The 72,089-nt window shown below is 43.6% G+C and overlaps 1 protein-coding gene across 1 annotated transcript; it reads left to right on the top strand.

The window, feature by feature from the left end:
• Positions 1-29,529: 29,529 nt before the first annotated feature.
• Positions 29,530-47,949, top strand: E2F7 (E2F transcription factor 7). The gene is made up of 12 exons (XM_074572649.1): positions 29,530-29,610; positions 32,825-33,100; positions 35,054-35,222; positions 37,685-37,966; positions 38,614-38,772; positions 39,794-39,931; positions 40,745-40,939; positions 41,578-41,662; positions 41,970-42,489; positions 43,337-43,607; positions 44,836-45,260; positions 46,573-47,949. The coding sequence occupies exons 1-12, from the start codon at positions 29,530-29,532 to the stop codon at positions 46,747-46,749; spliced, it is 2,778 nt and encodes a 925-aa protein (XP_074428750.1). The 3' UTR covers positions 46,750-47,949.
• Positions 47,950-72,089: the final 24,140 nt, after the last annotated feature.

Here is a 72,089-nt window from a genome sequence, read left to right as displayed (position 1 = left end):
TGAAACTCGGTCTTATCTAGGGATAATGGCAATGCACCTGTAAGAAAGGGGCAACCGAAACACTTTATCGAATAACAATTAAAAACCTGCACCCTTTTATTTGACAGGGAGCCTAGACTTCATGTATACAGTGTTTTTTATTTCATGCTTCACCTACTTCTATTAGACTGCCTTTGGTATGTGAACACGGAGAAAATAGGTTGGCAATCTGTCTGGAGAGACAAATAAACTTGACAGGGTACCTAAAGAGAGTCCTGTATATTCTAAGCGTCTGCAAGTTCAGGCTCAGTAAGAAGATTTGTTTTAGATTAATTTCTCAAAGGGTGAATTTTGAATTATGGAACCAACCAAGGCTTTTTTCTTGTGATTTAGGACAAATCAGTCAGAGATCTCAGCCCATAACTTAGTTCTGCTAGCTGCTATCTGGTGCTCTGAGTGACCATTTATTTAGCATTTCATTTTAGATTCTTGTGTTGTGTTGATGTATGCTCAGTATGCCCCTCACCTCCATGCAGAGAGGTATTTCACTGACGGCTCCTTTGATCAGTGTTACATACGACTTGAACTGCAAAGGAAAAACTGCCATAGAGTCAATCTAATCTACAGCATGTACTACTTACCAACACTTTCAAAAGCATGACAGTGAGAAATACTGCTTTCACCTCTCTTGTTTTGTTGATTTAGGTGGTTTCTGTTTGTTATTCAATGTATGGAAAATTTGGTAACCATGACTAATTTGGTAACCATTTCATTTCAAGGAGAAAGGAATGGTCGTGTAACTCCTAAGTCGGATAGGTGCATTTAAAAACATTACAAGGATTTTAAAAAGTCAGAAGTTAAATTTCTAGTTGATGTTTCTTTTTTATATGCTTTTTTGAATATTTATGAATTCCAGTTTCGTAATACAATGTTTTTCTAGGGACTCAGTGCAAAACTTGAATGGCTCATACACCAATAAGGCTCATAAATCAACTTTTAGGACTCACAGCAGAAACAATTGTGGGTCCTTCAGCTCATATTTTGTCTTAACTGTCAATCTTTCTCTCTCTTCTTGGCAAGTGCTTTCCTTCACAACATTCAGAGGCAGCAACATGTCTTTTTTTGCAGACTTGAAACAGAGGCAGAGGTGTGGAATAGTAAATAGAACACAATATGGTTATTCCAGGCCCCCGGTAATCTGTTCATGTTCTGTACTGCCCTATTTATTCCCTTGTGAGGTTAGGCCACATTGTGTCTGCAGGTGGATCAGCAAGGACGCTTACATAGAATAACTTTCAGCAGAGGACTGGATCTCTGAAATGCTCTCTACCGTTTCCTGCAAGGACAACAGCTGGCCATCTATATTACAGAATATTCGTTTGATGCAAAATGCCAAAAGGGACAAAAAGCTTACGCCAGCAGATATTCTAAATACACCCTCTAAATGAAATTTTAGTGTACATAAATAGAATATTGTAAATAAATTAGGACAAGAGAGTGACTTAATTCCCATAGATCCAACCCAGAAACCTCACTAATGTGGTTGAGAGACTTGAGCATAGTTATGTCATGCTCAAACCCAGAAAAATTAAACAAGCTGTGGGTAAAGTATTGCCTGGGACAAGGGAATCTGTAAAGAAACTCTTAAAATTTCTCTAATCATAATGACTTAGCACCTTCCACTAACACCTCCTTACACCTTGTGTGTGTCAAAGATCCTGGGAGTCGCCTGTGTGCTCCCACTCCCACCCAGTCACAATACCAGAACCGTCATAAGACAGAAAGGAGCAAAAGCCATTTAAAAGCAATAGCTAACATTAAATCGATTCTGAATGATTCCACAAATGTACCGCTTGTTAAGCACTAAATTTAACTGTGTTTAACAAATGCTTCAGCAGGTGCCCTGGCCGTCCAACTCCTGTGTGTACAAAAGGCACGGTGTCATGTAGGTTTAGTACCACGGGTGCCTCTCAGTTTACACCCAAATAATGATGAGGGTTTCTGATAACCATCAGCCAGTTTTAGACTCCATCAGAAAAATACATCTGCATCTTCTTTACATGCATCTTGGACGCAATGTAAGGTGCTAGACTGAACTACCGCCCAGTTCAAGCATTCTAGCCACCAGACAGCACCAGGCATTTTTTTCACTTAATATCCAAAAAATGGCCCTGAAACTTGCACTGGAGGGTCCACCCATTGTGCAAGAGGTGGGTCCTTGTGCTTTGAAATCCCTGGACTGTCACTGCCATTTCTGCGGGCGGCCTCCTGTGGAACAGAGAACTTCAACCTATATGGAAGTCACCATATAGGTCAAAACCGGTATAGATGTTAATTGCGTTTTGTAACTATTGATTGAAGGTGGCTTATATCAGCAACCTAGAGGCTCATTTGTTCTTCAGCTGTTCTCTGAACCATTCTGTCCCTTCTCCCACAAATAATTTGCTGATGCAGAAGGCAACACCAAATGAAATACATTCACCACAGCTGCAATGAGGGAACTCCGCCATCCTCTGGCCTGGTTGTAGTATGAAGAATAATACAGCATAGATATACACAGCAACTTTTATGGTTTGATCAGAGCTGTAAGAAAGATGAAAGGCACTGTGCAAGAAGAAAAAGGGAAATGTTGCTGCTATATGAGACCTTCCTCGTATTTTTTCCATCACTCAAATCAACTGTAAGCACAGCGCAGTTGTGTATGGGTCCTTTTTTAAAGCAAACAACCCTCTAACCACACACGGCAGGCCAGAGTCAGGAATAACACACTGATGTTGCCTTGAAATGGAAATCAGAGCATTGTCATAAATGTAATTGAGCCAAGCTTTACTACCAGGACTTTCATCTCCAGTCTTGTTGATTGCTAATACAGGTAAGTAGTGTGAGATGACAAGGTTTGCTGGCAACTGGAAAGCATGATGTCAGAAGTCACAAATGATGGAGTTCAAGTCATCAGGTAAGAACAACTGGCTCCAACAGGGTTAAATTTCTTCTTTCCACCAAACGCTTAATAACTGGAAAGAGAAATAGAAAAATTACTACCTTAAAGGTTGTTTAAAAAATGTGGGTTTTTTCTCATTATGTTGGTCTAACCACGAAAACAGAATTTACGTTACAGCTGTTTACTACACACAGGTATCAGAATGAACCATTCTTCAAAAAAACAGAGAAGACAGAAAAAAACCCAGAGTTAACAGATGCCTGTTACAATGACTGTGATGAAGATAAACTCCTGGACTTCAGCAGCACTGAATTACTTGATACTATCCCAGTTCCACTACTGAAGTAAGACATTTTAAGGCTGGTTGTAAAGTCTTGAGTAGGAGAGGAACTTTGAACATACTCCGTACAGTACACAGAAAAAGGCTTTATGAGTTTAAAAACATGAGTTAAAACCTGTAAATAACCAGGGAAAGTAGAACAGCACTATGGTGTTTATCTGTCTCTACTTGGAGTAGAGACAATGTGTAAACTTAATTTAATAAATCCGAACCACAGGTAACCTCCTCTTGTATATAAAAGTTAACAGAAGATGGATTTCTCTTCCCAAAACAAGCAGCATGTTTTGTAAGTATTGGCACCCATGTTCTGCACAGTTTAAGCAGAATGATTATGGCACTTCTTCCATTTTGCTCATCATCAGCCTGTCCCCCTTCCTTTACAGCCAGCTGCCAAAAAAAGCAGCAAAAGAAGGAACAACAAATTAAATCACTATAGATGTTTGTTAATTTTCTGTATTGTATACACTACCTCTGCTATAAACAGGGGTGTTTGATCCCTTCAAGCAAACACATTTTTTGTTATATCAACTGCCCCTCCCCCATTTTTTTAACAAAAAAAAAAACCCAAACCCAATCTTCATTCTTTTTGACAAAATTTTACTCTTTCGATACAGACTTCATGGATAATTTCAGCCTATTTCAAGGATCAATTTGTCCCACCCGTAATCCCAGGTGTTGTTATGAAAACCAAGTTTTCCTATCATCTCAAACAATGGTAGACAGCTTGTCTTTGAAAAGTCTTGGGCTCCCTATTCTCTCCTCACATCTCTGAACTTAAAATTGAAAGAGATGAAGTAGATGAAACTGTTTTTTTAATTTCTGTAAGCAAGTGACCTACTGCATGGAAGAATAAACTTCAGAAAGTGTTCCAGGGGAAAAAAAAAATGTATTAAAAAAATACCGTGGGTAAACACTGTCTACTTAGTATCATGGAGCTATAGCTGTGTGGTTACTAACAAAATACTATTGTTAAAGCAAGGACCTGTTGCCTAAAACCCTGCCATGCATACTTCCACTCAAGCCATACTGTCGCCACCTCTCTGTCCTGGCCTCTTTCATCTATTAGGCTCAAGAAGCACACCTCCTCTCTTACTGCAGAAGCTGCTTTCTGTTCATTCAGAGGCTTTTAGGAACTTTGCCCCTTTCCACAGGGCTTGTCAAGCACCATCAGCCAGTAGTGGGTAAACTGCTCTGCTCACAGTTATCTCTGTGGCTAATCACACAGAATTATTCAGGATGTTGACCTTGGGAGAATGATTTCTGTTTAAATTAAAGCAGTGGCAAGCATCCCACGCCATTCCTCCCGAAGCCTATTTCAAATTTGCTTGCAGACATCCATTTAATCTTTTTTCGTTCATATGTACGTATACACAGACCCAGTTATCTGTCTGCTGAGATGATTCTGTCAAGTGCTGCTCAGCCTCCTGTCTATTTTCAAGAGAAAACAAACAAAAACTCACTTCCCCTCTCCCTCAAAAAAGATAGAACAAAAAACAATGGAATGAATAAATCGCTATACCCTAACAAAGGATTAGAGGTGTTGCATTTTTATTTTCAGAAGGTAAAATGCTGTGACTTACTGGAAATTTCCTATTCTGAAGTAATTACTAAGCTAGTAATTTTTTTCAATACTTGAGACAAGATAAAAAATAGCTCATGTAAAACATGGCAAATAGATCTTATTGCACAATGAAAAAGGAGGCTTCGAAGAGAACCATCTTTAGATTTAACCATTCAAAGCAGGATTAATAATATGCCATTGGCTGCTGAAACTAATGGTAATTAGCAAGCAATCTTTCAGTATTATTCATCAATAACAGCACAGGTTTATAAGGCCCCTGTGTACCTTTTGTCTGATACTGAAAAGCTTCAGTGTCCAAAAAACTCTATACAATAAAAGGTTTGATGAAATTCCAATAAAAAGCTATGCCAATGACTTCAGTAGGAACTGGATTGGATCACCTTTGTGCAGGAAACACTTGAGAAACTTTAGGACTACTGCATTAATTGCTACAACTATTGACCAGGGAAGTAATTGGTGCTGAGAGCAATTAACACCTTACAGAGATGACCTATACGTGAAGAAGTATTGAAAAGTGCAATAGAAATGTATTGTTAGATACAAGGTTTGCTGAAGGAAAAATGCAGTGGTGACTTAAGAAAACAAGCAAACAAAAAAAAAGCATTTCATGAGATACAATTCATTGTTAATATTCTTTTTATCAGTTTTGGAATAGCCTATTTTATGAAGTTCTTTAAATATCTCCATTTTCTAAGAGAGGATACCCATCAGTATCATCTGAAAATATATTCTAAGATAAAATGTCTTCTTTATATTTCTCCTCTGCTATTCATAGACTATCTCCAGTAAGAAAAAAATCACTCACAACATATTGCTTCTTCATGGTGGAGGAAGGAGCCGGCAATAAATATTGTCAGAATGAGATCATCTGTCCTTCTAAATCCAAATTTACAGCTCACTATCTGTCCGAATGTAGGTGTAACTAAAGATAGAACAGGTCCAAATGTAGCAACATACACGTCTGGAAGAAGAATATACTAAAACGCTTGTAGAGTAAATCTCATAGTTCTTCATGACTGCTATTTAATCAAGGTGCCAGTGTAACATCACCCTTCAGCAGGCGATGGGATCTCCAGTAGCATCTGAGAAGGATGTTCAGTCATCACAACAGTGCCATCTTTTATCCCTCCGTGGCGACTGCCATCAAGACAGCAACTCATCTAACACAGGCCAGGCAGCCAGCAATTATGGTGGCTTTACTGAAAAATACTGGTTTTGATGGAAAATTGGGTTCTGTATTGTGTGGCCTCTAGCTCAAGTCAAGGTAAATGCTGAAGAAAACACACAAGGACCTACTGATCTTCATTTGTTAACACTTTCCTGCCAGCCTGCATCCATGACTGCCTCTGAGACTCCTCTTCCTGCTCCCTGGCAGAAACTCATCAGCTCTGATGCAGACCCTTCACCTCTGAGCCTTTCCCCCAGCAGCTGCTTTTCTTTCCAGACAAACCTGGGCTGGCTGTTTTCTGCTCGCTCCCAAAGCTGGGGAACATTTCTCACTGGAAAGTGGAGGAGTTCCTGGTGCTGTACACCACTGAATACCATGGCTCAGGTAAGTGCTACAGCTTCTGACATAACTCATACCCTACAAAGCCTACCACGAAAAGAGTCCCAATGCCTCTCCACCATCGTGTTCCTCTGAAGATAATGGAAGCATCCTGGATTCAATTAACTTCTCTGCATAGAAGCATCTAACACCCTAGGCTGTCCCAACCCACTTTCAGCTTCCTCTGCATTAAGGTGCAAGACTTCCAGAGGTCCTATATCACATCTGGCAGCCCCATGCACATCTCTTGGGTACTATCTGCCTCTCAGAGGTCACTGGACACCTCTGTTCAGGCAACTGAATTGGGCTGCCTGGCTCTATGCCTTATCCTCTCCCCTTCTACTTCCCACTGTCAGAAAATCATCTCCTGTAGGATTTGTCTTGAGCAGGAGCGGGTTCATCCTCTGGAATCTGCTCTCCATCATTCTCTGAGCATCTCTTACCACTCAGCTGTGCAGCACACTGTGTGAGAGGTGGGGCAGGTGGGAAAAGTTCAATGTCAGTATCAGCAATAACCTGGTTTTATAAAAATGCAGCTCAGAAAGCCAACTGCAGCTCAGTAAGTATTTACTTCCTAACAGGGACAGATTGGGTTTTATTAAGTAAGGGATCCTTTTATGAGGATTGTACCCAGCAGAAGCACAAGTTACATGAAGGAAGCAGATTTATCCCAAAGAGCCTAAATCCTGTAACAGATGGGTTGGCCATGCTTGCACCCTTGGCGTGTGCTGGTGAACGTCATGCAGACTCTGAAAGAGGAGCCAATTCCATGATTGCAAGCAAGTTTAATACTGGATGGGTCGCTAATCCTTAAATGTGCTCCTGACTTTTCAGGCTGACTCACTGTAGATACAAAAATACACAAATCTGCCAGACTGAAACCCTCCCACGTCACTGAAGATTCAAGAAAGAAGATGGGAACAGAAAGGATGGGATGACATGAAGGCTCTGAAGGACATTACTGGGCTGTGTTACACCCAGGTGGTGTGCGTGAGGTGCCAGGTGCAATGTTACTGCTCAGAGAATGAAAAATTAAGACTGTTTTTCATTGTTTAGCAAGGGTACGGTCAGGCTATCACAGGCAATCGAGTTAACTGCAAACGACTGAGTTACTGTCGTCTGAGAAGCTGACTCATCATCTGAAGGATTTTAACTAACCATCTGCTTCTGACTCATTGCAACTGAGGAATAAAACCTATACATTTATCATAGAATCATAGAATGGTTCAGGTTGGAAGGGACATTAAAGATCATCTAGTTCCAACCCCCCTGCCATGGGCAGGGACACCCCCCACTAGACCAGGCTGCTCAAAGCCCCATCCAGCCTGGCCTTGAACACCTCCAGGGATGGGGCATCCACAGCTTCTCTGGGCAACCTGTGCCAGCGTCTCATCGCCCTCAGACTAAAGAATTTCTTCCTGGTATCTTATCAAGCTTAGGTTAATAGTTTTTCTTTTCTGTGACACCAAGTTAGGAGTGTGTACACAGGCCAGGTTAAGGCAATTCATCTTTTCATCTGCAGATCGATCATCTGTTCAGCTGTTAATATGTTCAGACATTCAGCATGGCCTCCCAGGAAAAGTTTATAAAATATTTTGGTCCCTAAGCATTTTGTTTTCATTTTGTGCTCTGAAAAATCCTCTTTAAATCAAAGATATCCCCTAAGCCTCAGACTTCTAGCTGGAGCTCCAAGGAAAGCTGTTCAATTTGCTGGGAGAGGTTTGAGCTTTTACACTGTTTCCCAATGAATATTTTGCTGGTAAGATTTTGACTGCTGTTTGTAAATCCTCACAAGCTTAATTAGTTTGAGTCAAGCCTAGATTTCTTTGCTTCGGTGAATGTTCTTGAATAAGAAGCAGAATCCTAGTGAACTGTGGAATTATATAGCACAGCTCCCTCTAGAAATAGATTAAAATTCCATAACTAAAGTAAGGTTACATGAAATGTTTTTCAAATGGCCAGATTCGGGTTTTTTGTTAAAGTTTTCTCGGTAGAAAACACCTTGGCTACATAGAAGCTTACGATAAATTTTGTTTTTCACATTTCACATTACTAAATATTCAAAGGTTAGATTCTATTTTTTGTTTCCAGAACAATTATTTTAACTGCATTCTTCCTAAAAATATGTTCAGCATTAAAATCAAAGCCAAGACACTGAGAAATATTTTGTTTCCAGGTAAAAGAACATTTTCCTCCCAAACCAAACATTCACTTAGGCACAAAGAAAAGAAATTATTGGCTGCTCAGACAAAATGTGCAGCCTTAGGCTATTTTGCCTTTTTGTTCCATTTTGTCTGCAGCAAAGCTTAAATTGACCAGTGATAAAAACACACTTTTTATTTTGTTTATGATCAAGCCAAAGTATTTGTCTACATAAATGGATAAAAAATACTTGCCTAATACAGTTGAAGAGGTATTTGATAATTCTGCATTGCTTGAATATGATTGATTTTCCTGTTTTATCTTTATCTTGCTCAATAAAATAGTAATGTGGACATATATCAGCATAATTCATGTCTGGCCATTCTCAAGGCTCTAAAGAGTTCTATAATATTTCCCCTGAAGTCAGTGTATACTTTACCAGAACAGCTGTTTGATGTTTTTATGTACAGTTTAAGGATTCCTTTGCCCAGTAAATCCCTTGATGCTTAAACCCCTTGATGCTAGCACCTATTTGACAGACTTGTGTCACTTTGGCAGGTGTCTCATTCTATTACAGGGTCCAAAACCAAAGAATGACCTCCAGACTTTACAGTGCAGGAAAAGTATGAAATGGAAAAATCAGATTAAGAGGCGCCTAAATAACAAATAATAAAATGGCATCTCATAAAATGAACAATCTACCTTTTGGATTTTTTTTTGAAGTATTGGTTGAGGATTTTTTTTTCCTTGTATCAAGGAAAAGCCTTTTGGAAGTACAATGGAAGTACAAAGGAAACACAATGATATGGAGCACAGGTTTTGTGGGCTCACAGCCAGAGAAGACCATGCGTGGTAGAACATTAAGGTCACCGCTACCTACAAACCAGCAGAGGACAGTCAGTCCTCTGTGACCCCCATTCTGCAAGGCATCTGGTGAACAGTTTGAATAGCAGGACATCTAACTAGGCTAGGATTCAGTCTCCGTTTGAACCACTGGCTTCCTTCATGGGTACACCAGCAAGAGAGTTAAATGGGAGCTTCTAAGCACATGGGAGCCCTTTCTTGCGGAGCTTAGAGCAGAAGCAGCCCATCTCATCCATGGATGGGTGGAGAGAAAGACCATGTCTTAGCTGCTGTCCCTTTTACGTCTCACACTATTTTATGTAAAACCTATGTAAAACATATTCCTCGAGTAACATAAGGAACAAGCATAAATTTTTCATAGTAATTCATTCTGAGCAATGCTTCCCTTAATCTGAACATGCTCAGCTTGTTCGGATTTGCAGGTAGGATCTGCAAAAGTCCTCTTTTCCTCAGTGGTGACAGGGGAGAAAACAATTTTGAAACTTCTGTGCTGAAGGCAAAGCTCAGGATGAGGAATAGGTTGAGAGCCACAACGTTGACATCAAAAATGGCCACCAGGTATATCACAAGGTCTGGTTTTTCTTTGCATTTTTCCATTGGTGGTTTTAAGATTTATGGTTTTAGTTCTTTTTTATGAAAGATGGAAGCTATCTTTAGAGATGATGATAAGAGATTTCCTTGAGCATAGGCTGCCACAAAAAGTTAGTCAGGACAAAGACCAAATATTATGGGACTTCATATAAAATCTGAAGGAAATGTCAAAACTGCATCACTTTTTGGAGGGCCGTCTTGCCTGAGGGAGCCCAATGGACCAGTTGTTTGTGCTTTTGTTCCCTGCCACATCTTTTGCCAACACCTTCCTCCTAAGGACAGTGTCTTTCTGGACTTAATACACCCTTGAATGGCTTCAGCTGTGTACAGTCTGTGCTGAGCTGTGGATGACTGCTCCAGCGTGTCAGGCAGGACCTTGACCCAGCCACAGCTCCTCCTCGGTGGCTTAGCCTCCGTGGACTGTTTGGGGCACCCAGCTGGAACAGTCCTTGGGAGTCCCTGTCCGTATTGCAGTCTCCTGGTAAAGTCCGTGCTTAATACTAGGAAGAAGACATTAATATTCAGTCCTTTATTTTTCAGAGCTGTCACTTGTAGTGTGGTGCCTGCAGGGGCTACTTCTCAGCATAAAATATCAGGAGGCTACACGGTACACTCGAAATTTCCTCTTAGCGGCTGAAGGGACCCTGCTGGGGTAAGGCAGAGACAGCAGGCTGCCAGGACCAGCAGGCTGCCAGCTACACAGCTCTTCAAGATCCTCCAGCAGAAAAGCTTCCTATCCATGCAAGTCCAGTATCTCAGCATAATCTCTTTTGCCAGACGTTAACTAATCAGCCCAGCCAGAGCTGTACCAAGATATTTTGGCATGTGAGCTCACCCACACCCTCCACAGGCTCTTTCCAGCTACTGCTACAGTCTCTCTGTCCCTTTCTCTAACCAACAGCAGCAACAGCCAGGAACTCCCAGGGAACGACCGTCCTTTGCCCACAAGCATTGGAAAAAATATGAATATTGAGTTTACACAGTTGAAGGCACTTTCAGGACTGTGGGTTATATTCATTGGAATGGCTATAACTAAATGGAGATGAAGAGGTTTATAAAAGTTCAGTGAAGAAATTAAGTTCAGCTGCCTGTGCTTTCCTAAAGGAGCAATCTGATAGACTTTACCCTACCTATAGCCAGAATTTAGACTATCAGCAACTCATACAAGGTTTACACATGGCAAAGATCAGAAACCCGCTAAATTATCTTGCTGGGAGCTGAGCTAGAACACAAATCTATTTAATCATCTTGAAGAATGGCCTGTACTTGTTCAGAGAAACCTGTTCTTCTGTCTTCTCAAAGGAGAGTCTGCCTTGGCAGACTGATCCCCACCCTTGCTCCAGACTAGGCTGGATCATTTCAAACGAGCACATTTCTCCCCCATTTACACCACTGTGCACAGAGCAGGTGAAGCCTGATGGTGGGACTTCCTGGGCAAAGTGAGCTGTGGGCTGCCCTGGCAACTGCAACAGCACTGCTGTTTCATCCGTTGTGTGATGTTTGCAGTGATTAAGATAGCAGCAGGTCAAGACTTTTTAGGGGATCTTCCATGGGGAGGGACCTCATTGCCCATCTCCAACTGCCAGTCTTCCATATGAAAAAACCGCACAAAGCCTTGTGAACAGGCCTGCTTTGCCTTTTTAAGTGCATAACAGGACTCACTGTTCTCCCTCCATTAATCTTACTTTTTTCTTCACTTGCTTCTTTTTTATGCAACCCCTTGTTCTCTCTTCTCCTTTACTGCTTAATTTTTTTCTGCCTTTAACCTTTTGCCTCGTTAATTGGTTATTCCTTCTTTGTCTCTCTTTCCTTCCCTCTTTGCCTCCTCTTTGACAGAAGGTGACATGCTGCTCATGCTGGGACCATCTACCAGATGACTGTGAAAACAAGCTCTGGCTTGTAGACTGCTGGAGGAAATGACAGATGCCCCTTCCAAAGTGACTGCCACCCAAGTGCCAAAAAATAGAGAGATAAAAATCAAGTCATTTTCAGGCAGAAAGGTATCATCTAATTTATTTGGTTTGGGTGGCAACATTTTGGTAGCACAGGGGCTACAGGGGTGGCTTCTGTGAGAAGCTGTTGAAAGCCTCCCCTGTGTCTGACAGAGCCAATGCCAGCCAGCTCCAAGAGGACCCACCGCTGGCCAAGGCTGAGCCACTCAGAGATAGTGGTAGTGCCTCTACGATAACACGTTTCAGAAAGGGGAAAAAACCCTGTGTGGCAGCAATCAGAAGAGAGGAGTGAGAATATGTGAGAGCAACAGCTCTGCAGACACCAAGGTCCGTGAAGAAGGAGGGGGAGAAGGTGCTCCAGGCACTGGAGCAGAGTTTCCCCTGCAGCCTGTGGTGAAAACAAGAGTGATGCAGGTTGTCCCCCTGCAGCCCACAGAGGTTAACAGTGGAGCAGGTTAACACCTGCAGCCCATGGAGGACCCCACACTGGAGCAGGTGGATGTCTGAATGAGGCTGTGACCCCATGGAAATCCTGTGCTGGAGCAGGCTCCTGGGAGGACCTGTGGCCCCGTGGAGAGAGGAGCCCATGCTGGAGCAGGTTTGGTGGCAGGACTTGTGATCCTGCAGGGGACCCATGCTGGAACAGTCTGTTCCTGAAGGACTGCAAGCCTGTGGAAGGACTCACACTGGACAAGTTCATGGACAACTGTCTGCCATGGGAAGAAACCCACGCTGGAGCAGAAGAAGAGTGTGAGGAGTCGTCTCCCTGCTGAGGAGGGAGCAGCAGAGACAACATGTGATGAACTGACCGTAACGCCCATTCCCTGTCCCCCTGCGCTGCTTGGGGGAAGAAGGTAGAGAAATCAGGAATGAAGTTGAGCCTGGGAAGAAGGGAGGAGTGGGGGGAAGGTGGTTTAAGATTTAGTTTTTATTTCTCATTACCCTACTCTGATTGGATTGATAATAAATTAAACTAATTTTCCCCAAGTTGAATCTGTTTTGCACATGACGGTAATTGCTCAGTGATCTCCCTGTCTTTATCTCCACCCATGAGCCTTTCGTTATATTTTCTCTCCCCTGTCCAGCTGAGGAAGGGGAGTGACAGAGTGGCTTTGGTGAGCACCTGGCATCCAGCTGGGGTCAACCCACCACATTTTACCGGGACCTGAACAGTTAACAGGAGCCTGTATGCAGTAGGAGTATGAGGCTTTCTGCTCAGGCTGTTCCTCTGGTCTGGCAGCTCTTCTGCAGCAGCCTTCCCAGATACATCTCCCCTTGACAAACTGAAGATTTTGCTTCAAGATATCCAATTTTGACCTGCACCAGGTTGCACAAATAGGGCATTGCATAAATATGTACTAATACCTTGCTATTTTCATAAATAGATTTCTGAAATGCTTTAACAAGGTCAGCACCCTCCCGGCTCTGCAGAGAGACTCACACAGTCTCTGCAAAGACTCTCTGCAAAAAGAGCACAGTGCAGTGACCAGCTCTGTGTCACACAACAAAGCAATGACAGAGCCCACACCTCATGTGTCCCCTGCCAGGGCTCCTCCCGCTCCCCAGTAATTATTATGATGATATTTGTTTTTTTAATTCTCTTCTACAGAGGCACCCTTCAAATACTGCGTGATATAACCAGACATCAATTAATAGTCTGAATGGTCATCATTTCCCAGAGTCATGTGACAGCTACATGGCACCCTCTTTCTGAAAGGACCAAAACAAACAATTTTGCTTCCAACTGTTATTCTTTTGTTGTTGTAATAACATCAGCACTTTAGAAATACAAAGGGTCAAAGTCAAGACCTGAAATCCATTTGCTGGATATGAATTTCCACGCACCCTCCATCAGTAAGGGCTGTTTCGACACACCTGACTGGAATGATGACTAGATTGGGTTGGTTTCCAATGGCTGCCTTGGGTGTCTGAAAAGTTTAAGACTGATTAGAACCTATGCAGAAATTTTTAAAGCCGCCAAAACTGCCAACACCTTAGAGATGCTTTTGGCTTCAAAGCTCACATGCATTTTTAGTCCAGTAAGTGCTGTAACATTATCTACTTTGCCTACAAATTATTTGTATCAATACTGGATGGGTTTTAGTGCTGCATTTAATTTAAAACTGAAAATTGTAAAACTACGAACAGTTAACAGCAAAGCAAGACCAGTTCTGAGAACCCTTCCCCTTTTAATAAAGTTATCTATAGTAGCTGGTTTGTGCCTCATAACTATAAAGGAGAATATGAGTAAGAGTGAATGAATCTTTCATACATTCCAGCCCTGGAAAGCACCATTCTGCTCATCTAGATTGACCTCCTTTGTTTAAAAACAAAACAGAAATAGCAACAAAAACCCCAAGCCACAAAATTTCATCAAGATGTTGCTGAATCAAACCCATAACTTTGACATACTAGTGGCAAGATAAAAAATAAATTCTGCCAAGTCTGCATTTTACACTAGCTAAGATGTGGGAAGACGTTTTTTTCTTCATAGGAAGTGTCTTTAAAAGGCTTGTACACAAGCTCTCCGCCACTTCTCCCTACATGCTGAGCCTTGTCTTTGGCCCATCGTGTAGAAAAGAGTGCTGTGTTACAGCACAGCCTTACCATCTTGTGCCACCTCAGGACTCCTCTCTAACACAGCAACATCTGAAGATCCTTTCGGGTAGCACTGTGCTTGTCTGAGCAGTACAAGAAGCTGCACGAAAAGGCCAAATCTCCTTCAGGTTTATAAAAGTTTTGCATATACCGATATCAGCTATTGGTTGGGCTTCCATATGGTGCCTGTGTCTCTGAAGTGGTTAGCCAAGTTACATCTACCAGATCCAACTGGTCCCTCAGCCCCATGCCCCACAGGAGGCTGCAGCTCAGCTGTGTCAATTGAAGGGAGAAGGCTGTCTAAGCCAGGTTTTGCTGAAACAAAGTCCTACCACTTTTCCCCTAGGAGGTAGTTTGAGCACTGCTGTTTTTTTCTTTTGCTGCAAAGCCAATTTAGAAGACTTTTCCTCTCCCTGTCCCTCCTTTCTGGACTCAAGAAATTATTTCCTTCACTCTTTTCCAATGTTATGCTGAGGCAACTGTTGTAGCATATCATGCTCTAAACTGTATCAGTAACATGATACAGATTAAAAATGGATCCAAATTAAAAACATGCCACAAATAGACATTTTTTAAAGCCTGGTATATCTTATGGTCTGGATACATTGCATCCATAGAAAAAGTTGTATCAGCACACATTAAAAGGATGCTGCTGAACTGCAGAGTGGAGATGGGAAGGAGAGGAGGGGCTATGGACAGATCAGCGGCCCCTTGGCAGGTAGAAATAACACCCATGGGATTCCAGCCCTGTCCTTGGGTTCCATGTGGTCTTATAAAAGAGGCAATCTTGTCTCATGAAGCTCCTGCTTCTCTTTTACTCCTACTTTCAGATATTTGGTCCCTCTCCACAGTGCCACGCACTCACCGAGTGCGCTGGGAGCTTGGCCAGACAACAGCTCTGGGTCAGAAGTAATCCTTTTGTACCCAGTGGCAGAAACTCCTAAACCAGCACACCTGCTAAAACAAAGTATGAAAGGACTATAACCTGGATTTGAGAGTGTGTGTGTTTTGTTAAGCCAAATCATTCCAGAGATTTAAAGAGCAGTCAGGCAAACAGCTCAGCTGGCAGTGACCTCCAGAAAGGCAAGGGGCAGAGAAACTGGAATGAAGAGCGAGGACAATTACTACACCTTGAGCACAGTCACAGCAAACATTTAATATCTAATTTAACTTCCTTTCCACCTCTGATTTCTTTTCCTGTCACTTCCTCATCAAGCTGACAAGAAATAGCTAGTATATTTAAAAAATGAAGTCCAGGCAGAATCAAGTTGGTCATATCCTTTTACTTAATTATGCTACTGACATCCAGTTGATCAAAATCAGATGTCTGAATCTGGGCCCAAGACTAGTTATACCAAACAACACATTTAACAGAGAAATCTGGTTGCTCATAAAAAGAAGTTTCCTGCAAAACGCAATTACACAATACACTCCTTTCGCAGAATGTCTCTTAAATACGCTGCAGAAACACATACTGTACTTCCATAAGAAAAGAGAATGTCATTATTTAAAAGAGGTTTGTCAAAATTATTGGTCTCAGTAATAACACGCAGGGTGAATTGACATGAATTACTTGAAAAGTTCTTAAATACTTGTCCTGTGCAATGTATCAAATCCCTTGTGTCTTCCAGAGTCTCACAGAATGAAAGCCAAAGAGTGTCTACTCTGAAATGACAGAGTATCTCATCTATTTACCGAAAGGTAAATATTTCCATTATTAAAAATACAAAAAGGTGTGTTATGGGCATGCTACAAGTAGAATAGAGAACATTGGAAGCCCCAGGAGAGCAAGGAATTCTTGAAGCAGGAAGTGTCTGGAAAAATCAGCAGAAGAACAAGACACCATGCTGCAGTAAGGGACAAAAACCCCAACATCATCTCTAAACTCAAATATGGTGACAGTATAAACCAGAGTAAAAGGACTTAGATGTGGTAGCTGATGCATGTCCTTCCCTCTGATTTAATAGGGCCTTTCACACTTCAGTTGGAGTTACCTTGTTCAGTGAACAGACTGAATATCAATGTACTTTCATTGAAATTACTTGGCAAACAGAAGGCTGCCCATCGCACTTTTTTTTTTAACCACACCCTGTACATCAATTGTTGTTTTCACCTCTGAACTATTAACATGCCTTTTCATTTCAGGTGCCAGTGTCACACCTTTAAAAATGGCCAGGAAGGACAAATGAGTAGTGACAGGTATACACTTAGACCTTTTATTCTGTCAAATTCGTTCCAGCAACAGCCGATTTCCAGAATCGATACTGACTGACAGCCAGTCATTCTAAATATCAGCATCCTCATGAATCAAATCTTACTCCATATCACACTACATCTACACAGGCAGCATAAGAAAAGCAAAACCCTGAGAGCTTCAATTAGGCACATCTATGATTGATGTGGCTAAGTTCACTATACACGCACATGTCGTTGCTGAATAATTTGTCCTTAGCATGCTTTCCAATTTCCAGGGGAATGCAGAAGCTTTAACCAATTCATCTACAAGTTTCAAGCAAAGCAAAGACATTTCATGCCTGTAAATACTTTGTGCTAATCTCTAGCAATGATAACAAGATTCTGACCTTGAATCAGTGTCACCAGTCACCAGCCAGCAGCAGCAGACCCATTTGTTCTGTGATTTGCACAAAAAGCCATGTTTTTGTACGAGTTGAATACTTGGGAATACCTGCTGCTCTTGGACTAAGTGCACCCAGGATGCCCCACTGGAAGTGGCAGTGGGATGCAGCTTCCCCTTCCAAATCACTCAGCATTTCCCTCCAGCGCCCTCAGAACCTAAACTTGCAAGATACCTTTCTGTGTGACTCCTCCAAAGCACATGGAAGTACCCAGATGCAACATAATTGGGAATGCTCAGCATCTGTGCCCGAAGCCCAGCTGGTTCTCAATTTCAGGTTCAATTTGGGCATTGCCAGGTGGTGTGCGGAATTCCTAAAGCCAAGTTCCTGCTGCAGAAAGGGCAGAATTAGGTATTCAGCACACAATGTGCTGAGCCTGGGACAAGCCTAACCCAGCTGACTGCAGGATGATCTGAAATCCTGCCTCTCTTCTGGGCCTGCAACCAGTGCTTCAAGCATCCTTCCATGGCCCTAACCTGCTTAGAAATGCAAGACTGAAAACACCTCCTGGATTTTGGATAGCAAGCTGTTCTAGCAGCTGTTAATCATATTTTCCTGAAAGCCACGAAGGTCAGGTCTCAGGGCCAAGTTTGTCTAATTGTTATTCCAGGATAACCCAATCTCCCAAGCAGGAGTACAAGCCTCTACCTGTGGACTTTGGACTCCACTCAGGTGAGTGTCACAAGCTTTAGACATTCAGGTCCTTTTCTGACCCTAGTAATTATTATTTTTTGTTGATGCAGCAACGAAAGGACCATCAAGCCTAATGTTGAACAAAGCCTATTGAAAGCAAGGCCAGAACATATCTGCTAATGTTTTTTCATAACTACTTTCTTACATATTTGTTGAGCGAGTACAGGTGGTTCCTAAACAACCCTCCTGAGCATCTTTAAGTTTCTCATTTGTACTGAACATTTAAAAAAGAAAAGAAAAAAAAATACTAACTGAAAAAAGCGCAAAAAGCGTCATTTACTTTTCTGGGAATTATTTTGTTTCTTTAGAGAGTGAGAAGGGTTAAGTAGAGACGCTAGATTATTAACAATTTTCACCAAGCAATCAAAGTAAGCCCTGAGTGTATATTTAGCCATCCTTGGTATTCAGCCAAAACAAAGTAGCAGTAGCATCCATTTAAGGTTTGGTGCCAGTTCTCTAGGTTAGATACTGCATTCTTGATAGTGTAGGCAGTACCAGTAAAATCAGTTCTCGTTATTCCGTCTAAAAAGACAGTCACTGCACTGGGCCTAATTACTAGCATTCCCAGTTACCCAGGACATGTCAGGAGGACACTAGATACGTTGAATAAGCAATTCATTCAATGCTTGCACTGAAAATGAGTGGCTTTTTAAAGGAGTGTGATTGACTACCTGGTTTTTGCAGCTCTCCAGCCATTCAAGTGGAAAACAGTGCTGTTATCTATTTTAAGGGCTGTGTCATTTCAGACAATTGCAAGCTATGTTAGCAAGCTGCAGTGCAGGCATTTTCAGAGGTTTCACACAATTACTAGAGGCCACAGAGCTTTGATAATTATTTTCACTTTTCACCTGCTCAACCAGAGTAGCTGAAAGAGATTAATTTCATGCTATAACTGAATTCCCAAAGGAACCAGAAGCTTCTGATTGCGCACACTGCAGCTCAAACAGAGCAGCTCATTCATACACTGTAGAGGGCTCTGGGGAATAAGAACAGCACCGCCACATAAATATGCAATTTACACCCGCAAATCAACTGGTAGCATTAACACACTTGGTGATAAATCCTATAGTGGGATACCACAGCAGGCCTTTCATTTGTTCATTTTCATTGTTTTAACAGCTTAATGTAAAGACAAACTTTGTACTCCGTCAGGAAGCATATTTCAAAGCAAAGTACTTTCCACACTGTGTAATTACATTGTGGAACTTGTCGCTCCAGAACACTGAGGTGGGCAAAAGCACAGGTGAGTTCAAAAGGCACTTTGTGCAGGCTAAGTTCAGAGGCGGCTGCTCAACATCATGGTCTAGATGCAATTGCCTTCTCAGGAAGTTCCCTAAATTGCTGGACCTGGGAAGAATGATCAGGGAGAGGATCATTTTCAGTATATTCTGATTTTATGCACTTCCCTTAAGTGTTTGCTGCTGCCTCTTGTGGGACACAGGGCTACTCAGACTTCTGATTTAATCTAACATGGCCATTCTTATGTTTCCCTGTACTCACCAGCACCAACTATAGTTACTGGGCAACACGGATGTTGTACAGTTTTGCTCAAGGTAACCTCCCTGCATCTGGTATCCTTCCTGCAACCTACTAAATGTCTGTACATGTGAGTTTTTAATAAAAGAGATATCGGATGTGTTTACACAAGTTAATTGCAGCCAATAGGCCTGACCAGACCCAATCTAAGCGACATCCTTCTCTGTCCTTCTTCCTATTTCTTGCTGTCATCCCCCCCAGAGGGCATGTGCTAGAGTTATATTTCAGACAAGGTAATGTTATCTCTGCTTCCAAGAGAAACATTGTTTATATTCTTCTAAAATAATATAAATGAGTTTGAGCACCTTTCTAGCACTGCTCAAAATACACTCCAAGGGCTCAAGCAGAAAGTCTTATTCCCCATTTGTTTCGTATGAACTATATCTGGCTTAAGCACCTGCTTGTTAAGGTAAAAAAAAATTTAAAATAATTCACTTGGAAATTTGCCTATATGATGAGAAAGGATATTTTCCCCTGACCTTCCCTATAGTGTACTGAAGCAAGAAATGCAAAAAAGGGAAACACAAAGAGCAACTGTCTAGAGGGCAGGCAGTCTTTCTGGGCTTGTAAACTAGATTCATATCCAATCACTTGCACTGTGACTGACAAGCTGTTGTAGTAAGTCAGGTCTCAAAATACACCAAATTCTTACCAGTTCCCCAGCTGATTTGTGAGGCTTGTAGGGCAAGTCTTGAGCATCAACAAATGGTACCCGTTTTTTATTTGAGAGAGACTCACAGCTCTGTTCTGTATTGGCATTTTAAACCCCATTAGGCGATGGTTCTAGTGTTATTTTTATGGCATTTGTTGACCCCTGCCAAATCACCCACATTCATGCATCGGGGAAAGAGGAAAATATTACTCTTGGCTTACAAACATCAGAGAAATGGAAATGCATTTAGAACAATCTTTAAGACACATTTTGTAATACAATATATCCTGCAAAACTTACAGGATAACAATGTTATCCTTTTCTCTAGCCCTGACAGGATCATTACACATAGGTATTTCAGTTTATTTCGCTTCCAAGAGCCTCCTTTCATATCAGGGAGGAAATTTTATTAGATCACAGCCTTCTTGTGCCAACCAGAAGTATCAGCTGGCTTCTATTTTCCTTGAAGTGCATTGTAAGTATAATACTAAATCCTTACAAATACCAAGAGATTCAGGGTCTGCTCCTGTAAGGTGCTAAATGTCTTCATTCCTTTGCAGGTCAAATAAGCCCCAACTGTCTATCAAATGCAATGCTGAAGCATTGCTTTCTCTTACTGTCATTATTTTTAAAAATGCAGTTCTACAGGACCTCAGATATATAGTCAGCTCTGCTCTGTTACTTATTGGCAATTTATCTGGATTACAGACTAACCTCGCCGCAGGTGGAGACACATCATATGGCTCTGTGCAGAGCCAGCTTAGCGCTAGCTCATTACCCCAGGGACAGCACTGCATGAGTGCACCTGTCTTGCTCCATGCTACAATCTGGAAGCAGTGTTTTTGGGTGGAAGCAGTCCAACTAGTAAACACTACTGCTCTGCCAGATTGCAATTAGTCCCGTGAAGAACCATGGAGCTGTCTTTGCTTCAAACTCCAAGAACTAAAATATTGAAAAGCAGTAGAGATACCACTACATAAAAGATGACAGATCTAGGGCAGCTCCAAGCAAACTGGCTAGTAGCTTTGGGGCAAAAAGGAAGAGTGGGGGCAAGGAAGAAAGAAAAATGACATAAGCAACAGTAGCTCTGACTACTATGCCACCCATGATGGAAGGAAGGATGCTGCAAACATGACCATAGGGACAAGCTCTTCTGCACTTCAAGAGGGTTTACCAGCTCGGGTGCAGGGTCAGATGGCATCAGCTTGAGTTCAGCGTCTGAGCAACACGCTTCTGAACCAAAAGCCGGAGTGTCTGTGCAATGTACAGTTTTGAGTTTCACCCCAAAGTTCAGTTGCTCTGAAGACTGCTGCACCAGGCTCTATCACACAGGATAGACACCCTCAGAAACCTGGGCTTAGGGCCTCTCAGCCATGTCCTTATTATGTCCTGTAGTCTGAGTGAAAAGGGCTTCCCACTAAGACCGTGGGCTCTAGGTTTTGGTGTGGCACCTACCTCTGCAAATGCTGAATTTGACTAGCACTGCTTCAGATCCCACTCTGAGGGCCAAGGACCTATAAGTTGGCGTTGACATCCCCTACATGCCTAAATCATTCCTTATCTCTGGCTCCCTCTACATAAACCAAACACATTGTGCTGCACTGGCCATGCAAATACGTTTGTATCAGTTTAGGGATAGCTATTGACAGTAGCTACAGCTGATGGTGATGGGGTAGGTAGCCCAGTTTCAGCCCTGTCTCTAGCCTAGTATCTTCCCAGGTGGCAGAAACTGCTCAGGCAAAAAAAAACAGGTCTCCTTCTTCCCCAGAAAAGCTGACTTCTGGGGTTTGGTCGTCGCTGTGCAGAGGCTTTTTTGGCAACAACTTTCTACTCTTAGAGGCTGAAGTCTGCCTAAGGTGCTCTTTAACTTCAGGTTTGGGTCTGATCAATTCCTTATCAATATCTAAGAGCTTCTTCAGCCCTGCTGGCAGTAGAGATTTTACCCATCTTTGCCTATGAGGAAGTGATATTCTTTATGTTTTGGTAGCCCTGCCTTTAGGAGCTGGCACCAGACAGGCCAGTTTTGTTTAAGCACAGTGCATACATAATATGAGGGACTGGTGGGAACTGCTCTCCTTTCTACACTGGGTTGATGGGCAGTGAGTCCAGTGACAGTTTTGCTGATGCACGGTTAACTTGCCAAAGCAGCAAGCTTTGAAGACGTACTGTAAATGGACAGCTGTGCCTGCTATCTTCTCAGCAGGTGCAAACTTCAAACAAAGATAAAAATTAAAACCTGGCCAAATTTGCAGATGAGAAGGCCTGTCATATAGCAGATACAGACTGCTTGATGAGAAGAGCTCTTTGCAAATGGAAAACTTCTGTACACACTCAAGGTATCCATTTAGGAAAAGGGAACACAGGTCCCTTTGAATAGCCAAGGGGCTACATAGTTGCAGCTTCAAAAGACCTAGAACCCATGGCAGACCACCATTTATTACTGAGCTCTCTTTGCAGTGCAGGTACAAGGAGGACTAGTGCGATCTCCGTATCAGAAGCAAGGAGCAGAGCAGTCTGGAAACTTCTGCAATACGTTTTTCCATCCTGATTGAAATGCTGGATTTATCAAAACCATAAGCTTCACAGCTACATATGTATACTTTGACTGATAATTTGCTTTGTGAAAAATTAAGAACGCCAAACCAGAAAATTCTAAATTTCCATATGAAGCTTCAAATTTACTTCTGCTAAAGGAGAATCTTTCTGCAGTGCAGTTTTCTCAGGGAGCGCAGATCAGTGGTGGGCAATGATTTTGTACCTGCATAAATCATTAGTGAGACCGGTACAGTGACAAAATATAAATCTTGGTATTTTAAAAACACATGCAAGAAAATTGGAGAAGCTGTTAAAAAAACAGAAGTCATTTGAGAGCATCAGAAAATGGCTTTTGAGAGAAATTAAGGCTCTTTTTCGGAGTCTGTTAAAATGAGCAAGAGGTGACTTGCTTATGGTTCAATACTGCCATGGGAAAAAGCAATACTTGAAAGGCCCTGCAGTTTAGGGTAGAAAAGCATAACAGGAACCAATGCCTTGAAACTGAAGCCAGACAAAATCCAATTAGAAATAAGGGAAAAAAAAATAGGATGGGATCACATTTAAACAAATAGTAGTGGAAATGATGGATTCACAGTCTTTTGCTGTCTGCAGATCAATACCACGTGCTTCTCTGGAACACGAGCTTTAGCTAGGCAGAAGTCCTGAGGATCAATACAAGGGTAATGAATGCAATTCAATGGCCTGCAACACATGGGAGGCCAGACCAAATGATCTAATGGTCCCTCTGGCTTTATAATCTAGGGACAATCATATACGATCAAAGTGTACAGGGCAGAGTAACAAAATGAGTCAGGAGTGTGTACAGTGGTCTTTGCCAGGACTACTGTGCTACAAAATTAAGAAACATGGGACTTTCTTTTTTCTTTCGTGCCTGTCCATCTGTTGATTTTGTTCCTCCATCGGAGGATATTTTGTGGATCACTGACTGGAAAGGGTCTTCCAGAATTCTCCCTTTAGCACATCACTAGGGTCATATCGGGACTTCTGTTATAACATTTATGATCATAATTTCCAGGTAAAAGCCTGCTTTTCATATTCTGATTTTCCATGTTTTGTCTCAAGAGAATTTTTTAAAGCTGGTTGTCCTGGTTTTGGACTGAAATCAGGAGGAAAGCCATTCATCTGTAAGAAGATACTTGGAATTCTATTTCACTGCCAATTCAAACAGCCAAACTTTCAGGTGGCAGGTCCATGGAGGACACTAACGCTGCTGAACCATTCTGTGCAATGAAATAGCAGCACGTGATCACAAGAGAGCAGTTTTGAATGTCTACAGAATGGAGTACATCCTTCCAGTTAAACTACTGACAGTTTTATGGAACAACAAATACTTTTCTGTGAATTTTAGGCAGAAATGGTTATGTAGCAGTATTTTCTTGCTATTCCACAGAAGAAACAAAGAACTTTTAGATCGAGGGCTGTCCAGGGTAAAGATACCACGTGCTGTGCAGGAAGACAGGGCTTCAACCAACTATCATGATGGCCTTCTGGTGTCCCCATGTAATACTTGAGTAATTGCTTTAATAATTTTAAAACTGTTTTGCACTAAACACATTCATTCTTTGTTTACCCCTTTTTACTGAAAAGTTATTTACCTGAAGCCCTAGTAGAGAAGGTTTACGGTATGGGACATTAAGAAAACTATATCCCACTCAGAGAAGAGTAATGAAATTATAACTTTACACAGAGCTGACCATTAATAGCAATTTAATTTCGGCATGCAATAACCACTGGGCGTGTAATGCTACCTTTGTGAAGGATTCAGCTTTTTGCAAAAGCGGCAGCTGGAAGTGATTTTCAGGTGCAAGGCTGATTAAAGAGGCATGTGATTTAGTGAGCTACCTGCTTCCTTATGTGACCTTTGGCAGGTTACTTGAGATCAGACCCATAAAAGGACCAAGGCACGGCCATGCCAGTTGCTCAGCTCCCAGAAGGGATTTCTCCAACCAGCCGGAGCAAAGCGCCAACCTACACTACCCACTAGGCAAACAGCTACCAAATTCCTGTGAATCTCCAGCCCTGAGCAGGGCTGCATCTGAATTAGGCAATGGGAAATACCGAGGATCTGAAGCTCTTCTGCCAACTTGTAGCCTGAGGTTAAATGCCACCAGCACCTTCCTTGATCTGGATCCAGGGAAATCATCTACTCGATTTACAGATAAGACAGAACCAAGGGACAAAGCAATGATACTGATAGAGCAGTTAAGCAGAGCGCTCCGAAAAAGGGGAAACTCATTCAATGCCTTCCTCTACAGGAATGATTTCAAATGTACATATCTCAACCTGAGCCACCCAGTTGTGGTCTACTTGTGGCCCTTCTCTGTGCCTCCTGTCAGAGCTGGGGATCTGTATCACAGTGCATACAAACTTCAAAAGCATACAACCCCGCAGCATGGTGAGAGAAGTGAGGGTTGGGGTCCCACTCCCAGCTCTGCTTCTTTATTTTAGCCATGGCTACTGATGCCAAATGTCCATAGGATCACTTGTAATGCAACCTCTTTTGGTTGTTTTGATTGCCAAATGGTCATGGCTTCCGCAGATGCAGAATATGCCTAGCCTAGGCAGCCTGAGGTCGCGGAAGGGTGGGAACTTCCAAGCTGCCCCAGGTAGGAGATGACACCTAAGCCAGTCCCAGCTTGGGAAAAGATCTGCAACAGTCACCAGGCATGCCACCGCCTTCACTGGTGAGAGCACTGGTGTCCACAGATCCCCTGATGACTCAGCAATTGGGTGACTCAGTCTGGCTTTTAATGGAAATAAAACCTCATAATCTGGTCTGTGTGGGGATCTGCCTCTTCCTCACTCATAGCTTTTGAGCTGAACTTTCAAATATCAGCCAAAACAGACAGAGAAATATAATTTTCCAGCATAACTGAGCTCATAGGAAAGGGCAGCTGGGAAGAAGAGAGAGGAACTACTAGGTCTTTGACCTGTCATATTTTTTGCATTACAAGAAGTCACACAGGTTTAACGGTACTGATGTCTTCAAAACTATTTCCTATTCTGTGATAGAGAGTACTGTTGGATACGTGGACATGATTTGTTTGTATCCATCTCCTCTGCCAAAGGTATTGGCTTTTGATCCCATAGAATTAGCACCTTCACCTCTACCTTGCATGAAATACTGTATTTTCAAGTCTGGAAACACATGGAAGGAAATTAATGGGAACACTTAATTCTTAATAATATTCACATTAAGTAGAAAAATATGTATATTAGTCCATGTGTCATTCGTACAAAATTGTAAATAATCAGACAGGTGTTTTTGGTCCTGCAACAAAGTAATATAACAAAAACATTCAAGAATAGGCACTTGTACTTAAACTTAGTAGTCTATCTGTTAACTCCTTCCTGCCAGTTGTAGTAGATCACCTGTGCATATACAGATAGATATAAAATCACCTGGGAGCATATTGTGATATACGTGTGTATGGCTGCAATAACTAATCTTGTCTGATAATCAGCAAGTTTCTTTCAGCTGGTACAGCCAGAAAAGGAAATGCACTGTCATAGTTTTGCTCTTAACTCACAACATGTTAACCAGTTGAGATTTGCATTTCATTACCAGAGGAGATTTGGATGTTTATTTCACTGAACAAAGAATAGGCCTATTAAAGGCGTTACAGTACTGTGTATTGATCTTAAAGAAAAGATTAGTGTTAACAAATACAGTGTATTTTACGTTATATATGTTCCTCACACTGTGCAACAGCTTAACACGTTAATTCTGAACATTCTCGTTTCCATATTACAGAAGAGTGATTACCGTATCCCCATCACTGCCAATACCTCCCATTAAATACAAACCATTTCCTCAGACTAAACCAGCACCCAGTGTCCCTTCACAGCCCCTGCAGCTCCCACAGCTGCCCACCTGGTGCTACATCTCACTTCTCTTCTCCCACCATAGTCTATACACACAACTCACACCCCTTATGGTACCCAGTGCCAAAGTGTGCTCCAGCACTCCCCTTAAGCACAAGAGTGTCCCCTTTCTCCTTCTGTCCCTCTGACTCTTTTTTTTTTTTTTTCTGCTTCCCATCCACATGCTGGACTCCACCACACCTCCCAGGGCTGAATTTCACCTAGCAAACAGGCTGGGCTTCTAGCTTGTCCGAGATCTGACTCACTTGTCTCATCTTCAACAGACAGCGGGTTTTCCAGAACAGAGCTATTACATAACTTCAGCCAGCTTCCTTCAAGCAGTCTCAGCAGTTCAGCTGCCAAGAATACCGTGCTTTGTAAAACATCATCAAAATTAAAGGAAGGTGTCAAGCTTTATTCAAATTAGCTCTCCCTTGATGACTTGTAGAGACCATTAGTGGTAAAGCAATTTATATTGAGAGGCATCCTTAACTTAAAGTAAGAAAAGTCATAAACCATGAGAGTTGATTAAGGCTCCAAGTCCATTCCAGCAGCAAAACGATGGTATTACAAGTCAGAAATATCTCAACTAGATGTGCCACATTGCCTACGCAGCCTGTAGTTGATGTTGACAAGTATCTGGACTTAAGCCTCCTGGGTCTCATGCCAACCCGCAGATATTCTGCTTAATTGCTTAATAAATGACCAGATTTCTAAAGCCAGAAGCAATTGTAATGATCAAATGACCTTCTACAGGCACATGCCATAGTATTTTAGCAAGTGACTCAAATATTAAGGTCCTGACCGCCATTAAGCTCTAAACCAGAAAGTCTCTGTACTAGAGCTGCAAATGCAGTTAGACCTATTAAACTTTCACAGCTTGTAATACCGTATCATAGATGTTATTAATTGGCAATGGAGCCACAGTTCCCTGTGATAGATCTAAGACAAATGTCTGAGAATGAATTTTCTAAGTAGTTTTTGTTTAAGTAGACAACTAAAGTGGCCAGATGGCAATTTCATGTCACTGGGGGTGCAGCACGCAAGCAGGTCCTCAGCCGCTAAACTCTCTTCTCAATGTCTTATACCTCGGCCTAGAGTACATGCCTGAGCTTGTCAGTCTGTGATGCCAGATTCTTGTTTTCCATGACTCTGCATCTCTCATGATTCTCATGAGTCTATTTTCAGGGTTCCTGTGAGTGAGAGCAGCAGTAATAGTTTACTCATTAGAAATGTCTCTTTCCAATTATAACTGCTATGGATCCAATACATACTGAGAGACATACTTTGTAATTATGGAATTAATTTTCTTCTAGACGATAGAAAGACCAAGGCTTAAAAGCATAGCGTAAAGGGCTTTTTTCTTTTTAATTAAAAAGAGGTTCTCTGGGAGTTTGTATTTCATTCTCTTCAACAAACTGCAGTGTACTGGAACCTGCTGAAAAGAAAAAATTAGAGTAGGTTAAAAGCAAGTGAATTAAAGTTAATGCAAGAGACTTAATATCTGTTATCTACATACCTATTAAAAAAAAAAAAGAATTTCTGTTCCTCAAAAAACAAATTATCAGAACTGTGTACTGTAGTTTTTGTTCTGTGACAACTCATTACTAACTCACAAGCACTTTGAGAAGGAAATCCTCCTACAACAAAACAAGACACGAATAATGCAGCAGCATGTCTGTCATTAGCATAACAAAAAAAAATCTTAAGTACAAACTCAATTAAAAAAGCAAAATTAATTATACCGCACGGAGATTTCTCCAGAATGGGTCTCAAGCTTAGAGCAATCACTTTAATGTCTGAAGTAGTTCTGCTATTATTTTGACAATTTTCCTCTTATTTTTTCATAACATTGTGTCTCCACAGCCAAGACAGAACCAACTGAAAACTCATCACTGTAGAGCTCCACAGGCTGCCTGCGTTTGGTGTGTTAACTTTGGACAAGGCTCTTCCTCCATCCTTCCCTTATCTCAGCACAGGGACAACCATGGAGCAGACTGACTCGGGGCTGGTGAAAAGTTTCTTGTGTCCAGACTGCTCCCCAAAGCTTCTGCTCGCTTTATCTTCCCGGCAGCCCACCCGTTTCAGGGGATGACCCTGAAAAATCGCACCCCGTTCGGGATACCCAGAGCTGCGCCGCAGGCTGCCTGCCCGGGCCATCCCCCGTCCCCCGCCCCAGTACCGAGCACCCGGGGAGGAGCAGCAGCAGCACCCGGCGCCCAGCCCTCGATTCCCTCAGCGGGGAGCCGCCATAGCCACCGTCGGCCCGGGCTGCCGCTCTCCACCCGAGACGACGCCGTCTTTCGTGGGCCGGCGGCCAAGGGACAGCGGCTGCATCCGCCTCACGCTGCTTCAGCCCTTCCTCCCCCCTCAGAGTCTGAAGGCCTGATCCAGACGGCGCCGGACAAGATGGTCCCGGTCCCCGTCCCCCTCAACGGCGGCTTTCCCATCAGGAATGAGCCCCTCGGCGACAGACCCGCCCCCACAGGGACCCGGCGGGAGCCTGGACCTCCCCGGCGGGGAGCCCAGGAGTTGGCGGGGGGAAGCCCAGCCCCACCTGCCGCCCGCCCGGCCGGCCCCGCTCGCCCCGAGGCGGCCCTTTCCCGCCTGCCAACGGCCCGCCTCGCGCTGGCGGCCCGGCGGCGGGAGCGGGGGGCGGGGAGGGAAGGGCCGGCGGCGCCCGCGCGCAGAAAAGGAGCGAAGCGGGACCGCGCGGGCGGGAGCCCTGCTTGCCGCGCGCCGCCTGCCCGCCCGCTGATTGGCCGGCTGCTCGGCCGGGGCTCCCCGGCGGGCCGCCCCTGATTGGCCGGCTGCTGAAGCGATGCCGCTGAGGGCGGCTGGCGGGAGCGGCAGAGCCGCGCGCCCCCCGCTCGCCCCAGCCGGGCCACCGCCGCCGGGCTGAGGGCGCCGAGCCTCCCGCCGCCCGGGCGGCCGCCCCCTCCCTCCCTCTTTCCCTGGGAGGGTGTCCCCGAGCTGCCGCACTGCCCTCGCGTCCCGCCGGGGCCGGGAAGCGGCTCCTCTTAAGGGCCGGGCTCAAAGCGCCTTCTGGCTTTGCAGATGGAGGTGAGCGTCCTGGCGCTGCGGGACCTGGCCGGCGGCCGGCCGGGGCGGCGGGGCCGCGCCGAGGGGGCCCAGAAGGTGAGCGGGGGCGCCGGGGCGGGCGGGGGTCCCTCACGCATTACTCCGCTGCTCCCGGTGCGGAGCATCGCGGCGGCCCGGGGCGGGGGTTGGGGGGGGCGGCCGGGAGTGCAGAGCCCGAGCCCGGGGCGACTGGAGTTGAGTTGGCTCGGGCTGGGTGCGTGCCCCGGATCGTGTCCCTCTCGTTCCCCATGGCAACATTTGGGGTGCTGCCCATGGGACCAGCGCACCTGGTCTGTCCTGCCACGGTGGTCTGTACAGCAGCACCTTACCTGGTGGCCCTTGGAGCATAGGGGTGTCTGGCCCTACCATTAGGGTAAAAAGACAATCCAGTAAACCACCCGTGAGTCAAGCCACCGTTGTCAGCAATTGAAGTGATTATACTCTGACATTATTCCCAGGGAAACAGTTTTTAGTTTTCACTCAATAAGTAAAACTCTCTAGGCAATCTCAAGCATCCCAGTGGCTACCACTGAGTAAGGTGGAGGAGACTTTAGTACAGACTCACTGTTCAAAACCTAACCAACACCAGGCCTGACATGACATGGGAATAGTGTGGTCCAGTTATTTAGCAGCAGTTTGACTGTGCTGATGTACATGTCTGCTGTGCTTGCCTTCTGGCCTGGAAAAGTATGCCTGTATCCATACAGTGGCGTTCCTAGGTCAAGAAGCTAAGTAGTGCCACTTGGCAAGGAGCATGCTCATCATTCCTTTCCTGCCCCGCCAGCCAGGAGACAGGATATCTAATCTCGGGCATACCTTGCTCAATAATGTCTCCTGAACTAGACCAAATTCACGACTTGCTGTCCATGCTCAGTCTGAGTCTTCCAAAGATCACATAGTTTTTGTCATACTTGGCTCCTATTGTCTCAGATATTAGTTTCAACTCCTGCTTATATACTAAGTTCATTAAGCCAGCCTTTCCTTTCCTCTTGTATTTGTAAGCCATCTCTGCTTGGATCAAGGTGAATCTCATAGTTGGTAGTTCTACCAACTACCCTTGCCATTTTGTACAATACAGCCAGGAGTTCATGGAATATTGCATCTACTGAAAAAAAAAAAAAAAGAGAGGAGGTAAAAGCATTTCTTACCTTAGCAGGCAATTATGACATACAAGAAATAAAGATCTGAAAGGTTGATACTAGGTGTATACCTCTGTTGTAGTGCCACTACTTTTTTTCATTGTGATATTTGCACAAACATGAAGATTTGAGGTAGTAGAACAGCAGGTTGCTTCAGCTGCCCTCACTGCAGTTCCATTAACACCAGCCATGGTGAACAGGAACTTGAAGGGAAGGCAGACTTTCACCATTGCAGATTAAGTGTTGATTCACTGCCAAATGTGAAATTGCAAGAATATATTGAGTGCCAACACTATGTGAACATATATTCCAAGAAGTAGCATGGCCTCTAAATTGACCCCTATTTATCACTGTGTGGTAAGTTACAACTGGCTAACTGTTAACTGTAAAAGGAGATATATTTATTACATCCTTTTGGGTAATTCATAGGTGAATGTATGCAGAAGTGTTCTTCATCAGTGCTCAGAGCACAATGCTTTTGATGTGCCAAATTTGTTTCCAGTTTGAACACTACAGAAGTTCTAGTAAAAGCCAGCTTCAGTTATTACTGGAACTTCTTCCTGCTTTCTAGCTAAACTGTACCTGGTAAGGTGATATTTGGAATCACCTATTTAAATATCTATATCAGCTAGTGATAGCTGAATTGTTCCAAATAAAACTTGTGAAAGTTCTTACCGAAAAACAATAGTAATTTAACATTTTCTTTCAGGCTATATTCCACTTCAGAATTGGACTTCTTGCAGCACAAAATAAAATACATAACAATATTCAGCCTCAAAGTTGTCATGTTAGATTTTTAAAACTCATTTTGAAAAAAAAAAAAATGAAGTAGTAATCTCAGTCTGAGCATGAAGACTTGCTCAGTTTGAGACCAACACCAAAAAAGCCACAGCTAGACCGAAGAGCAAATGACTACAAGCCTGATTTATAGTTTAAAAGCAGTTTGCTGTGGTTCCAAAGGCTTCAGTCCCAATTCCAGCAAATTATAAGCTCTGCTAGCTTTCTGATGATAATGTCTGCTTTGCTTTCTCTCTCTCACTTCGCTCAAGGTGCATGCAATCATTTCAAGGAACTAAATCTAGACACTACTGAGCAGTATTAGCTAGAGCTCCAAAAACAGTGTCCTGTTTGTAGGGTATTACAGAGAATCAAGGGATAGCTGGGCTATCCAAGAACAGAACGTTGATCTTCCTGGGCAAAAAGAAACAACTTTCTGCATGGGCATTTCTGGAAATCTGCTCTGTGCCACGTCTAGGATACCTGGACCTCAATTTTTGATATCCCACAAAGAAAGCTATATGACATCCCGTCTACTTAATTCCTTTAGTTTTCATGAAGTATTTGCACTAACAGACTAGGGTGAAATAGTATCTCTTGTTGCTCAAAAATGTATCTCAGCTCAAGGATACCATTGATGCTTTCTTCAGTCAGTCCCTTGACATTAGTTGATCTGTAGTGATAATTCTTGCAGTAAGAGGAAGGGGTAAAATTGGACCCAAAGATGAAATATGAAAAAAGTTTGATTGCAGCATTCAAAGAATGATAAAAATCAGCTGATGAATTAGACTTTTCCTTCTAGCAGCTCTTAGCTGTGTTCAGAGAATACAGTTATGGAAACTTTCTTCATTGCTTTGGGCAGCAGATAGTACAGATGCAAAGCTTGCTTCACCTGCACATGAAGCTACAACTGTTTTATTTTGACATTTTATGACAGTCTGAGCTGTATCCCCAGCATGGCTTTTCACTGGGGACCTTTCAAGCAGAACACAGTGTTTTCTTACTAAGTGTAATACGGCTAATGCATTATTTCAGTTTCAATCCAATTTGGTGATTTACATTCATGGGGAGCACTGTCTTGTAGTAACTGTCAGAGTTTATAAGCCTGGTAGGCCACAAGTTGGACTGGTTGACCTCAGGTTCTGTGATTCAGGGTAGTATCTCATACACATTGCCTCCAGTACGCTAGCATGTAGAATATTTTACCGCTTCCAATGAAGGCAGAAGAATTGTGCTTAATATAGCTATGAATGCCAAGACATGAGTCACTGCAATTACCTTCATAAAAGCAATGAAATTGCTTGTTGGACTGTTTTCTTTCCTGTTGTTTTTAAAGAACTTTTTGTTTTTAATAGGAAAACATATTTGATCGATCCAGGATGGCCCCAAAGACTCCCATTAAGAATGAACCAGTTGATTTATCAAAGCAAAAAGGCTGCACCCCGGAAAGAAATCCAATTACACCTGTTAAACTCACTGACAGACCTCAGCCTGATCCCTGGACCCCCACTGCTAACCTGAAGATTCTTGTTAGTGCTGCTAGCCCTGACATGAGGGACAGGGAAAAGAAGAAAGAGCTCTTCAGACCCATAGAAAACAGTGAGCAGAGTGACACACCTGATTCGTTACAGGTGAGACTCAGAACACAATTACCTTATGTTCAATTAGGACTCAGACCTTCCTTAAGTTGTTCCTCAGTTTTCTTCCAACTGGTCCTTTGCTCCCTATGGAAAACTGCAGAATTGTAAAACATTCCCAAGGACAGTTGCCTACGCAGCACTGGCTGAGCAGTAGGACTTTCAAAGACTAAAAAGTAACTGTCTTACTAGTAACTGACCTGAGACCCCTCAAGAGCCTGAATATTACTCAAAAGGACAGTGAAGGAAGTAGAGCTTAAATGTGTAATTTTTCCCAATTTAAGTAGTTCTGATGCTATTTTCTGAACCACATTAGAAAGAAAATTGCCAGGTCATTCTTAAACAGACAGGCAGCATTTGCAATAGCATTTGACAATAGGAGGGCATATTTTTCAATGTATGTTTGAAATCTTATACCTTGTCCACAACAGCCCGACAGAGTGGTCAGTTGAAACCTTTATCCCCCTTTCCATACCAGCCCCCAAACCAGTAGTCAGAGAGCACGGTCAAGTGTTAGGAAGACTTTCACTTGCCAAGACTCAGGCAAGGAGGGGGCCGATCCCTCTCCTCGCTTTAGGGAGTCTTACCATGGAGAGAATGACATCAGGTCGTAATAAGTATCATTACAGTTTTCTTTCTTCAGACTTTTTTTTGTTCCTCCTCTGGTGATTTCAGCGAAAGGAAGATAGTTCTGGGGCCCTCCTACTGAGAAACATCATTTGATAGGTAAACATCACTCTTTAAGTGTAGATTTTACAGCATCTACAGTGACAGTAGTCTGCAGAATTCTCCAGTTTAGGTAGTCATAAAGGAGCAAACAGTTCTCTAAAGATAATTCCTAACATAGCTTCCAGTAAGTAAAAAACAGTCAATGTTAAAGGTTAGTTTATTACCACTCCAAGCCTGCCAAGATATAGCGTTTTTGGGGTGGCTACTATAAACGGTTCAAATATTTTCTAGTTAATAAAACTTACACTTAATAATTTTCTCCACACAGAAATCTGAATTACAACAGGTGTAAGAGTATTACTATAAGAATACCTGATAAAACTCAGATTCAATCACAGCAACAGCCTGCCACAAGGTCACTTAGTCACAACCAACAAAGGACAGTTAAGATCTCATAAGCAAGAAAACATGAATTTCAACAGCTGCCACCACTCTCAGCTTTTCTTTGCCAGAGGGTGAGATTATCTTGTTTTTCCTTTTTTGACACAGAAGCAAAACCACAAAGTTACCACTGCAGAAAAATCCTTCATCATTCTCATTTTGTAATAAATAAACATACCTCTTCATATATTCTTGCCATCACAGTTTTTTGTGGTTTTTACTTTTTTTTCCCCCTGCAGGGACAGAAAGACCATATTCAGGCCATCCTATAGACTTCACTTAAGCTAACAGCTTGACTGAACTTAAGGTTCAGAGATTGGGTGGTGCCTTTTATAGTCTCCTAGCATCAGTTTCTCCCCCCCACCCCCCCAGCCTCCAGTTTTTTAAAGTTATAGAGGCACTGTAAAGGGCAGTAAAATCTCTTGAAAGGTTTTGCAGGAACTCTTTGATGGCTTGTACATCTTCTGGTTTATTAGATCCAGTGGTGTTTGAGGGAATATTCCTCCTCCTCTCAAAAAGGAACATTCCTTCCAAGTAGGATCTTACTATCTGCTAGTCTGGGGTGTTTGGTCTCCCTGTTTTATTTCCTTATGCATAACCATTATTTTATGATCTTGCAGATAAGAGTTTTTCTGTAGATAACTTGGGTGGTGAATTAAAAAGAGCTTGCAAGCAAAAAAGTATCACCCAAGTGCTCTGTGTTTGCAAGGAGTCCATGTTTTTTTTATTATTAGAAAGTCCAAGCTTAAATATTGCTAACATTTGAAATATGTCTCGCTTGGCTATGCCTTGCTTCTAAAACTCTGCACTAAAGGGTTAACATTTATTTTTTAACAGTATGATATGGTAGACGACAGCACGGTTGATGAATTTGAAAAGCAGAGGCCCAGCAGAAAACAGAAAAGCTTAGGACTCTTGTGCCAAAAGTTTCTAGCTCGCTATCCAAGTTATCCGTTGTCAACAGAAAAAACTACTATTTCTTTGGATGAAGTGGCTTCAATTCTTGGTATGTATGCCAGCAAAAATGGGGTAACTGTTCACCTGGAGTAACTCAACAGGAGGGCCTTCAAAATATCAACCTTCTTACAGAGTACATTCAAGGTCTGCCTTTCTTTGGGTCTGAATGCTCTTCTAATCTTACTAATCAAGAATTGGCAATGCCTAATATTCCCAAGTGTCTTTACTGCTTTATAATGCTACCATTTTGAAATCTGCTTTCTGACAGTACTTTTTACTAGACATATCTGTCCTCCAACTGTTTACCAACTCTGTTGCTTTCTTAAATTTTCAATTTGCTGAACACTGAAGGAGCTGTGAGTTAACAAACCCTCTGAAGGAGGACTTACGAACAACAAATTTTGTCAAAATGGAGTGTCTGGGGAAACAATTGCAAACTAGTAGGTGTAAGAAATCAGTTGGGCTTATTGCCTGACTTCAGAAATGTGCCTGACATTGTGTCTTCCAAGATCTCATGGTTCATCAAGGTTATCTTAGCTTTAAATATTGTCTTCTGAGGGGAGGTTACTAGGAGACCTGCAAGAGTAGAATGAGAAAATGTGTTGTGTTGAGGTGGCAAGAAGGTATTCAGTAGCCTGTTTGCTGGGTCTGCTGTTAAGTTTCGTCTTAGGTAAAAGATTAATGATGTATCTGAGAGAAGTAATACAATTTGGGAGAGCGGACTTGGCCACGTCACACCAATAACAAAAAGATCGAGGTCCTTGGAGAGTTAGCCTGTTAGCTAGGATGGGCTTTCAAAATTGGATTTAAACTAAATAAGTGTTGTATCTACATTTAGAACTCAGGTATTTAACAGAAAAGAGGTAGCAAAAATGAGGTGTGTCTGTTTCGGGGAAAAAAAGGAACAGAAGAGTGATGTCCGCTGTGACACTGCTAAGAAAGTCCTTGAAATACTTATTTATTTGCCTTGGCAATGGGAAGTGGAAATAGGAGAGAATTCAGATGAAGTAAATAGTTAAATAAATTACTTTTTAAATTAATTGTTCTTTTAGATTTTGCAGTTACTTCTTCCTGTATTTGCATGAGATGCTCGTGCTCCAGCCTTGTACAGCTGAACATGAGTAGTGCTTTATGCTGTGTTGGGAGTGGCACTACCTTTCCTAAATAACTAGAAACTTTGTTTTAAAACTTACTGTTGGGGATTTTACCTCCCAGAAGGGGGTGTGCTTGCTCTCCCTTCGGTTTTCACTTTCTTGCTTGACTGTATGCACTTGCTTCAGGGACCACAAAATCAGTCACTACTAATGTTGCTGCTCTCTGTGTAACAAATGATGGTTGTAATACAGCTTTTGCTACAAATGTGTATTGCTTTGTTCATTGAAGACCTATGGAAAGCCCATAAAGGGGGCTGTGCCGCTAGTGCCTGTCAGACACCAGGATATGTGTAGCACTCTTGTTTTTCCGGAGTACGTTTCACTCCAAGATCTGCACACACTTGGAAATACTCATGAATTGTTTATCTTAATATCCGTTTGAAGCTGGTAAGTATTATCTGTATTCTCCAGATGGGTAAACAGATGCATCAAGGCCTTGCCTTCCACAGGGAAGTCTTTCAAAACCTTTCCCCTTGGCTAGCACTTGTTCTCCTCAGCTCATGTTAACTGTTATGGGATTTCTGGTGCAAGGGATGCCACCAGCTGTATGCTGGTGCACTGTGTTACATATAACAGCATGCTTCAAACAGCGCTGGACACAAGTACTCAGGACAGTGAGCAGAACCACTGGCCTGTTCATATTCAGTTCCCTCAGTCAGACTGAACCCAAGTTGGACGTATTTCGTAGATTTCCCATTGATGCAAACCCAGCCAGCACCGAGGACTTCTTTCCGCTGCATTTGGGAACAGTAGGTCTCATTCTCCTCTGCTTTGCACTTTGTGAAGCCTTTGGTGCTCCTTTGCTTGGTACATGCTTAGCAAGTAATTGTGCCACTGGAAAAGCAAGTGGAGGATCACACTCCCAGTGGTTCCTGTAGGAGTGGGCTTTTATATCTCCCTTGTGTCAGTGCCAGGCGCAGACCCTTTCCTGCCCTCTGTTACACACAGGTATGTGTCTGAGCTCTGAAGGTCTCTGACAAGAAGGGCCAAAGTGCTCTGAATTCCTCTGCCCCTATTCCTCAGGGCAGTCTGGATAAGTCTGAGTGAGGGGGGCTGGGCAGACTGCAATCAGTTCTTCTAAACGCAGTGTAGATGCTTTGAGCTGAAGCAATGGTTAGGCCTGCAGTTAACAAAATAGACAATGAACATCATACCATGGGGTTGACCATACATAAGTCAGTTCTTAATTGTGCAAATTTGGATGGATCTAATGTAATGTGTCCAGGTGAACAGTGAAAAATGTATTGTGAACACTCAGTATTAGAAACAGCCTGTTCTCTGTTCTGCTTCTGTTGAAGAGCACATTAAAACTACATGAGCATCTATGTCTTTTTTATTTCTTCCCTTCTTAAAACAGGAGTTGAGCGGAGACGAATTTACGATATAGTGAATGTCCTGGAGTCATTGCACTTGGTTAGCCGCGTGGCCAAGAACCAGTACTGTTGGCATGGGCGGCACAACCTAAGTCAGACTCTGAAAACGCTTCAGGAAGCAGGAGAGGTGCAGTATGGAGAGCTAATGACCTTCCAGCACAAGGAGCAGGACTTGGACTACAAATTTGGAGAACGGAAAAAGGAAACTATTCCAGATACTCAAGATGGACCGTTACTGGACTTTTCAGAACCAGATTGCACCTCTGGTAAGATAACTAACGTGTGTGATGTGATACACAGACACAAGTCTCTTTCTCCAGTTTATGTGACTTTTTCCCTTGCTTTACTTTTAAATTAAATAATTTTTAAAAAATATTCTTTGCAAAACGGTGCTCAATTCACTGTGGGGGTGACAGAATTCTTCCTTCCATCCTGTCCCTACCATGGATTTCAGGACAGATTTTCCTTCTGTCCTCCAGACTGGCAGGAACTTTTTCCAGACACTCTAGTTCTGCATTCCCCACCTGTACCTGACAGTAAATGCTTTATCCCGACAGAAGGTGCCATCTTCCATTTGTCCAGTGTTTGCATACTGCCCATATAATAGATAGTGTTGAAGTTGCAAAGTCCGTTGCGGTCACAAAATTACAGTGGCGCAAAACTGTGCAACGTAACATAGAATCAGCTTTGGAATCTGACTTCCTAAAAGCTACTTCTGCAAGCTTTCATTTTTATTGCCTTTTGAAGAGAGACTTCCGTCTGCATTATTCAGTTATTTGCTGCTTTTCAAAAGATTTCTGCTTCCGGACAAGGAAATACTTTACTGCTTTTGTGTGTGAGAAACCTACTTGTTAGTTTTCTTGCTGTGATGGATGACATATGCTAAGAGGCTTGGGTATTATTTGTAACACAGCATCTGCAAACAGCAGAAAGGACAAGTCGTTGCGGATTATGAGCCAAAAGTTTGTCATGCTGTTCCTTGTCTCCAAGACCAAGATAGTCACTCTGGACGTCGCAGCAAAGATACTGATAGAAGAAACCCAGGATACAGTGGACCACAGCAAATTTAAAAGTAAGCTGGCTATTGACGGACCAATGAATCAGTCAGTGAGTAAAGGAAACAGGGCCATGTTTGGACTGACTCCAGTAGGTAACAACAAGAGCAGGTCGGGAATCTTTTGCTGAAATATGGTCTAGAGTTTTTTTAATTGCAAATGCCAGTTTATGAAAACAGAGCTTGGGGTGGGGAAGAGACAATTTGACAATTATCTCCAAGTTTTAGCTTCAGAATGAAGAAAAATCTTTTTTGTTGTTGTTTGAATTTTTTTCATACTTTAACTCTGTTTCCTGTACTGTTCTGAATGATGTTTCAGAACTTGTTGAAATGAAACATTGTTTAATTTTACGGAATTCATTTTCTTTTCTGCAGAAATGTATTACTTCTTTTCACCCCAGAAATTTTTCACAACTGGATGGCACAGTTTGCTTTTCAATTAGTGGGCACTAGTACTTAGATGCCTTGGGCAACATGGAAAAACTCAGCATTAGTAAACAGTTCTTCTAAAATAAAGACTTTTATTTTACATTTTAAAGCACTTTTGAAATAAAGAACTTGCACTTCAGTCTTAAAATTCTACCCCAAATACTGTGAAGGATGTGAGAAGTTTAGCTGGGCAACCTGTGGGTGTCATATTTAGCTCAAATATGTTATTTATTGGAGTCACAGAGAGTTTTCTAAGAATGTTACATTTTTAAGATAATAAATATGTGTCCTCTTTTGCCCAAGTGCTTGTTTTTATCCCACGTGGAGGTAGCTGCCTCTTCTGGGCAAGCTGCTGAGCTACCTCAAAATGAGATAGGTGAGCTTAAACCTGAGCAGCTAAGATAGGTGAACAGCTAAGATATGAAGAAGCAACAAGAAGCAGGTGGGAGCTGGCATGGCAGGCTTCACAGGAGGAGGCTTAAATCCATCCCAATTTGATTTTACCCACCTTGTCTATGAAAGCTGATATTCTGGAATGAAATTACCATGTAAATATGTACTGTACATTGTAAACATGACTGTCTTGACTATTTATGCCCTTTCTTGTTAGCAAAGGTACGAAGACTGTATGATATTGCCAATGTTCTCACCAGCCTAGGCTTGATCAAGAAAGTTCATGTCACGGAGGAACGAGGACGCAAACCAGCCTTCAAGTGGATTGGGCCTGTGGAATTCCCTGGAAAGACCGGTAAGTTGTGTAGTTCCCATCTCCTTTCTTTTTATTTTGATAGTCCCTTCCCAAGTGGCAATAGGTTGTTTTCCATGGGTAGAGTGGCTTGGGATTCATTGTCCACCCTCTGATTATTAACTGCTGGCCAGCTCAACATTGTTAGACTTTATGCTGAGAGTATGGAGCTGTCAAGGGATGTTGAAGGATACTGTGTCTTGCTGGTATTTTTACACCAACTTACATAACTGTATGAATTGTAAAGCAATGTCAGATAGTGCCTACATCTCCAAATCCTACAGCTCCAAACACACAGCTTTTCTGGGTTGCAAAATCTCTGTAATTCCATCATAACTAGACAGTGAATTACTGTCTTGTAAGGGGACTTACCAAGGTAGAGTAGGGCTGTTTCTTGCACGTGTCCCCTCATACAAAATGTTTATCTGCAAAGAAGGAGGCAGTGGGACAGAGCGTCTCTAAGCTGCTGATTCTTGTCTAGAAGCCAGAGCAAAGGAAAGTCCTTTGCTAATATATTTGGGTCAGGCCAGTGCCAGGACCAAGCAGAAGTGAAGGATAGTCTTCATGCCATCTTAGTACCCTTTCTTCTCTTGGCTATGCATACTAGACTGTAGCTGCTACTCCAGCTGCCATGGAATGGAAAGGTGGGAAGCCCTTATCTTGTCTATCGGAGCTTAGGTCTGCTTCGGCGTTGTGGAGTCTGGGATCATATAGAGGTTACCTCTTCTCTTGTGGCCAAGTTCGGTAACATGGCAGAGGCCTAAATGATGAGCTGTGTTCCCTGAAGGACTATTGTAAAAAATTGTGTTCCTACAGATGAGCCGAGAGGGAATAACCCAACATCTGATCCTCTGCCACGGACGCATAGAGGAGTCTGTGCCCCATATCAGATCTGTGCTACTGGAAAGCAAAGGTTTACACGTCATGCTTCATTTAACGGCGCACAGCCTTGTGAAGAAACCAGAAGGAAGGTCAGTTCTGAGCCCAACAGCCCACGTCAAGAGAGGCAAGGTAACTACTGAGGAAGCATGTTCTTTTGTATCCCACTGGATCTGCCCAAATGTGGGCCCACCAATTTAAGGCACTTGACTGGGGGAATCAGCCTGATTAAGTAAGTGAATTACTCTTAGGAGGTGCCTGTATTTCTACTGTCCATGTGATGAGACTTCTGGCTTGGACCCTCCCGTCAAGTGCCTAAAGTTAGATGAGATGAATCTGGGCCATACTGCCTTGAATCTGCAGTTTGTTTTTTGGTAAATGTTTCTGTTCTTCACTAACTGCAACTATACTACAGCTTCTTCTGTTAAAATTTGATATAGATAAGGAAAGATTCTTTAGCCACAAAAGCTTGCTTTATTTTATGGTTCCTAATATAGTGGAATTTACTGTAACAATCTAATGGATAGCTGTTAAAACAGATAAAGCAATTACAGGGCTTTTCACAGTTCCCTGTTATAGGAAATTATGATGTCAAGCACCTCTCCGGTGGGACTGAGAGTTCTGAGTGTCTTGCATGTTCTAACTCTAGGTGATTAGTGGGTGTTATAAAAATGTGCCAGGATAGAAAAATTATATCAATTATATGGCCAGCATCAAAATATACTTGGTAAACCTACCTGTTATTAACTGAATGCTCCTTTTTCTTTTAGCCTGTATTGTGAATTCAGATGAATATTGCTCCAAAATGATAAATCTAGCAGCTGTCTGCAGGCAGAAAATAGAGGAAGATACTAGGTAGGTTGGTCTTAACTTCCGTCCAGTTTTAGCTTTGTGCTTGTTATGTTTAGTTCAGGGCTAGATTTCATTGATGAGAGTAAGATAGAAAATTGCCAGATTCTCATTATTTTAATGCTGATAGGTCTCAGCATGGCTTGCTTTATTTTTTTTCAAGTGATCCCCCTTGTAAACTGTTCAAAAGTAGTGGTTATGGGGGGGGAATTTTTCCATGTTTATGTTCAGCAATGTACCTGTTTGCTTTTAAGGATAAAATAGAGTTTAATTTTGGACTAAATATTTTTCCCCTTTTCATTACTTTTTTTAGGAATAAAGCTTGTGCCACAGAAACGATATTAAATTCAGTAAGGAACCCAAGCACAACCTCAACTCTCTCCCTTCTTCCAGTTCCTGGGGACTCTGATTTTTGTGTTAACCCTTTGCCTCAGGCAGTTTTCCCTATGGTTCAGGCAGACGTGCCAAACCTCGCGCTGCTAAATGGGGTCAGCAGCCAAAGTCTACATCCTTCCATGCCAGCAGCCTCCAAAACAGAAGATGGAAAACCTACCCTGCTCCCCAGCCAACCCTTCCTGTGCTTTCCGTCTTCATCCCTTTTTATGTTTTGTGGTGGTCTTCAGGAAAATAACTTGAGGGAGACCCTGCCCACCACAGGAGAGGTGGGAAACAGGAATGCAGAAGCTCAGGCTGCAGTACCTCCAACTGCCTGCCAGAAACGCAGCTCCCACAAGTGCACATCGCCCTTTGCACCTGTAGATGATGAAGAGCCAGCTGCTAAAAAGCAAACCATGGAACAGAGTGATGTGCCCCTCTCACTTGTAGTACCCAAGGTAAAGATGTGAATTTCATTATCACTTAGGCTTCCTGTTAGCAAGGAAAGACTTTTTCCTAAGACAGTGTTTTCAGAAGTGAAAATTCACTGCACCACTCTTGTTACAGATGTAATGCTGCCTCCCACATGTTAATAAAATTGTAAGGGTGCTGTGTCAGGAAGTATAGGCATTAACTGGGAGATGTTTTCACACTACCAGGGGAAAATGGGCTGTGATTGCTTTGCATAGGGAAGTGATGGTCAGCTATTCTTTGGAATCAGTGTCATGATCATTGTCTTCAACAAAAGGCCTGCCAGAGGGGAAGAAATCAATGTGACTGTTACTCCTCATCTTCTTCTGTTAGCTTGGGCTTTCCCAGACAGCAGCAGCATTGCTTACCCTAGTGAGCTATGGCAAATGTGTTTTGTACTTTTCCCCTGCTCTCCAGCCTGAGTCCCTCTCTCTCAAGCTCAGTGTCGCCCACAGCAGGCTGGTGAGAGAGGAGATGATGGTGAAGGTGAAGTGCATCTATCTCATGGTTTTCTTAACTACTGAAAATGAGGGTCAGGCTCAAGGTGTTTGAATATAAGCCATTTGAAACAGGTGTTTTTCCTTGTCAATAAAGAGAAATGAATCCCTAAGTTCAGCTATTTCTTATCTGGTGTCTCCAAGTACTGAGAGCGAACAGCAGCACAGGGCTTAGGCATCACAAACAAAATTTTTAACTTAGTGACTTGCTAAGGAGTTTTGTGCTGCCCCTTTCGCAGGTGCACATTTTACTCTGTAGCTGAGGGAAGCGTATGAGAGACATTATACTGTGCTATTTCGTTTTGGACTTGTCATTTCCTCTTTTGTTTTTGCATAGAAGCCTTTTGAGTCACCCAAGGCAGAATCTATCCCAGGAAGTGGTTGTACACCTGCTGTACATCTAGAAGATTTTCATCTTGACCTTGCAAGTCCTGCTGCTCCAGAGGCTGCAGACAAGGAGTCTACTAAGCCTTTAGATTCTCAGGAGCAAGAAAAATGGTCTCAGAATAACAACCCTGATGAACCCTCTCCAGGAAAAGAGCACATCTCTAAAGAAAATGCCAATCAACCTTTCCTACCACAGTATCTTTATGTTCAGCCTACTTCTGGTAAGGACAGCCCTGAGATCCGGCGGCATCAAACTTCTGCATCTGTTCACTGAGCTGTTCAAATAGGGAGATCTACAGATAGGTGAATAAGTCTATATGTGGCACAAAAACTGTCAGCAGTTCTCTGTAGTAGTTTAATAGCTCAGAATTCTTTTGACTACAGATGAAATGTTGCTTCTCTAAAAATATGAGCATTTTTCTGAGGTACCCAAAAATTAATAGAGATAAGTAATGTGTGTTTTACACGCTTGAACTATGTGCAGCAAAAAAGACACCTATCCAGCATTCAAATCTCAGGGGAGCCGTAAGTCTAGGTTTGGCAGTAAGGCAGCCAGAATAGTACAATAGCATTTCCCTCAGTGGGTGAATTTAGTCATCTGTGAACTTTGTCCTGTCTTGTCACGTGGATCATTGGGATAACCCCACAAAAACTGAGACACTGTGAGTGTAACCTGGCCTGCTTGTAGGACACAGTAGGGATGGCGAGGAACTAGCTGAAAGTATCGCAAAACGGTGTCCACCATTTTTTGTGCCTGTGTTTGTGTGGAGTGGAAGAGTCTCTTGTGGGAATGGGATACATGTGGCAGATTTCCATGACCACTACTTTAGTGTTTGACTCACTTGTGGCACAGAGTGAGGTCTGTGGGATTTCACTTACAGGATGGAGATGCTCAGTTTGAAAATGTTAATCTTGATGTTTTGGAAGGCCAGATAAACTGGGAAATGGAGCAGCTTCTGTTTCAAAACAGTATTTCCACTGTTTTCAGGAAAATGAGAGTCTTCGGGGTATGTCTTCTTGGGTGTTTTCCATTTGCTGGGGTTTTTTTCCTCATTAAAAGCAGTGTATATGTTTTCACGTAGCAGAGGATATGATTCCTGTTAGTGAAAAAAAGAGTTTGTTTAACCAATATGTTGCTTGTAACTGAAGTTAGAAGCAGAAAATATCAAGGTGTGTGGTTGATACTTAACATGAACAAAGTAAACGGATGCACATAGAGTGAACAGGCAGTAGGTAGGGAGGTGGAGGCAGGTAGAGAAAGGAAGCTTGACACAAGAGTCGTGGGTTTGTAACAGTTTTCTTCCTTCTTTTTTCTTCCTTTTGTCACAGTTTTCTTCCCAGGCTTTTTCTTTGTTGTCATCCCTCTTTCCTGTTCTAGATGAAGTTATAATAGCTTAATTTCAATTTGTCAACTGTATTAATGCCTTGCTTTTTCTCTCTTTGGTTTAGGATTAAGCAGTTTTAATTTCCTGTTCTCTGCAAACCAAGCCCCTGGTGCCTTCAGCCTGGCTGCAAGCCAGTTACCTTCTATGAGCGTCCCCTGTGTCGTGGTGCCGTCAGCAGCCATGGCTTCATTCCCTGTCGTCTGTTCTCCTACAGTCACTGGTCCTCTTTCCCCAGTTCCCGATGGCTCCTTCTCAGCTGCCACCTCTATGAATTTCAGTGTGTCCGGCCTGGCATCAACAGCACCTGTTTTCATAGGCACCACAGCAGTGGTTACCCCCAAGGTCTCACCCACGCCTTCGGTGGATCCCCAGCAACCAGCTCACCCCACTCTGCACCTGAGTCCTGTTCTTGCAAGGTCTTGCGGTGCCCTTAAACTGGACTCCCCTGTGTGTATGGGGCATCCGGTGACTGTTCTGAAGCTGCAGCAGGTAAGAGCCAAAAGTGGTTGAGTGAGGATGAAACAGCGGTGCCTGGTCACTGGGACCGAAGGCAGCTTGCACTGCAGGCTGGTGCTGGTGTGTCAGAGTGGGAAGCTGGCACACTGGGAGCTGGTGTCTTCCACTTAGTTTGCATATCCATCTGCAGTAGCGGCAGGGCTTGGGACAGTGTTAAAAACTTAGCCCAGCATAGCATCTCTAGCCCTGAATGGTGAAATGGGGAGTTATAAAAATTTCACAGGAATTTTAAAATCATAAAAGTCTTAATCTTTAAAAATCTTATGGGAATAGAGAAAAAATGAGCTACAGGGTTTTTTCCCCAGAAATCCAAGTCAATATTTTTTCCCCATTTGACACCATCGTTGTGTATTATGCAATGGCTACAGAAACACATTAGGAAGAGAGGAGGATTGTTTGTCATAATTCAGGAGTTAACTGGCTGCAACGCTGCTCAGGCAGTAGTGTCCTGGGTTACCTCCTCACCGCTGTTCTGATCTCTGTTCTGAAAACAATTATTGTGAGTTTTGTTGATCTTTTTATAAAGGTATTTTTTCAAAATTCTACCACGTTGCAAGTTAGAAAAAAGAGAAATTTAGAAGCGAAGGACTCATTTATCTGAACTACAGTCAGTGACAAAACAGTCATGTCACAGTGTGTTACTTGGGTCTTTACAACTATTAGCAGTGACATTTTGGCACTGCTTTAGCTTACATTCTTAAATCTGTGATTTGTTTTCCTGTTGTCTAATGCAGTCACAAATAGATTGAACTTCTGGAAGCTTTATGAGTGTTACTTTATGTTTATCTTGTTCGAGCTTTAGAAAAAGCCTTAAATAGAGACTGGTTGGCAGACGATCTGATTGGAGATACTAACATTAGAGGTTGTGGTAGAGTGACACTTAAAACACAAGTGGCCAGGGTTTAGGAGACTAATTTTAGATCTGCTTCGATGCTAACAAATAACAAAATTGAGTAAAACATCAAGGAAGGGAAAGAGCCATTTAAGCTAAAGGACAAGATTGGCATAAGAATGAATGAGTATGAACTAGTCGTGAATACATTTAAGTTGGAAATGAGATAGAGGCTTTCAGCTTCCAGAAATGATGTACTGGCAGACATCTCCAGAACAAAAAGGGGTAAAGCCTGTAGCTTTTTACGTGGAGCTTCTGAAAGGATGTGTGATGTGGTTCCCTACAGTAGCAGGGTACAGGGCTTAATGTCTACAAGCTGTCTTCTGTTTGTGTGCTTGCATGTAAGCTTTGACAACACCCGATTGAATCACCTTGGTTTTGTTTCACAAATAGCCTTCGTCAACTCCTCTCACTCCCAAGAGCATTCGTCCTGCACGTCATGAAGCATTTTTCAAAACTCCCGGAAGTCTTGGAGGCCCTGTTGCATGGAAGAAAAATGAAGGCAACCAGACCAGAAATGCCAGCTCTGTGCAGAGGAGACTGGAAATCTCTAGTACCAGCCCTGACTAACTCCAGTCATTGCAAAGGGTGGGCAGATTGTCCTAGGACCCTGTATCCATTACAAGAGAACAAGCTCTTACCCGACAAGAGGATGTATGTTAAAATGTCATCCCTTTTGGCTTGCTTCCCTGCTATCTATTCACCCACCCGTTCTATTAACCACCACCCTCACAAATCATCCTTGATACGGAAAACCTTTTACTGAGTTGTTCCTTCGGTACTGATTTGAATTCAGATGCTGTGCTTCACATGGCCTTGCGGGCATCAAATTGTATTTGTGGTTTTAATTCGGAAAACTGTTGCTGTGAGGAGATGCAAACAGGTTTCCTTGGAGTCCCCAGGGGTTCTTTATTCATGGTTTTAAGTGTGATGTCTAGCACTTATCTGGGGTAAGCGTTTTTTTTGCATGTACTCGACTTCCCTGAGTAAATCTGTGGTGAAAATGATAAACTCGTGCAGTTGTGAGAACAACTGCTTCCTTGGTTCCAATCTGTCAAATCCTGCCTCTGCAGTGCACCCTCATGCTATTTATTTTGTACGTTGGAGTGGGATTTAGTGCAAAAAAGTTTTTTTGCAGCTTCAGAATACAGATTTTCTCAGGGTAGGATTACTTGAATGTCAGTTGATTGTTGTACAATTTGCCCAGCACTTGTGGTTAGAAAAAATTAATCATAACTTAACACAATATGACTGAATGTATACATGTGAAAAATATTAAGACCAAAATAACTGTGAATGTTAACGTTTTTATAATTGTGTTAATGAACTGTATTAGTCCTTGGGTTGTTTTTTTTCGTTTACTCTGAGCAAAATGTAAAAGTTAGATGTAAAGAATACAAAACCTGATTCCTTAAATAAGTTTAACGAAGTAATTTGAGAGTGGCAAGCCACTGAGAGGCCTGTGCTAAGATTTCATCTCCTGTTAAATATATAGTCTAGGCTTTATGAGCAAGGAACACTGGTGAGTCATTAACCGCATGATTAGATTCAGTCTAAGCTGAGTCTATTTAAGTGCCTATTTAGCGGTTTACTGAAGTCTACTTAAGGGGTATGTACTTAAGTGCCTAAATCTTCACTTACGGGAATTTCATAACTAGTTAATAGCGCATTTGAGCGTACTTGGAAGATAAGGGAGATCTTATCTTTTAGTGCACATCTATCTAAACCATTAAAAGAATCTGAAAAGAGCAGGAGCCGTGAATTTTGGAAGTGGGAAAAAAATTATCTGTATTCCTTAGGAGAAGATAAAGAGGAAGAAAAGTCTAACAGTTAACACTCAGACTCGTCAAATGATGCATGGTGCTATTAATAGTATAGGACATAATTTTAAGAGTTAATGCTCTTATGCTTGGGTATGTTTTCACTGGTGCAGCAATCTGCAATTAAATTTGTGTGGTTTCCTGTTTAAAAGGCAGAAAGTGTTGCTGTTGACATCAAGTTACTCTGGATTTTTAGCAAACATAGGGCCAGCATTGTCAGCTCTTCTCTCACTGGTACTGGTACTGGTTTTCCAAGGGTAGATACACCGTCGGATGTGCTACTTCATTGGTTAAGGGAGGCTAGGACTTTGGGGGTTGGGGATTTGATAAGGTTTTTTATTTTTATAATGAAATGTATTATGAAAATGGAGTTTAAGAAGGAATTTTAGTGAAGCTGGGAGTTTGAGTAATGTGGCCTTATCTTAGAATAGACCAATAACAGCCTTATAAGGAGGGCTGCTAAGCCCTCCTTGAAAGAAAATCTATAGTAGAATTATCACAGGAAATTTCAGGGGTGGTAAAGAGGAATCTTCAGACTGCTAAATTTTAAGGTGGTCTTCTTTGTTGGGTTTTTTTTTTATTACACTACAGTTGTGAAAGTTTACAATTTTTGCTTCTGAATTATTTCTTCTTATACGCCCACTTAAAATAATTTCACTTTGAAAAGCAATGTGTGATCGGCACGGTGCTGCCCCTGCACTTCTGCTAGCATGCATTTGTTGCCATTGGGGCTGGAAACAGGGTGCTGGGGTTCAGAAGGACATGGTGGACGTTGATTCTCCAGACCTTGTCTTTTCTCTTCCCCTCTTGTACGGTGCAGCCTTTTAGTGAAATGGCAGCTGGGAGCAGAGAGGAGGATCAGAGCTAATGTTGCCTCTTCGCTCCAGTTGAAGCATCATTGCAAAAATTGCCTCGCTTTGTCGGTAATGTTATTCTGTGCCATAACTAACCTAACTATACTTGAAAATGCAGGGACTGAAAATGGATCTTCGGTTTTCCAATTTCTGCTTCCAGTTTTGTGTTTCCGTAAATACAGCAGGTCTGGAAATGAGGATCGACTCCCTCACCATCAAAGCTGTTTGATGGGTCATGGTTGCGAAAACAGATTTGGCCCTGGGAGAAAAAAAGGGGGTTGATATGCTGTCTTGTTTTTGTCAATGCAAAATTCTCACTAAAATAGGAGTGGGACCACCAAAGCAGTCAGGCGGCCAAGGGATCAATGCTACTTGCCATACCTGAGCTGCTGAGCTAGACCAGCAAGGGGCAAGGGTTGTCAAGAGGGACTGAGTTTCCCTTTCCTATCTTTGCCTTCCTTGAAAGCTAAGAAGTGAAATAAACTAGGAGCAACTCGTCAGCAAAATAGCTTTGGAGAAGCAGAATTTGTATTTGCACTGAGGCAAAGTGCGTACCCAGGATGTTCTGCAGGGTTTGTGAAACCTTCCTGTCCCAAGACAGTTGCTGAGGAGGGTAGGCGTATAACTTATACTTGAATCTACCTGCCACGTTTACATTTCTGATCATCGTTTGTAAATTGGTGCTATTTCTGTATTTAAAAAGCTGTATTTTTAATGTAAAGCTGCTTCCAGTTTGTATCTTTGCACTGCTAGTTTAATATAGATATTAATTTTATTGCTGTTTGTAACTTTTCTTCAGTGATTAGGTGTCCTGCTTTTCCTGCTCTCTAGCCATCTTTTTAGCTGTCTGCGTATACCTTTACTCCAATCACACTGTTGGGTTGAATTTATTTTTTTTTTTTTAATACTATCTTTTAGCAAAATATTAAACTTTTACAGAATAAACATGGAATTAAAACTGAGACTGAGGCTGTGATTTCAGTATGGACGGTGCTCTTGGAAAGAAATGCCCATCCACCACACATCCAGGTGAGCGGTCCCTGTTGGATGTGAGCACCCAGGGAGTAGCAAGAGGACAAACAGCTCGCCCAAGCACGGGCATGATACCCACTCCAGCTTCTTGCAGGCACAAAGGCCGGTACGATGTGGTTCTTAAAGTCCTGCAGCTGGGTAGGGGAACACCTGCTGGCCCTGGCCCAAAACCATGCGAGGTGATCCCCAGCCCCACCACCGGGGGGGGCCCAGCTCCCAGGCACCCCGCAGACCCAGCATCTCTCGGCCCGGCTCTCCAGATGATGGCAGCAATGCCTGCCCGGCCACCAGCCGCAGGCACCCAAAAGCCAGGTAGCCCCTGACGCAGAGGCCGGTTTCCCACAGGCGGAAGCCGGCGTTTGCTTTGTCTGTGCTTAAAACCCACCAACCGCTCGTAAAAAACAGAAGGAACTGGAGAACGTGGCCCCAGCCCCGTTTCTTTTCCCTAATCACGCACAAACACGTAAGACACAGGTCAGCCCAAACCCGCGTTTGTTCGCATTAAAATCAGTGGCAGGTTCTCCAGCGAGTCCAGTATTGCCCTCTTCCGCCCCACAATTTGGAGAGACGTGAGTTAACGTCCTGTGTCACCAACAACAGCTGCAAAACACCTGTGAGTTGCAACTGACCGAGTTCCTCAAAAACTCATTTCTAAAAGCAAAACTCAGCAGCTCGCTTAATGTTGTTATGGGTTGTTTTTTTTGACCTGTGACTCTACCAATAATAACTTTCCCTTTCAAGTGACAGAGGAAGGACAATAATAAGATGTAATATAGTATGGGAAGCACTAACAAGCCCTAACCCCACTCCAGCCCCACTGGCAGGACCGTGGCCGTTGTTTCCTTAGGGAGGAGCAGGGCTGTATCTTCTAGGAGTTCTCATCCTCACTGGTGCGCTTAAAATTTCCCCTTTTGAGGTAAAAAATAACTAGAGGGGAACGTCGTGGATGAATGTCTTAATGCTCCACAGCCTGGGCTGGGCAGCCCAGAGCCAGCTGGGAGACAAAAATAACCTCCCGATGCTGGAAGGTGTCGAACGCTGCCGGCAATCCTGGTCGGAGGCAGAAGCAAAAGAAGCCTCCAACCCGCGGCAGAGCGGAGCCTAGGGACAGGCAGGTCTCCACCGGCCGCCTTGGTCAACAAGGAGGGTTTCCTGAGAGATCTTTGAATCACAGCAGCGCTTTCTCCTTCCAGCCCACAGAGCTCCTGAGCGAGGCTCCCTGGCCTGCGTAATAGTTTAAAATTTAATAGCTCAGGATGTAAAGGGGTGAAAAGAAAGGCTTCATACACAAATGAGGCAAAGCTAAGGCATGCCGACTGTGATACTCTGAGAAGATCCATGTGAACAGTAAGCATTAACATCCAGATTCCTTCCAAATTCATTTATTGCAGCAGCAATGCCATGAGAATTCAGGATATTTAGTCAAGCGCTTTCTCCAAGGCCTCCTGGAGCGACGAAATGAATCCTAATGGTGTCAGTCAGCGCCGGCTTAAGCTCCGAGACCCCAAAGCCTTCTCCTGCTCCCCTCGGAGGCCATGGTGACTTTGCTGGTGAGCGGGGAAATGGCTGCATTGCTTGTTTGCAAACTGCCGTGACCTCCACGTCTCATAGCACGGGACCTCCCAGGGGACTAAAGGGTCCGCCTCAGCCAGAGCTCCTCCATTTTCCAAATAAATAAAGTTCTCGTTTTCACCCTGAACGTGAGACGCCAGATTTTACGCCTTTCCCCCCTGTCTCTGTCTGGATATTTGTCACCCTGGATGTGACAGCAGTTTAATTTCATCGATGACATTCCAAATTTGGGTGGGAGGGGTGCATGAAACTTGTTTTTTTTCCGACAGTTGCTTTCTTGTTTCAGAACTGACAGCTGCGAACCGGCAGTTTATAGACTTACCCCCTGGTTGTGGCGCGGTACTGAGGGCGCTGCCGGGGCATCAAACAAATCCGCAATACATTTAAAATACTGCAACTTGGTATGTGCCTGTAATGACGGCTGAAATAGGCCAGTTTGGAACAGGGTTAATCTTTTGGGAAGAAAAGGGAAACAATTTAAAGCCTAGAAAATAAGATGGAGGTATAAAGATTTCACTCCACCGCAATCAATTGTCCAGAAGGAAACACCTCCCTTACTTTGCTAGCCAATTCTTCAGTGCTAAGAAAAACTTTCTGCCGCCTCACAGTCTCTGCGTCTCACTGATAGCCAAAGAACACGTGATTTAATAACTCTACACCCTTTAAAGCCTTGATTAACTGGTAACAATTAGTCCTGTGCCTTAAATGCATTGGGAGTTTAATGAACGTAAGGTAGAAGAATTATAGAACCATAGAATGGTTTGGCTTGGAAGGGACCTTAAAGATCATCTAGTTCCAACCCCCCTGCCATGGGCAGGGACACCTCCCACCAGACCAGGCTGCTCAAAGCCCCATCCAGCCTGGCCTTGAACACCTCCAGGGATGGGGCATCCACAGCTTCCCTGGGCAACCTGTTCCAGTGTCTCACCACCCACACAGTAAAGAATTTCTTCCTGCTGTCTAATCTGAATCTCCCCTTTTTCAGTTTAAAACTGTTATCACTCATCCTATCGCTACACCCCCTGATAAAGAGTCCCTCCCCATCTCTCCTGCAGGCCCCCTTCAGGTACTGGAAGGCTGCTGTAAGGTCTTCCCAGAGCCTTCTCTTCTCCACGTTGAACAACCCAAGCTCTCTCAGCCTGTCCTCATAGGAGAGGTGCTTCAGCCCTCTGATCATCTTTGTGGCCCTCCTCTGCACCCTCTCCAACAGGTCCATGTCCTACTTGTAAGATGATGTCAGGGAGGAGGTGGCTGGAGCCCTGCTTTAAGGCTTGCCTGGAGTCATGACAAAACCAGCCACTGGCACCTCACCAACTTTAGGGTTCCCGTCATTACTGCACTGAAACTAGGACGTTGGGAAGACGTTGGTGAAAAATGTCTCTGCAGACACTCTAGGCCTAAGTGGGAAACACTCAAACACTTGTGTTTCTGTCTTCCTTCATGCTAACACAATGCCAGTGGCTCCAGTGGACTCCTGATTTACACTGGCTTGAAGGGGAGGAGGATCTGCCTCCCAGTTCTGGGCTTCCTCCTGCTCATCATCTGCTGCACCACACTGAGCAAAGCTGGCTTTGACTTCTCTAAAACCAGAGCAATGAGAGACAACCAGGAATATCACCTGCCCTCACAAGAGCTGAGGATCAACCCTGTGGAGGTGGCGTGCAGGGGAAAAGGGAGATGGACGCAGGGCAGGGGACAGCCCCGTCAAGCCGGTGTTAAGAAACAGACGGACAAGTACATTCATTGATTTGAAAATAATTTAGGGCTTTTCTGCTCAGCCTTGCTTGGGACTTCACATTGTTAGAGGCTGCCCCGGAAGACACGTCAGAGCCTGCTAGCCTGGGACAGCATCAAAACCTGCCCTTCTGCTCCTACACTATGATCCTGATGGTTTTGGAGTGACCTCCTCTTGCTTTCTGACCATCACCTGCCATTGATTTTCAATGTAAGATTTCTCTTCCTAAGTGTGAGGCTGAAATCACATAGATTGGAGCCCATTGTGTCTATAAGACGTTTACAAAAATACTTCAAAATGTGTTAGACAACGGATTATTTTAAGAGGCTGAGAAAGCAAAAGCTTTTTCAGTCTTCCCAGCACATACAATTGAAGAGGAAAGAACAATTCAGATGCTGTTGGGGAATATATTTTACTATAATCAGATAACTAGGCAATGCCCTGCCCGAGCAGCTGGGGCTGAGCTCCAGGAGTCTCTGCAGAGGATAAAAGGATGCACTCAGGCGCCAGCCCCCCTCCTCTCCCAGTTAAGAAGTCTCTCCAGATGTTTCTTCAAGCTAGTGCAAGCTGCAGACTCTTCCATGATCCTAGTGAGTTGTTATTTCCAGGAGAAACCAGAGGACAGAAAGAAAGTAGCAGCCTACCAGCTTTTTCCTAGCAAAGTCCCTGCCATCTGTCATGCCAGGTAAACACGCCTGTAAGCCTCCCTTTGGCCTTCTCAAGACACAGAGAGTTTAATTAAGGACAGCAAAATGAATCTCAGAGGGTCATAAATCTTTTAGGCCGGTTGAAGCCCAGGAAATCTTGGTCTGGATTATGATTTTGCATAGAAAAATATGATTTTTGTAATTCTATGCAAAACCAAATCTTATTAATTTCCTCTGTTTCATGTTCAAGGAGGAATTCTGCCTGGCCAAAATTAAAAGAAAAGCCAGAGACAGAATGACAAGAAGCAGAAATCCCCCCTTGAGATGGGGGTGTGTTCAAGTCCAAGCACCGAGGTGTGTTCAAGTCCAAGCCTACGTCAAAGAAATCATTTCAGCGTTTTCAGCACAACAGTGAGGAGGGGAAAAATGCCTGAATGGGTTCCGACGGGGTACGCTGACTGCCGCGGGGCTGTGAGGTCTCACGCACAACACAGACCTGGATACTTCCAGGTGTTGAGGCACCGCTGGGAATTCTTGCACGGCTCTTGGGGCCACACAGCTCCCAAGGTCACCTGGGGTAGGGGGTAGACGTCCTTGGATCCGTATGTCCAGGAGCAGGCTATCATTTTATAAGGTGCAGGGAGCAAACTAGCCCAATTCATGCGTCTCCCACCTGGCATGGTGCAGCCTGTCTTCTGCTTTGGCTTTGCAAACTCCGATTGCCCGTGGTCAGCACCGTTAGCTTTTCTCTGCACCATCTCCTACCTCTAAACTGCTCCTCAGCGAGGGCAGGGAAAACAGGACATCAGCTTTTCCTCGAGGATGTCCACATTCCAATTTCTTCTGCCATTGCTCCTGCTACCTGCAGCTCAGGGTGCCCACTTCTCCAACGTGCCTGATGGCAGGCCATGGTCCCTCCTTGCTCAGAGCTGCTAGGAGGTCTCTCCGGCTCAAAGCACTCACCGGCAGCCTTGTCTCCTCTCTGACACCGGTCCAGCACAGGGCTCGGAGGCTCAGGGCCATTGCAGGGTGAGACTGCAGCAGGGCATCAACTTATGTCTGATCCTCCTGGTATGGCCTGTCCTACCCATCACAGCCACCAACCTGACCAGTCTGGTCCAGAGCAGCTCCTTATATTCCATAAGAGATTCGCTCCCACTTCAGGCCTCCATCTTGCTGAGCTCAGTCCCCCGCCGGTCATTTGGTGGTCAATGGAGTTAAATCCAGCTGGCGGCCGGTCACAAGTGGTGTTCCTCAGGGCTCGGTGTTGGGACCATTTCTGTTTAACATCTTTATTGACGACCTTGATAAGGACATAGAGTGTATCATCAGCAAGTTTGCAGATGACACCAAGTTAAGCGGGAGTGTTGATCTACATGAGGATAGGGAGGCTCTACAGAGAGACTTGGATAGATCGGCCAATGCTAATGGAATGTGCTTCAACAGGGTCAAGTGCCGGGTTCTGCACTTGGGCCACAAAAACCGCATGCATCGCTACAGGCTTGGGGAAGCGTGGCTGGAGAGCTGCCTGGCAGAAAAGGACCTGGGGGTTCTAATTGACAAGCGGCTGAACATGAGCCAGCAGTGTGCCCAGGTGGCCAAGAAAGCCAATGCCATCCTGGCTTGTATTAGAAACAGTGTGACCAGCAGGAGGAGGGAGGTGATTGTCCCCCTGTACTCAGCACTGGTGAGGCCGCACCTTGAGTATTGTGTCCAGTTCTGGGCACCTCAATACGAGAGAGATATTGAGGTGCTGGAGCGAGTGCAGAGGAGGGCAATGAAGCTGGTGAAGGGCCTCCAGAATAAACCTTATGAGGAGTGATTGAAGGAGCTGGGACTGTTTAGTTTGAGGAAGAGGAGGATGAGGGGAGACCTCATCACTCTCTGCAACTACTTGAAAGGACATTGTAGAGAGGTTGGTGCCGGTCTCTTCTCACAGGTAATTAGCAATAGAACAAGAGGGAATGGGTTCAAGCTGCAGCAGGGTAGGTTTAGGCTGGACATTAGGTAAAAATTCTTCACAGAAAGAGCGGTCAGACACTGGAATAGGCTGCCCAGGGAGGTGGTGGAGTCACCATCCCTGAATGTGTTTAAGAGTCATTTAGATGTGGTGTTAAGGGATGTGGTGTAGGGGAGAACTTTGTAGAGTGGCATTGATGGTTGGACTCGATGATCCCAAGGGTCTTTTCCAACCTAAATGATTCTATGATTCTATGATTTGTAGCCGCATATTTGTGGAGCAAGCAGAAGATGCTCTGAGGGAAGCACATAAATGTGGATGCTGGCTGCCTCTTGCACTGGTGTGTATTTTGCACCCAACTAGTGCTACTCCCTGCCACCCACTTGCCAATGCGGCATTCTCCATGCCGCCCAAAATGTTTCTGGATTGGGTGAAATGGAGAGGACTTTGTTATTTCCAGTCCAGCTACAAATGACTGGGTACTGGGTAGCACACAAGCGTTACTGCTTTGTGGAACCTGGGAGGGGGTGAAGCTCTGTGTTTTGATAGCGACGAGCAAACTAGACAGCAATGCCACACGAACTCACAGCACACTTGTGATGTGTCTAAGGCATATCTCATGGGTGGTGAGATACTGGAACAGGTTACCCAGGGGAGGTGCGGATGCCCCATCCCTGGAGGTGTTCAAGGCCAGGCTGGATGGGGCTTTGAGCAGCCTGGTCTAGTGGGGGGTGTCCCTGCCCATGGCAGGGGGGTTGGAACTAGATGATCTTTAAGGTCCCTTCCAACCCAAACCATCCGATGATTCTATGATTTCTCCATACCACCTGGTCCTGGCATTACCACAGCAGTCTGATTGGGATTGAGTGAGGACTGAAGCAGTCTGGTATCAAAACCCAAACCACTGCAAAGCCTGAGCCCAACCCCACTGAAGACTATAAACCACAGCAAAGTTGCACGAAAGTCTCTGCTTCACATTGCAATTGTTCTGCTTTATGAGTAATATCCATCATGAAAGCTGCTTCCCTGTGAAGTTTTGTGATCTTATGGGTCCCCCTCCTTCCCATGGCTCTGCTGAGCTCGGTTCCCTCCATGCTCAGCTTCCTTTAACATAACCTAATGCCCACCACAACTGATCTCACACCTGGAGTTTGGCAGGAATGGTGTAAAAGATGTCAAATGTCCAAGGGATCAACTGACAAGCAGGAAAGTAAGTGCTGTGACTCAATAAATCTTGATTTGTTGAAATTAACCCTAGGGCTAAAGCCCAGAGGCTTGGGCTATGTCAGCTTATGGCTTTCAGGGTTGCTCATCACTCCAGTAAAACTGCTTTCAGACCTGGATCATGGAAGGATACACGGTGAAGATTATCTGATTATTGGTAGATGTAGGTGAGTCCTAAAAACTTGTGTGAGGGTGCTGCGAGGGCTAGCTGCTCCCCAGGGAAGGAGAGCTGGAAGCCAAGTGTGGTAGCAAGGCTGACAGAGCCAGTGGCCTCAACAACAAGGAGCCAGGATGCTGAGTGGCACGTGAGGGTCCAGATCGGCCCCAGAGAAAGTGACCAGGGGCAACACAGCCCAGTAATCACCCAGCTCAGTGACCAGGCTGGTCTGAGGCCAAGCCAGGAAGCCAAGCCAGCAGGTCCAGGTCCAGGTCCAGGCCAAAATGACAGAGGTATGAGCCCAGGCTCAGGCACAGCTACTCCCCAGCTGCCACGTAGCCCAGGTGGAACCAGTGATAAAGCCTCAGCTGAAAAACAGCTCCCAAGGGAGAGGAGGGACAGGCCCCCACCTTCAGCTGTCTTCACTGCAGCCCTGGTCAGCAAAGGAGCTGATCTTGGACTTAGCCAGCTAAATTCCTCAGTTTAGCCAACGAGACACCCCAAGGAGGGATGGTCTCCAAGGCAATGACTTTAACATGCTATTCAAGTTCAGGTGATTGATGAAAAGGTTAAAATTGACTTAATACCAGAAGATGTCTGCAGAGCCACGTCCACACAGACACAAAAGCTCAATCACATTTTCCAAAGGAAATTGGCTTCTGTTGTGCCAGAGTAGATTCCAAGATAGGGAGAAAGGTTAAAATGACTCTATTTAATCCAATAGTGTGATAACGAGACAAAGTGATTAATTACACTTCCATAATGAGAAAGAGATTGTGTACGGACTGGAATCAGCTTTAACATATCACCTTGTATACTGACTCCATGTTCACATATACCTACCGGCATTTCTGTACTCTAATTGCTAGCGTTTCTGTGTTAAACCAAAGGGTAAAGCCTGTAATTAGGAGGGAGAGAGACCGTTCTTGTCCCGGGCCCCTCCTTGGCTGAAGGGAGCCTGGCTGAGAAGATTAGTCATAACCAGATGGGAGTAAAAAGAACTTTCCCCTTCAGCTGTGCTTCAAACAGAGGACATTTGGATCAATGACTAGCAGCATGACGAGCTGGATTAAACCTCTTTCCTACCAGAGGATCTGTGCTCACTCTCTATGTCATACCCACACAGCTGAACCAGTTGAACGCAGCCATTCTGGGGGTGACAGCAGCAGCCACCAGCGCTCACTGAACTGTCACCCGCCCTCGGGGTACAAGGGGAATTTTGCCCAGCCGTATCTGGCTGAAGCTCTCTTCTGGCAAACAGATTCAGAGTATATCTAACATTTGCTAGAACTGATGGATTTTTGTTCTTAGTAGTTTATAAGAAAGCTGTATTATAAGAAGTTTGCATATCCCCTATGAAAGAAGTGCAAATACCTGTCTAACCAGAGTTGAAGATACTCAAGCTCTATTCTGATGGGAATTCACGTTTTTATGTCCTTCCTATCCTTTCAGGCTGTTTCCTGTCTGCTCACCAGCAATACAGCTTGTTTACAGCAGCTTGGAAACATACGTGAGAGGAGGAAAAAAAAAAAAAAAGACATTGAAAACACTTTGGAGCAAAAGATGCTAAACTAACACCGATGCTGTGGAGGAGGAGAATAATAAAAGAAATTCAGAAACCACTGCGGTAACAACAGCCAGCCAGCAAGTCAACTGCAGCTGAACCAGAATAGAAGCTAGGTCATTTCCATTTCGAGCTGGGAAAACGTGAAGCAACTGTAAGATGATCACAGCTTTGGAAACAATTCTGCAAAGACTGCAATGTCAGAAAATCCAAGCGATCGCTTACTGAGTACTGCGCTGGGAAGCTTTTCCATGACAGTCCCCTGAAACCGTTCACCTGGTCTTTCATGGGACCGCAGCGGCTGGCACAGCTCTGCCGCTCGTACAGCACTGCGCAGCAGCTGGAGGCAGTGCTGCCTCTGCCTGTTTATGTTAACTGAGGCTGAAACCCTTCGTGTCAAACATCCTACATTTCCAAAAGATAGCCCCTTGTAGGAACATCTGGTCTCCTCCCATGATTTCCTCTCGTATCACCGCATTATGACACATCCTGATGGGTCCCATCCTTCTCCAGACTGCAAACCGGATGAACACCCTAATTAAGTTCCTTAAAATGGGAAAGATGTTACAACTTGAGGCAAAGCCATAAATGTGCTGTCTGGAAGGCGGTGTGACTGTTCAGGCATAGCCCTCTGGGGCACAACCACTCTCACCCATCCACCTTGTTTCAGGGGTTAATTTGCTCTAGGACTACCCACCCTGCACCAGCTTGCCGGGGAGTGGAGAAGCTTGTCTCCCATGTCCTGTTCACATCCTTTGAGACAGGACTAAAAAGAGCACATAGCTATATTGCTTCTGTAGGGATAGTCCCTGCTTTCTTGTCCCAAGTTGGCATTTCAAAATCAGCAATGCTAAAAAAGAGGAAATACGGAGAAGCTCCTGTAAGTGGAGAGAGGGAATTACCCTCATTGCAGCAGTTCTTGACAAAAGCATTAGAGAATTCATCTGATTGATAATTAGAGAATTTTTCAATCTTGCCCTTCTGGTAACAGAGGACTGCTCCACACAGTGCTTTCTCCAGAAGAACATTTGTATGACAGGTAGGTGCTTTTGATTCTACTGAAATTGCAGAATAAAACATCTAGTTTAGATGAAGTCATGAGTTCTGTCAGAAGAAATCCACAGATCAATTTGAATCCATAAACCACATTTGTAATTTCTGTTTGAGGAGTCAAACCTTTTTGTGCTTCCTCTCAAGATAGTAAAAGTTATACCATGAGTAAAATATCCATATATATCTATATATAAAACACCAGAGGTAATTTTGAAACTCTCCGTTTAATAGATTCATCATTCAGCCTTACCACAATCACCTTCTATTTTTATGAGTCTGTAACTCAGCAATGCAATTTTGGTTTGATGTTCAGAGATTGATTTTTTTCAATGAATATCTTGTTGCATAGTGACACAATGCCAGGAGATTTTAAGGATGGGTCACCCATTTGGGACATCCACCATGCCAAAAAATCCCACTTGGGACCTGGATTAAGTATCACTTGAAAGACTTCAGAATTCATATTATGACATACTACAAGGAGAGAATTTGTTACCCATTCAGCAAAAGTATAAAAGCTTGCTTTTATCTTTGCTTCCTAAGGCTTTCAGTTTTGTGAGGCTATCACTTACACCACTCTGAGGGCATTTAAGCATCTGAGAGGGCCTGTGTCACATGCCATTTTTAGACTATGAAGACAGTGGACATCAAGGTAAGGAAGAATCTTTCTCGGGCTGCTTATTGGTTCTGTCAGTTACCTCTGATTAAATTATTTTCTCTTAAGGATTGGTGATCGGGGCAAGCTAATCCTTGGTGAGACTGTGCTGAAGTTAATAAAGTTGCATCAAGAACTTATGTGGCGCAGTTTGGTTAAGGAAGTGAAGTGAACAGAGTTTATCCTTGTACTTCTGGAGGAAAGGCAGGGCAAAAGAAGAGAAAAGCACTGAGTTCTCTAAGTAAATTCAGGATAATGGGTATATCTGCAGATGCAGAGAAAATTAATGCCTAAGAAAAATATCTCGGTAGCATGCTAGTTAGGCTAAAGTGTCTCACTGCAAAACATTTTTGAGTGTCTGCAGTAAGGTCATGTCTTGTAACATATCTTGTCACTGCATTTATCTCAATGAAATTCTGTCCTATCAACATTTTGACACCAGAGCCAAGTACGGCTAGGGGTATCTACATGTTCATAACTTCTGAATTTAAACCATTCAAACGCACATCTGAAATGGGAGCCATACACACTGAAAATACTTCAGTTGATATGAAACTAAGCAACATTTCTCCTTAGCAACAGATTGCTGTGAGCCATTCCCAAAACCCTATCCGCTGTGGCCAGGAAAATCACATTAATATCCATACCAAGTATGTTGTATTTGAAGAGCTGAGAAAAGTACTAAGTGGGTTTTCTAGCTAACACAGACAGATGAAGTCCACTACCCTATAAAGCTACTATTTGATTATGTAGGGCTTGATTATTTTTTTTCCAGGAAGAGAAGCATGGGGAGGTAAAAGTGGTATGGTGTCCACAAGCTCTTAGCAGCACATTGTTCCTCATTGTCTATTCAACACCAGGCTGTCATAGGTCTTAGTGGACTTCCAGTTGGTTCTTCTTCTAAACGCCTTCTTCTAACAGAACATAAAAAAGGATTATTTTGGCCCTAAGATACCTATGATTTCCAGACAGTTCTAGGCAGAGGTGCATCTTGATAATGGGTATCTCAGAGGACAGAGAAGTGGGAGAGTCCTTCACTAGAGAAGTACTGACATGCTTGAGTTCTGCAAAGCTTTGTCCACATGAATAACTTGCTGATTTCTAAGCAATTACCAACCGTGAGGCTGAGCAAGAAGCTTTCTTAGCTCCACTTTAAGTATCCACAAGTCCTCAGCAGCAAAACTACAGCAAAACTACTCAGTTTTGCATCACAAAAGGACTCACCGGGTGACTTCAAACTGATGGTGGCCTTAGATATCCAAGTCTGCAATGCTGCACTCTAGAACCAAATATGCTCATGACCCAAATAATACTTTAACCAAAATGAGGTTTTTTCCATGTTTATGTGAGGTGCAGCCCCATGTAGGAAGGGTGTAGAAAGACCCAGAGCAAGTCAATGCATTGATGTGGGATTCTGCCAAGCACTGGCACTGTACCACGCTGGAATGAATGCAGTAGCTGCTCCTGGAAACGCAGCATTGCCGACATTAGCTTAGCTGCAAGAATGAAACAGGCCTCTGGGTCCAGCCAACTTGCCAGTGCCAGCCCTCATTTTCTCCCTTGGTAGCCAGGTACATGTACTTCTTCAGGCTATGGGCTATGACGCAGCGTATAACCTGTGTACCGGGCATTTATTCTGCTGGATGGGCATTTCAAACAAGTGTTAAGGTGCATAACTACTGCCTCTTTACGAAAAGCTAATAGCTACTAACCTGACAGTCTTTGCTCTCAGACGATGTCAAAGATACTCGCTGGGCCAAGGATCAAACGATGCTACCACCTCCAGGGACAGTTTCTTCCATGTTAGACCCCCTACTCTTTTCCCCAGCATTAGGGAGTGAATGTATGGCACTCATATTCCAAAAAAAAAAAAAAAAAGCAGTGAGTAATCCCGTCTTTTCTTACTGAAACTAAATCTATGTGTGATAAAAACAGAGGGTTTTTTCCAGTTTTTAAACAAACAGTTTAAATAACAAGGATGACACTGCCTTGGCATCTCCTTCATTTTTCCTTACATTTATTGTGGCTCTATCCAGATAGGAGTTTTTCCAAAATTCTCCGAAAGTGGAAATATCTCAACAGCAGGGGGACTCAGACAATCATTTCTATTTCTGCTCCTGGTTTCCATCTTGGAGAGAAAGATGCCATTCCTCACATTCTTCTGCAAAATTTTAAATTCTTTCTATATGCTTTTAAAAAGCTTTCAGCTTTTGAAAATATTCAGAGAGCTTTTTCCTTGATAGCTCTTGACGTTTTTTCCACAGAGCTATCAGCCTTCACACGACAGAACAAGTAGTTTCAGTGTGGGTAACACCGTGCTTCAAAACTGCGGTTCCTGGAGCATCGTTCCACGACTCTGCCTAACTGACATCTGCTGAACCTGTAAGTCACTGCTGGAAGCAAAGTTGTCCATTCGGTTATTCGCACACAAATAACTGTTGGTGTGAGTGAGGAAGATAAGATCTTACAGAGAGAACATTAAAAAAAAAAAAATCCACTCCTTCCCAGTCTGTGAAAACCAGCCATTATGATAAAAGGAATGAAGAAAATACACTGAAGAGTGAATGAATACAAGCAATGGTTGTTAAAGGCCATAAAACCACATTTCTATTAGAGATGGTGTTGGTTTAGGAAGCTTTTCTATTTCCTGCTTTTGGTCACTTATCACTAGCCCATAAATCCGCCACCCAATACTGTGTTTGTGTAAATCTGTATTAGATAACTCTGTGTTGGTTGGACAAACTGTCATTTTCCGGGCAATACCGTACACCCTCTGCAAACGGAAAGATGCAACTCTGCCTCCTCTAATTAGCTGCATTTCTTGCTTGCGTAAAAAGCATTCTGGGACCCTGTACTGGAAGGGAGCCCTATTACCCAAAACACACACCTGAAAACATAATTCCTGCCCTGAAAATTTAATTCAAGTTAAAGTATGCCCAGAGGATCACCAGTAACATCCTACAGTTAAGGAGACTGCGTTGGCGTAGACACGCTCCATTGCAATCATGAGACCAAATGTAAGTAAATTATCACAGAAAGTGCTTACAGGGCCTTGAGTGATTTAGGAGAGGAAGAAGCAGTAAGTCAGAATAATATACAGAGCACACACATAACTCTACCACCTTTGAAATCTGATGGGCACTTAGGCTTACAGACCCTTTGCTTTTAGAGAGCAGGTTTGGATAGCAGGTGCAACTCTTGCTTCAAAACAACGCTAATTCAACCGGTCTTGATTTGATGAATATAAAAGAGGAAAGATCCCTAGAGTTCCTAGGAGTTCCAAGTCCACAAAGAGAACACGCACCGAGGTGGACTTCCGAAAGACTAAAATGATTGTAAAGGTACCCGTAGGGTGATGCAAAACCAATTTAGTTTACTCTGGTTTTAAATCATAATAGTATTGCCACAATACTATTGTGTTGTTCAGATGGCTTAGATGCACATTTCTGAAGCATGAGACATTCTCTATTATTTGACAAACAACTCTATTTGATTTAACTTTACTGGATTTAAAACAATTATTTGTGTGACACTGACAATATGCTTTGAAAGCTATTTTGTATTAAAGCTTAAGTTACTCTCTCATTTTCTGTGGTGGTTAAGGTCATTTATTTTACTTAAGCATATATGAATGTTTCCCTTCTTAATTAGGTGCAGAGGCTAACCATGAAATTCTGCTAGGCTGAGCCCCACAGGGAGCGTATGCTGCCCATGTCTCCCCACTGCACACACCACACCAGAGGGGGCGAGCGCTTCTGGGCTGGTTACTGATGTACATCTGAGCAGAGACACCATTCCCTTCTGGTCTACTGGACCTCATGAAAAAGGAATAGTTGACAAAATATTTTAAGAACATCCCTACCGCAAAATTAAAAGGAGACTAAGAAGAGGAGAACCCAGCACCCGCTCTGTATAGGGCAGGGTCCCACAGCACCCAGGCTTTTCCTCCGAGCAGCCCACGCATCCTGATGGGCCATGGTGGTGTTGTGGACAAAAATATTTGACCCAGTTATGATTTAGCAGAGATTCAAAATTTTTCAGTGGTGTTAGATAAATCAAGAGGTTGCATTTTAGCAACACTTAATCATTAACTCGTTTAGAGGTTTACAAAGTGAGCGAACAAAATAATTGAACAGTGACTTAATTACAGATTCAAAGATGGCAAGATTCACACTAACTTGCTATAAGGTATCACAAACAATACATATACATATGGGCAAAAGCTATAAGCACACACACACACACACACATACACACAGGCCTCTGATTGCTACAATAAGGAATTCTTAACAGTGAGTGACTTTAAAGAGCCAGCAGGTACTGCTTTAAAGTCCTACATGTGCACAGACGGATGGAAGAACATCCATATCCATAAAGCTAACGTACATATCACAAACATAGAGGTGGATGGAAGAGAGGCTAGTCTATAGTCAGAATCTCCCTTTCTCAAATTTAGGGTAAATGCGACGCATTGGCATTCCTCAAGGGGTGGTAGTAGAGGCTCGAGAAGGATTGCCTCACTTGGCCTCAAGGTGTCAGCCTGAGGGGCATCTCAACCCAGGGGAGATACTGGCCACAGCCAGCTGTGATCCAGGAGAGCTCAAAGGGTCTTTACTAGAATCACTACTTATAGGATCCGAGATAATTGACTTTCATCAGGTAGTTTTCCACTCCGACCCAGCTCAGACAATGGAATATTCCGGTACTTTCCATCAGTTACACAAGCCCAGAGCTTGCTAGATCTTGGGGTCCTGGTATCCCCTCCTACTCTGTGGCCATGATCCATATGCTGTCAAGAGTGATTGATTATAGTTGTTATCTTCAAACGGTAGGAGCCATGAGGACCAGGCACACTATTGTGTTCTGGTCTGTTGCTCTCCACCTTTTCTTTCTTTCACATTAAACCATTATGCTGCATTCTGGTCCATTGTACTATTATGTGGCCCAGGCTGGGAGGAAATCACGCCAAGTACTGAGTGGTCCAAAGGTATGTGTGTGTGGGGGGGTGGTGTCACACCACCAGAGGTGGTTTCTTGGAAACCCTCACTCCCCAACTGCCTGTCAATCTGAAGTGGCCATTCACGTGGTGATGTCTATCCCACCCTAGCCACAGGCCCTGACAAATGATATCTTGATGCACGGCACTCTGAGAAGAGTTGTGGCTCTGGAGGTGCTGAGCCAGCCCTCTCCCCTTGAGAGCTTCCCCAGGCTCTGCTGAGCCGACAGCTCCATCGGCTTAGGTGAGGCATGCCCCATGCCCTTCCTCGGTCACCTGCACCTGAGTGGGAAGGAAGGTGGGTCAACATCCCTCCCACAGGTCATTTCTTAAACTACTTAACACATATTTGCGTTCACATGACATCTAATGCAATTCAGAGACCTAGAACATGATTTAGTGCTGAATTCATAAGTCCTAGGAAAAAGCAGCAGCCCAGAAACTCATCTGAGTGCATGTCTCATTGCGTCTGACACCCCCCTCACAGACAAATGGCCTTTGCCATATTGTGATGTCTAAAAGAAAAAGAATGGAAATATAACTTCTCACTTTATCTTTGAAAAAAGTCAGTCTAATCTAATCTGGCAGGAAAAAATGACTTCCTTTCAATCATATAATGAACACTGCTATAGGGCAGACTTACACGGGTGATTTATCTGTATATTCCTGTATCTTAACTTGCCTCAGTTTCTTTTAAAGCTTAACCTGAGTGATCTGGTTAATCCTTAGTTTGAGCCTAATCACAACATTCTCATAACGTTTGTTAGCCTCACAAGCACATTTCAATTTCTTCAACTCAGGTTTAGCAGTTATTTTCCTTCTCTGGAAAATACGTGTGAGCTCAGTTGTTCCTGAAGATGAAACATTTCTCTTTCCGCGAATTTTTAGCCTGTGTTACGTTAGCAATTGAACTTTCCCTCAGCGGCAAAACCATAATAAATGTTCAGTTTCCATTGAACAAAAGGAAAATCAGAGCAGAGTCTGCTTAGCTTCCTTTGCCTGTGAACTAATGAACACAGACCATAAATGACTGTCTGCAAGATCTAGTTATCTGTCTCTGCGAAAGGAACATACGCTGCAGGAGAAAATGAGACTGCAAGGAAGAGGGAAGCTGAAGGATTGGTAATTACAGGAAAGGAAACTCATTTAGGAGCCTAACATGATCATTACGTAACTGAGCTTTGTTCAAGACCGTTCAGATGATAAAGCGGTATAAACTGAGAATCAGCTAATGACTTGCTTGAAATGCTTTAGAAGCTAAAGGGGTTTTTTAGCATGAGCCTTGGCCAAACCTAGATCAAAGTGACTGTTATTATTAAGTGCTTATCATTAAATGCGTTGTGTACACATGAGGAGTGCTTTTCTTCCCCCAGAAAGGAAAAAGACTCTTGTCTTGCCGAGAAGGTTTGTCCTTAGTGGGTGTATCTGAAATCTTTTAAGCCTTTTTATTTTTGGCAGGCACCTCCTTCAGTGTAACAGCACCGGCGGGGCGGCAGCAGCCTGGTTCACTCCTCCAGTGACATGAGTGAGTCTCAGCTAGTCCTGCGCTTGAGGAAGACTTCTCCAACTAAGGCAAGTAAAGACAAGCAGGAAGGAATAGCAGCCTCATAACTGCTCTGGCAAAACCAAGCACTTTTTAACAGTCAACTAGCAGCACGCAGAGGCCCTAGGCCAGAATGGCCAGCTCAGACCTCAGCCATAATCCACATTACCCCCACCTACCTCAGGAATTCAACTTGCTTCTCTGTCCCAGTGGGTGGATGGGTGTCAGGCCGTCTATCTTCTGCTAGATGGCAGCAAAGCCAAAAAACCTGTCACTTCACAGTTGGTCTTGTCATCGATGAACAGATGCTCATGGTTTTCCTGGTCTTTCCTCCTGGTAATCTTTCCCAGTGAAGGAAAGTATCCTCATCCAGTTTTTCATGGCCAATATCATGCCATGCCAGACACACGGCTGCTGTTCCCCATATCTCCATGTATCTGTCCCTTCTTCATGGTGGAAATGAATTCATTCAACCTCTGTACAAAAGAACAGAAGAACATAGGAAAATGGAGGCATGGGCGATAACTGTACAGTTATTTATCATTAGCACAGGGACAGTATATCAACATATATGTTGATATAGCAAAAATAAAGAGACTTACTTGAATTCAGATACGCCCTCTAAGGACAAACCTTCTCAGCAAGACAAGAGCCTTTTTCCTTTCTGGGGAAAGGAAAGCACTCCTCGTGTACACGACGCATAAGTCATGGGCCCTGGCGAGATGCACCTGCGAGTGCTGAGAGAGCTGGCAGATGTTATTGCTTGGCCACTCTCCATCATCTTTGAAAGGTCACGGAAAACAGGAGAGGTGCCTGAGGACTGGAGGAAGGACAATATCATGCCAGTCTTCAAAAACGGCAAGAAAGAGGACCCAAGGAACTACAGACCGGTTAGTCTCACCTCTGTCCCTGGGAAGGTAATGGAGTGACTCATTCTGGATGTCGTATCCAACCACGTTCAGGACTAGGAAGCTATTGGAAGTGGTCAACATGGATTTACCAAGGGTAAATCACGCTTGACCAATCACATAGTCTTCTATGATGGCTGGTTGGCTGGATGAGGGCAGAGCAGCAGATGTCATCTACCTTGACTTTAGCAAGGCTTTTGACACTCTCTCTCCTTAGGAAACTGAGGAAGTGTGGACTAGACAAGGGGACAGTGAGGTGGATTGAGAGCTGGCTGTGTGACAGGACTCAGAGGGTTGTGATTAATGGAGCAGGGTCAAGTTGGAGGCCTGTAACCAGTGGTGTCCCCCAGGGGTCAATACTTGGACCAGTATTGTTTAACATATTCATCAACGACCTGGACGAGGGGACAGAGTGTATCCTCAGCAAGTTCGCTGATGATACCAAACTGGGTGGGGTGGCTGACACCCCAGAGGGCCGTGCTGCCATCCAGCGTAACCTAGACAGGCTGGAGAGCTGGGCAGAGAAGAACCTGATGAGGTTCATAAAGGACAAGTGTAGGGTCTTGCACCTGGGGAGGAAGAATGTCAGGCACCAGTATAGGTTAGGGGTGGACCTGCTGGAAAGCAGCTCTGAAGAAAAGGATCTGGGGGTCTTGGTAGACAGTAAATTACCCATGAGCAAGCAATGTGCCCTTGTCACCAAGAAGGCCAATGGAATTCTGGGCTGCACAGGGAAGAGTGTGGCCAGCAGGTCGAGGGAGGTCATTCTCCCCCTCTACTCTGCACTGGTGAGGCCACAACTGGAATACTGTGTCCAGTTCTGGGCTCCCTGCTTTGAGAGAGACAGGGAACTACTGGAGAGAGTCCAGCGTAGGGCAACAAAGATGGTTGAGGGATTGGAGCACCTCCCTTATGAGGAAAGGCCGAGAGAGCTGGCACTCTTTAGCCTGGAGAAGAGAAGGCTGAGGGGAGACCTTATTAATGTTTACAAGTATCTAAAGGGTGGGTTTAAGGAGGATGGAGCCAGACTCTTTTCAGTGGTTCCCCGTAACAGGACGAGAAGTAATGGGCACAAGCTGGAACACAGGAAGTTCCAATCAAATAAGAGAAAAAACTTCTTTACGGTGAGGGTGACAGAGCACTGGAACAGGCTGCCCAGGAAGGTTGTGGAGTCCCCTTCTCTGGAGATTTTCAAGACTTGCCTGGATGCAGTCCTGAGTGATGTGCTCTAGGCAATGCTGCTTTGGCAGGGGAGTTGGACTAGATGATCTCTAGAGGTCCCTTCCAACTCTGAAATTCTGTGATTCTGTGATATAAATCAGAGCAAAATTGAACTACTCTAAGAGTTGACAGCTCCTGCTACCATGGCACTGAAGTTCCTTTTGCCAAAAAGACCAAAAAGGAAAAAAAATGTTACCAACCAACTTAGGACAAAGTCTGATTTCATTTTCATTGGTGGAAATCTGAGGTTCAGCAATATATGTGATTTCTAGTCTGGCTTTTATGAGCATTCACACTTTTTCAATAGCTATCATCAAGACTTCTGTTGCTTCCCTGTGCTAGAGAGATCTCCAGTAGCATATTAAACTACAGCACAAGAAGCAGAGGTACATCAGTTGGGTATATTCATCTGGAAGCTCAGAAAAGACACTTACAACAATACCTGCCAATGTCTTCCAGAGATTCGGCACACAATAAACTTATGAATTTCAATCTTATTTCATTGTAATGACACACCCAGGTCCAGATAGGATTCTGCTGTATGCCTGGGAAATGAAGTGCTCTAGATTAAATGAACAAAGGAATGATTCAAAAAAATCACTCTGTAGTTGCTTGGAGCAACAAATCATACTGGTGCATGCAAAAAATTTTCATCTCTAGTGTACAAGTTTTGTAAAAAATGAACGTAATTTATTCCTTAATTGCTATAAAAGATTAGGCACTCATAGACAGTGGACAGCCAGTGACCATGCAGAATTATAAAGACATTTAGTAGCAGATAACAGCTATGTGTAAAGACTGATATGAGCAATGCATTTATTTATTGGACTGTTACTGCAGCCCCCCAACTGGTGAGTAGGATGCAAAGGGTAAAATGCCCTCTTAACCTCATAAACTCCAGAGCTGTTAAAGTAATAATGATATTTATGTCTTTAAAGCACTTTGTAAACATTAACTAATGAATCTTCACTACATATCTGTGAGGAAGACATTTTATAGATGGGGATAAGCACAAAGAGATGCAGTGATTTATCCAAGGTCACAGGCACAACCAACATTAACAGAGATTAGTACACAGTGTTCATTAGAGCACATTCACACTGGCAATAGTGTCTTAAATATTTAATTAAAAAATACATTGCACACCTTTCTCATCCAAAGCAGAACAGTACTGCAGCTGCGACAAATGTCTTGTCCAGAAAAAAAATGACCTTGTGCAGGATCATCTCCTCTGTCTCTTGTCAAATATGCCGCTCTGTCTTCTTGGTTTATTTCCATAGTATCTAATATAAAGAGAAATTATAGTACAGTGCAATTACCTACACACTCTTCCACAACTTATCTTTAATGAGTACTTTATATATGAAATACCAGGATTGCTTGAGAAAAATTGCTTTCACAGATCTGGCTAGTTTCTCCGGTGCCATAGCTAACTGTCCTAAAGCAGTTCTAGATGAAGGAGTTGGCAAAAATATTAAAATTATATGCCTGCTCTTCAAATTCACAGTTGGAACCATCTCCACATTTACTGGGTGATAAATTCTCTGGGCCAAATTCACAGGAGGGCTTGATACCAAGGACAAGTGCACGGCACCATCCAAAGAGATGAGTGCTCTTACCTTGCTTGCTGCAATTGGCTCATCACCACTTTCCCCTGATCCTCAGGACAGCATCTCCTTAATCACTTGTTTTATTCTGAACAACTTAATTCATAGGTATTGGTTAATTCAGCTCACTTGGACTGAACTGAGGAAGGGAATTTCATTGATGCTCCCTGTATCAATACAGGCCAGGGAATGAAGGGATTGAGAGCAGCCCTGCCGAGAAGGACTTGGGGGTACTGGTGGACGAAAAGCTGGGCATGAGCCAGCAATGTGTGCTCACAGTCCAGAAAGCAAACCATATCCTGGGCTGCATCAAAAGAAGAGTGGTCAGCAGGTGAAGAGAGGTGATTCTGCCCCTCTACTTTGCTCTGGTGAGACCCCACCTGGAGTACTGCTTGCAGCTCTGAAGCCCTCGGCACAGAAAAGACATGGACCTGTTGGAACAGATCTACAGGAGGGCCACAAAAATGATCCTCCTATGAGGACAGGCTGAGAGAGTTGGGGTTGTTCAGCCTGGAGAAGAGAAGGCTCCGAGGAGACCTTATTGCAGCCTTTCAGCACTTAAAGGGGGCTGATAAGAAAGATGGGGACAAACCTTTTAGTAGGGTCTGTTGCGATAGGACAAGGGGTAATGGTTTTAAACTAAAAGAGGGAAGATTTAGACTAGATAGAAGAAATTTTTTCAATGAGGGTGGTGGAACACTGGAACAGATTGCGCAGAGAGGTGGTAGATGCCCCAGCCCTGGAAACACTCAAGATCAGGTTGGATGGGGCTCTGAGCAACCTGATCTAGTTGAAGATGTCCCTGCTCATTGCAGGGGGGTTGGACTAGATGACTCTTGAAGGTCCCTTCCAACCTAAACTATTCTATGATTCTGTGAGTAGCCCTACTAGTAGATCTGAGCAAACAGGAGCTTTCGGCAGCCCATCAGGAAAAAAAAAAGAGCAGACAACGCCCTCTTCTACTGTTACATCTGTTTGCAATGTATGTTCTCTTGCATGCTGGGACGACACGCATCAGTGTCACTTACGCCTTCAGTCATCAGGTACAAGGGATGCTTCAGTCCCACTCTTACTTCCACTCCATTGTAGTATCAGTCCCATTGCACTCATAATCCTGTAATCAATCTATAAAAGGACCAGACGATGAGGAGAAAGCAAGAAACATTAAACAGGGTGGCGTGTCAGAGCAGCACAGTCATGGCAGTCACTCCCAGTGTCAGATTAGTTCATTTTAAAGGTAGGTCCAGCCCTTTGGCACATTTTATTACAGCTTCAGCTCACTGATGATCAGAGTTTAGGAAGCAGGAGAAGGCCATCTAGCGTGACATATGGGAGTTTAACCTGCACCTCTTCTGCGATCTG

This window comes from Larus michahellis, chromosome 1, assembly GCF_964199755.1.
Source record: "Larus michahellis chromosome 1, bLarMic1.1, whole genome shotgun sequence".
Lineage (NCBI taxonomy): Eukaryota > Metazoa > Chordata > Aves > Charadriiformes > Laridae > Larus > Larus michahellis.
The sequence above is the reverse complement of the archived record's forward strand: the minus strand, read 5'-3'. Positions and strand labels throughout refer to the sequence as shown.

Bases quoted from the DNA above. Each gene is read 5' to 3' on its own strand.
- E2F7 (XM_074572649.1), top strand. From the start codon at position 29,530: ATGGAGGTGAGCGTCCTGGCGCTGCGGGACCTGGCCGGCGGCCGGCCG. The intron at 41,663-41,969 runs GTAGGTTGGTCT...TACTTTTTTTAG, and splicing joins AAAATAGAGGAAGATACTAG to GAATAAAGCTTGTGCCACAG. The intron at 43,608-44,835 runs GTAAGGACAGCC...TCTTTGGTTTAG, and splicing joins TTATGTTCAGCCTACTTCTG to GATTAAGCAGTTTTAATTTC.